Source organism: Psittacula echo, assembly GCF_963264785.1.
Source record: "Psittacula echo genome assembly, chromosome: 5".
In the NCBI taxonomy this organism is placed as follows: Eukaryota; Metazoa; Chordata; class Aves; order Psittaciformes; family Psittacidae; genus Psittacula; species Psittacula echo.
Window position 1 is genome coordinate 7418078 of NC_137739.1, and position 72089 is coordinate 7490166.

At 40.0% G+C, this 72089-nt stretch overlaps 1 protein-coding gene across 1 annotated transcript; it reads right to left on the minus strand.

Moving 5' to 3' along the window:
• Positions 1-23381: 23381 nt before the first annotated feature.
• Positions 23382-32343, minus strand: NPTX2 (neuronal pentraxin 2; the record flags this gene model as incomplete). The annotated part of the gene is made up of 5 exons (XM_080619483.1): positions 23382-23609; positions 24852-25031; positions 26448-26692; positions 30163-30379; positions 31891-32343. 5 exons carry the CDS (start codon positions 32341-32343, stop codon positions 23382-23384), a joined length of 1323 nt encoding a protein of 440 aa, XP_080475609.1.
• Between the last annotated feature and the right edge of the window lie 39746 nt (positions 32344-72089).

Genomic DNA, 72089 nt, shown 5'->3' on the forward strand with positions numbered 1-72089 from the left:
GCCTTCAGGTCACATACAAAGCCCAGTACCTGAGACCACATTCTGAAGGAAGCTGTGAGACAGAGTAAACAGGACATGAATTTGGTTAAGGGAGCAAAGATCCCAAACTCCCTGTAAACAGAAGCAGCTGAAACCAGATCTTGAGTCATTGTCACTGTCAATAGGTAAATAACGCACATTTTTGAAGACTGACATGCATATTTCCCTTTCAGCTTTGTCATTTGTCTGAAAAAAAAATCAGCAATATTAAAAGACATTGTTCCACAGAGCAGAAAGTTCGGCTACACCACCTCCCATGTGAATTTGGTTCTTCATTATTGGATAAACTTGGCCTGCTTTTAAAAATCAGCTTACAGGTTCGCAGACTGCATAAAGGTTGTTCAAATAAACAGAGGAATATGCTAGTCCTGGGTAAGTGCAGCACTGGGGACAAGGGTGCATTATTCACAAACTAAGAGAGGTAGAAGACAACTCATGAACAAGGGACGTTCACTAATGTAGTACACCTAATCTTCTGGACAGTTAGTAAACACCTAAAGGAAATTTGGAATGTAATAGTACCTGAGATTGCTATTCCCAGACTAAGTAATAGATTAAGTCTTAACGCATTGGAAAACCCATTCCAACCTTTTGCAACTGTGTCCTTTGGTATGAACAAACAACAAATACACTAGGACAAATCTCTGATAGTGTACCTCTACTGGCATCAGAGATCAGCGTGACCTATCGTATTTAAGTGGGGGTTATCCTAATACAAAGTCACTCACAAGCCTGATTCCAATCAAGTTTTGAGGAAGGCACAGGCTGAAGCAGATGTCACTGACATTAGCATCAGGCTCAGTAACTGAGTCATTACATTTGATACAGGATCTACTTATATCCCAGCTAAGATTAACTGGAACATGTAGTTACCTGTCAGATTTTGCTACACAAATTAGAATCATGCCTTCCATGCCACCGCCATCATATGTAGAAATCAGACTGACAGCTGCAGCACTAGAACTAGCATTAAAATCAGCATTAGATGAACACAAAGTCTAAAATGCACTTCTCTACCTGTTCTCTAACAAAAGTCTGTGCACAGCAGCGTTTGAGAGAGATCTGCCAATTGCGTGTCCAAATGGGGCTCATTTTAGTGCTGGTGGTATCCTGCTATATTGCTGCTGTATGCTACAGGTGCTTCATACTAGTCTCTTAATTTACTGGTTAAAATTGAAGTTAATACCCTAACCAGCATGTATTCCCTTGCAAATATTGAGTGCAGGCTACTCTACTGCTTTGTTTCTTGTGGTTTTCCTTTTTTCTTGAATCATCTCAACTCCTGCACCCTACACAGGATGATTCAGTAAGCAAGTTCCAGAATCCCTGACCAGCACAGCTGCACCACCTAAAGCCAGTGCACCAAAAATAATTTGTGCATTGTCTTCAAGTGAATCCAATGCGCAGATTTGCAGATATAGAGGTATTCCTGGGAGCACTGTTGGAATAGTAGAGAAGCATTCCCATTTTGGTAAGCACTCCTACCTACACATGGCCTTGCAATATAAAAATATTTGGAAGGAAAAGCATTGCTAAATATAATGAAGCTTCAAGGGACTGGATTTAAATATGTAAAAAAGCATTCTGACTATCTGACTAAAATATCTAGTAGGTAGTAGGGTAGCTTCACTATTGAGACTTCCTTTAGTAAACCTCCATGTGTTCGTTAGACACACGTTATCAAGAAACATGCATAGCAATTGCCAAGAATATTTACCAATATTTGTCTGGACTAAAGAATTAGATCTTGTCTGTACAATCCAATGACACTCCTCAAATATTGGAAACACAGGAAACTTTTTAAAGATGTTAAAACAAGGCTAAATAGGATGTTGGTAAATACATGGAGCTATTTTGCAATCAATTCAACCAAGACCACAGCTTCCATTCCTATGCAGTATTTTGGTGGACAGTTTAGCTGTCTGTGGCCTGAGCTAGCGCTTTGCTCTAACCCTGCATGTCCAAACATCTTCGCAAGATCCTTATGAAAGGCATTTTCACCTTTACCTGTGCAAGGCTGTTCATTAGGTACTTGCATCCCAATGAAACCACACTGTGCCGGTGAATCATTTTGTTAGCCTGCTAAGACCCAGGCGGTCACATCCCATGACAGCAGGTGATGCAAGTCACTTGGCAATGAACCTAATCTCCTTTCTGCTGAAGGGATGGAGTGAGTAAGGCACTGAAGCTTCTGAAATGTAATTAGAAACATGTTTTCTTCCAAATGGCTGCATGATCTTAGAATGGTTCTGGGAGCATTTGAAATAAGCTGTGCCCCATAGGAACAAGACAACAAACTACAACAAACTTGAAAAACATTGATGAGGTGCTGTCTAATTAAAGGTAATTTGTCTGGATTAATTAGTGGACTGTTAGATATTTGTAAAGCTTTGTAGATAAGAGATCTTCATTACTGAGTATGGTTCATTCAGTTACTACTGAGATTAACTCAAAATGGTTAACAGGAACTCAAGCTCAACAGGCACTTGTGGATATATAAAACTCTCTTTTTTAATTTCCTCTAAAGAAAAATGAGTTTCTACCTGGGCAGAGGCCTCAGATAATAGCCAAATCCTGGAAAACCTGAAGGAAGAAACACCGTAAAATTGCTATTTATGTAAAGCGTGTATTTGCATTTTAAACAAAATTTGTGATTTCCTTAAAGTATCAAATACCAAGAACACAAAACCCTTATATAATCCAAAAGTATTCGGCAATTCTGAAGGATTTTTTCTACAGGTACTGAAAGATGTTACTAAAAGGTACTAAAGACTAAAGGATACATGCCAGAACCACAGATCTCTGGACACAGATTTTTTTGCAGTGCTTATGGCTTTTCTCATATAACACTTTGGATTAGATATTAGTATAAGGAGCATAGAAAGCGATTGTCCCTTGCTAGATCCTGCATAAAATATATCTCTCCATAAATCTAATTATTTGACTGGGCTTCCCAAGGAGGACTCAGAACTTTTATTGCATTAAAGAAAATGAAGATTTGCCTCCACCACCAATACTGCAATGCTATTTTGGAGCAGACAGGAATGACGCAGAGATCACTCCTGAATGCCATCATTCTCATTTCTTTAGTCCACACTGGTTTAATAATATTAGAAAATGTTTTATTCATATTCATAATAAAGCTTTAGAAGAATGCACATTTCAACTGTGTTACTGGCTAAGTGACTGTATTAAGTATCCTGGTTTTCAATGTCAGCCCAATTGGTAGAACCTGAATTTGAGAAACAAATTTAGAAGGGTTTCCAATCAAATGACTCAGTTTTACGGGGGAATAACCTCCATCAATATACCCTTAACCTGGGTTCTTTAATCACTAAGACAACAGAGGGGCTAAATTTGACCCCAGTGAAGCAGCTTCCCAATACAAGAGGCAAAAAAGCAACTGAAATTCTCTGCCTTGAAACTCTCCAAGTACAGGACTACTTTCACAACACAAAGGAAGAAGAATATGCATTAGGTGCTACTCTGCTTCAAAAGTCCCAGAGCTGCCACAACAGCCTCTCTGGGATCCTTTCCCCAGGAAAAAAAGGGAAACAGATCAACACTACATTATTCCTCTGGATTACATTGACACTTGGCAACCTATAAGGTTAAGAGAGGTTAGTCCAGACTGTTCTGTGTGGGATGCAAACACGGTAACTGAAGGTACGATTGTCTAATTGAATAAGTGAATGTGAGCAAATGGTTGCACCCTACCCTACAGGCAATAATTCAGACTATCCAACATGCTTTTCAGATTCTGAGGTTGTGAAATACATACAAAAACACTTGGAAACTGATGCTAACATGGTCCCCAGTACATTTCTAACAGGCACCATGAGGTATTCACAGTAACGGAGATTGGTCACAAAGAATTTTTTCTCCTTGTCACGTAATCTGTGGAAGAGTGCGTTGTTCACCTGTAAGTTAGAGGAACATGAACAAGAGCCCAGCTTCCAGGGATATGTCCAGTGGGACAACGAAGATATAAATTCAAAATATTTGTTCCATGTAGCTTCTCAATGGAACATGATCAGTCTAGGAGGAAAACAGAGGCATAATGTTAGGTTTAGTATGTCTGATCTGGTTCAACATGTGCGATTAAAACATTCACCACAGTATCTCATATTTTGTTAATCTTACAAATACTATCTTCAAGGAAATCATCGTGCCTACTGCACCGGAATACGGACCATGCTGGAAAGAGCACTTCCACTTCCACATCCCTTGGCACTGCAGGGATAAATTCAGAACTTTCTGCTTCCTGGTGACCTGTTGCTTTTCATCCCAAGAAAGCACACGCATAGCAATCATTCATCTCAATGTGCTTACTGGTAGCTTTCCTTTCCATTACATTTAATACTAAATGTGTCAAAAGTTTCTAGAAAAAGAAGCTATCAGCATCCTATCAAATGTTCAGAACCAGGCACTCTTTGCCCCAAATATTCACCTTTTGCTCATTCAGGTTTTCTCCCTCAATCCCAAATGAAGTCTCACAAACTCTGAAAACGCTGCTCCTTTAGACCAGGAGAGTTTGTCAGACTCCTGTCCACCCCTTGAGAGATACTTCTGAAAAGCAGCATCTTAGGCACAAAGGCACACACCATCTAGCTACACTTAGATTCTCTGCTCAGCTCCTGAAAAATTCCTGTACACCATCTCCTGCCTTCCAGTCATTTCAAAGCCCTTTCATTTGATTTTCAGTGAGAAGCTGGTACATGAGCTAATCGATGTTATGCTCAAGGTAAAAGCGTCAGAGATCTAAACTATAGAACCTACTGAAAACAGCACAGGCACTGCCCAACATTGACGGCAGGGAGCTGTTGGGATATCACATGAGAGTAGATGAGGAAAAAAAAAACCAAAACCAACAACCTGCAAATCATCAAACCTTAACTCTCTTTCCTGTGACAAGGCAACCACCTCTGAATATGAAGCCTGGCCACCACTCAGAGAAAAGGTTCAAGTCACCAGGGTGACAGAGAGTAGTACAGACTGTCCTTCCCAAATCAGTGCACATGAGCAGATGTTTGGGAGAACAGAATGCAAACATCTGTCCTGCTAGAAATACACACCCTCCATACCCACCCCCTGTCACTCCACAGCTTGGTACTGATCCACCTTCAATGCCTGCAGCACATGGACAGACACAGAGAACAGCCTGAACCCCACATCACAGCAATCAGCTCCACACTGGACTTGGGGTAACACATCGCACTAGGCACAGCCCCGTATCAGTAACACAAACCCAGCCTGGCACCCATTCTATGGGATCCAAGCACAACAGGCTTGGGGTTAGCTGGATGTCCTAGCTATGTTTACCAAGAGGACTTCTGCAAGTAAAAGGAGATAAATCACTTGGCTGTATGATGCCATGTGCACTTGTGAACTGTATGTGTACATATGATTCTGCTCAATTGCTTGTGACATGCAATAAAGCTGAACAAGTACAAGAAGTCATGGAAGCAGCAGAAGGAAAAACCTAGCTGTTACTTTAACTGGAAGTGTGCTCATTTGCTGTGCTCTCTGCTGGCAGCATGAGCATTTTAAATAAAACATGACCAGTAACTTATTTGGCAAAAGCAAGTCTTTGAAAAGTTCTTTAGCACAGCTCTTACTAATATACGCCACACAAGATTCCACATGCCCTCCTGCTCCACATGTCCATGTGCTTGAAGTGACGAGGGGCAAGACCCACATTAAATATTACTCTAAAATACAACATTTGGATACTTTTCTAGCTCTGTTCCAGCCATTTGACTGCCTCACAAAGCTTCAGAAAATACACAGTCCAGCCAAGGATTCACCCCCTTGTTCCCAAGATTTAGTTTGATTCTTATCCCAGTCAATGCTTTTTCTTCAGGAATATACGTTAATCCTTCTACATCTTCTGGTGCTGATCAGGTGGCTGTAGTGCAGAGACACCACTAAGCAATCAGTACAGCTCCAGCTGTACATCTGAAATAAGGTGAGGGAATCTATGCTGCATCCATGAAGTATTTACACATTCACAAAGTACATGCCAGTATCAGATAACCCACCACAAGACAGGACATTGTTGCTGTGGTTACTTGGAAGCATTCCTGGGAAGTTTAACCACAGCTCTGTGGGTGGGCTTGTGTTTCCAGAGTGGCTTGAAGTGGATGTGGAATCTCGGTTTCAGTCGCTCCCTTTTCCCACATATCTGGGGAAGCATGTGCACATTTGTATGCACACAAACAATTTTGTATATGGTTTAAAGTCAGAACTGCTGCCAAGAAGAGCTCTTCAAGATTTGGACTTGCCTTCCATGTCAGTGCAGACCACGGTATTCATGCCAAGAAAAGCAGCCTTGAAGATACTTAAATTTTAGGCAGAATTCAAATTGGGTAGGGAATTGTAAAGAATAAATCCACTGAGCTCTATATCTTATTGCAAGTAGACCATCTCATATACAACCTCCTCTTTTGATGGGAAAAATCAATTCGTTTAAGCCAATTTCAAAGAAGTATATATCTCATCAAAATGAGTTTTCTTCTATAAACACTCTAAACTTTCCAAGTTTCGTGTAAAAGGTACATAGTTACGATCACCGCATTTATTCTTAACCATGCCCTTTCAGATACTTCTCTTACATGAGCAGAGAGGCAGTTTGGGTACAAATATAGCACAGCTGATTGCCGCTACAAGTCATTTCAGTACAAGGTAGCGTAACTGGAGGAAAATCAGGTCTGGGGATGTTCAAGCAAACCATCAAATACAGAAAGACCAGCTGGTGAGAACAGCTTGTGAATACCTTCTTGAACATTATCAAAGTTTAAAATTATCATTAAGAAATTAATTATACTTTAAAACCAATTTGATAACCAAAGACAGTGTGAGTTTTCAGAATCACATAAACAAAGATCTCACTCAAATCAAGTCTTGATGAAACCAAGAGGCAATTTTAGAACACAAACTGACTGAAAACAAAGCCTAGTTCTCACTGCAGGGGTGTCTTTGAGTTTCCCACTGCACTACTGAAGGCTGTACAGCCACTTAGCTGAGAATGCATCAGACAAGTGTGTCAGTGACACTAGGTCATGGTCTATGGTGAAACACACAAAGATAGAACAGTACTGTTTGGCACGGGTTGTGGGAATACAACCTTGAAAATTGGGGAGTTAACACTGCTGTTAGCAAAAGGGAGTCTTACACCAGTTGCAAGACACAGGAGATAATGGTCCATGGTGGCTCCTCCAAGAAAATTCCCTAAAAGTCCCGCAGTCCACTTTGGAAATCACCGAACAGAGACCCTTTTGTACTTAACTGCACAGTCTTATCAAATAGCCATAACTGGCCACTCTAGATGTAGGCTGTCCCCCTACTTTGGAATGAGTGTGACCTTTTGCCAGCATAAAAGCCTCATGCAATGCAGGGAGGCAGAATCTCATACCACCCCAGGCCAATGTTGCCTCCACGGGGATGCCTGCTAGGGTTGAGCCTGCCACGTTGCGCTGCCATGATGTCTCTTGGAGCTGGTTTCCTGATTGTCATCACATGGCCTTTGGGGTTGATAAGATAAACACCCACCAAAAATATCCGTCACTGTTTCTTTTACCCTGTGCCAGCTCTTCCTCCCTCTTTTCCTATAATAATAAACTAGTTGGGGTTTTTATCTATTGTGTCTTGCCTCTCTCAATCTGGAATCCCCGAACTCCGGAACAAGAAGTCAGCTCTTGACAAAGAGAAGCTGCTAACAAGCCAGCTCAGACAGGCACGTAATCACCGAAAGCATGACAACAGCTTGAATTAAGCCTGTTCTTGGAAAGGTTCGCTCATCTCCTCCATCTGTGGACACATTAAGCCCCTCTCACTCTGCAGCATGCACTGGACAACACCTACATGTGTCCAATAGCTTAATAGCTCTGATCACACTTTCAGGTCTGACTGCGTGTGCTACTGCAACATCATTTCTAAATAGGACAGGCAGTGCCGAGCCATGGTGAAATACATTTTCAGCCAGTTGCACATGCTTATTAGCCCAGGTGTCAATGTGAAACATTATTTGTCCTAAAAAAAAAACAACCCTTTATTAGCTAACACAAGCATGCTAAATATTTAAGTCACAGCTACACAATCTATTGCTTAATATAAAGTGCACGGAGGAAGCAGTACACTAATCTGTTGAACATAAAGCTTCATTCAGCTTAAAGGATCATTGAATAACAATAAAGATCCAGCAGTGCTGGGCACTGGTTATTCCACACCACAGCAGAGATCATATTTAACAATAATGAAACAACAAGGAGGCCCATAATTTTTGTGGCTTCAGTTTTATTGTCTTCAATAGCTATTTATGGGGTAGCGGTTGTGGAGAACAGGGTTCAGCTGTACTTGAAAGAAGTTGTGCAAAGCCTGGTTTAGGAAAGATTAAATTTCATTGTTATCTCCCCAGCCTAGCCAGCATAAAACTAGCACAGAGATCGGCAGCAAGGACCACATTTAGAAATTATGATTGGAAGAAGAAAAAAGAAAAACATCATCCATCTCTTCTGAAGAATGTTTGTAAAATCAGGTGGTTTTTACACTGTAGAACAAGTTGTTATCAACTCAAAACGCTATATTTAAAATGCAGTGTTATTTTAGACATATTTTGTTTGTGAAGTTGGTGGGGATTGAATAAGGGAGAAATTCTTGGATCTGTACCTCCCCCAGACATTTGAGTACCCAAAATATACACTACTTTCTGTTATCTGATTCCATGACAGCAACCGTTCCTTTTCCACAGCTACTCTGATCACTGGCAGCAAAATCCCTTGGTTCTCTCCAAGTATCCAGCCCCCACCCTTGTACCACTGATACCCAGAAAACAAAATGACTTTATTGTGCCCATATTGATTTTGAAGAACCGGAACATCTTTGGGAAACAGTCTACAACTCGAATAAAGATGATCTGATTAACTCTGCAATTGTACTTATCGCTACTAGATCCCTTTTTTCTTCTGAATGGGATTATTGATTTAGAGTTTATAGCAACTTAAATGTAACAACAAGACATGCTGTACTCAGAGATAAAGCAAAGAACTAAGCATTCACTTTTAACAACGAGGACAAAATAATACTTCTCTGAGCATATAAAAGAAGATAGCACAGCTGTTAAAATAATTGATTTGTTCAGTATTTTCCTGGAAAACCCAGGGATGCATAATGCTTGGTGTTGGTCCATGGGATAGACAGCAGCTTTCATCTGATACAGCAGCACTTCCCTCACTGAACATGCTCGTCTTCCCCAAGGTGAGTGGCTTGTCCTGCTTAGCTGGAGCCACAGAGAGAGGCCTAATAGGGAGGAAGGATACAAAAACTGCCTGTGGGCTAGGGGTGAGGGCCTTAGTTTGGACACCAGAGTCATTACTCTGTATAGACCTCGCATTGTTTTACAAAGCAAAACCACAGAACAACAAAAAGCCAACATTACACTGGCCTTGACTCACTTTCTTCTCCCGCTCATACTGCTATGATTCAGGAAGGAAGGAAAAATAATAAGACCCCCATAAAAAGCCACAAGTCTCCATTTCAATTCTACAGTTAAGGACATGCTGAAGTGTCTCCTTGAATTAGGCTGGGGCTATTTACTAGAGATGCAAAGTAGTCCTTCTACTTCAACTCCCCTGAAAGACAAAGTTAACATATCTATCACAAGAGTTTAAAAAGAAATGGATAAAACATTTCAGACACATATTAAAGAGGGATCCAGTGGTGAAATCTGAGCTTGCTGGAGAAGTCTCAACAGAATGTTAATGTCAAGAACTACCCATTTGTAGGAAAACAGCATACGCTCTATTGAACAGCCTAAGAAAACCAACCTCTAAATGGGGGGGGGGGGGGGAGGTGCAGGAGGAGAATAGAAAAGTGAACAGGTATTGATCAGCTCTAGAGGAAATGCTGGGAGGAAAGACCACACACAATTAGGCAGCTAAAGACTACTGGGATTTCAATTTTAAGATATTTATTGCACCATTTTGTAGTTTCAATTAAAGTCCATGTTAAATGAATTAAGAGTGAGGGAAGTGATAGATCTCCAGAAGTAGACGTCTACAGGAAAATATCAGTAAATGTCTCTACGGCCCACATGGATTCAGACGAGGCCTGACATACTGCCATTTATTATTTTGAAATAAATATATATTCTACTAGCAGTGAACTTACCACACAAAGGACAACACAGTAGTAAATAAGGATGGAAGGAGGCCAATAGAGTGGCCTGGATAGATTAATAGATTGGGCTATTTCCAACAAAGTAGGCTTCAATAGAGCCAAGACACAAAGCTACATGTCCAGGAACAACAAGCATTCAGCATGAGAAACTGCATCCTAGAAAGCAGACTGAATAAAGGATTTGGACAACATCAAGAGTAAGCAATTTGTTAGGCATTCCCAGTGGCAAAGCTATCTTGTATCATCCCTGAATATATGAATGTAAGAACAGCATCTGGGAGCAGGGATGGTATTTGACTTCTCTACAGGGCATTGTCAATAACCAATTCCTATTTCAGACCTCATGTTGAAGAAAGACTCATGATAGCAGAGAAAAAAGCCACAAAAGCATTAAGGGCTGCAAGAAATACCCCAAATTGCTCCTAGTTGTTTGTGCAAGAAATAGAAGATGTCCACAGTTGATTTGTAAGGAGGGAAGGTGCCTAAAAGTTAATCGTGACAAGGACCGACAAGTGAAAGCCTGAAGCCAGACAAAAATCAAACTAGGAAAGAAAGGCATACCATCTTAATCCTGAGAGAACTGAACTGGAACACACTGCAAAGGTAAATGTGGATTCAGTGCCTGGTGACACATTCAGATCCTTTCTAGGAAACCCACTTCATACAGCAGATTACAGGCTCAATAGAAAAATAACTGAGACCTGCGAGAATCTACAGAGCTTGTTATAGAATCATAGAATCACAGAATAGTTAGGGTTGGAAAGGACCTTAAGATCATCTAGTTCCAACCCCCCTGCCATGGGCAGGGACACTCCACACTAAACCATGCCACCCAACGCCTCATCCAACCTGGCCTTGAACACTGCCAAGGATGGAGCATTCACAACCTCCCTGGGCAACCCATTCCAGTGCCTCACCACCCTTACAGTAAAGAATTTCTTCCTTATATCCAATCTAAACTTTCCCTGTTTAAGTTTGAACCCGTTAGCCCTTATCCTGTCACTACAGTCCCTAATGAATAGTCCATCCCCAGCATCCTTGTAGGCCCCCTTCAGATACTGGAAGGCTGCTATGAGGTCTCCACGCAGCCTTCTCTTCTCCAGGCTGAACAGCCCCAACTTTCTCAGCCTGTCTCCATACGGGAGGTGCTCCAGTCCCCTGATCATCCTCGTGGCCTCCTCTGGACTTGTTCCAACAGTTCCATGTCCTTTTTATGTTGAGGGCACCAGAACTGCACACAATACTCCAAGTGAGGTCTCACGAGAGCAGAGCAGAGGGGCAGGATCACCTCCTTCGACCTGCTGGTCATGCTCCTCTTGATGCAGCCCAGGATACAGTTGGCTTTCTGGGCTGCAAGCACACACTGCCGGCTCATGTTCATTTGGAAGATGTTTCAAGCTGAGAATTGCAATTGGCTTTTCTTTGATAACTGTCAGGAGTATGGAGTTCTTATATTCCTGTGTTGCAGTTTTCAGGGGTACACTGTGCAGTAAGCAACTTAGCCCTTCAAACTCCTTCTTCTGCCTATAACGGCTCAAGTGTGGTCCACATAATGTTAGGCACCCAAGTTAAGAACATCTTCAGAATTGCCAGTCTTGGGAAAAGGAAGAAATTTCTGATTTACTTCAAATCTTAAGGGCATCTCTAGCACATCTCTCTCACACCCATTTAGGAAAGTTTCTAACTTAGATCCTTCAAGAAGAAGTGGTTCTAATGCTAACTACTTGCAGCGAACTAAGGATGCCCCAGGCCACTGGGCCACACTTGGACCAGGCTGGTGATTGTGCTAAGATTTCTCCAGCTGCAGCTTCCAAATATGTCTCTTAACTAAAGTCAGATACTTCAGTTTCATTTTTAACCCTTGTGCAACGGCATTTTTTCCTCCATAGCTCACCCCTCCGCATTATTCATTTCAACACAAGACAGCATCTGCTATTAAAAATTTCACCATAAATATTATTGCCAAGTACTGGCGAGCAGATGTTAAGCAGCATTTAAAGATTATAGGACCAAGGTAGGTCAAGTTATTTTAGTTCTCTCTGGAATCTAGAAAGCTCTTTTAAGCTGATTTTATGACGAACCCGATTGCCTGCTTTCATTACTAGAAATTCACCATATCTAATCCCCTTGTTTCATGTAGCAGAGTGTGCTGAGTGACACACGAGTGTTTCTCTTAGTTCAGTTTAATCAACCAGCTGCATTCAATCACTTTTACTGGAGAATGAGCCTTCACTCACTATGGCTTCATCTAGAGAATAAATTGGTACACACAAGGAGAACAGGACAGCCGATGACCGTACTGCAACATCGACTCAGACCTGTAACAACAGTCTGTTTGCATCAGTGACCTCGGATACACATCAACAGTTTCTCTAAGCCCAGAAATATTAGGCAATAATGCAAACTAATTCAGCTTGAAGCTGAACAGAGCAGTACACTATCTGAATGCCAGTTTCTTTGGTGGAGCATCTGATTAAAGCTCTTAAGAACTTCCTTTAGCTTTATGAGCCTCTTTGGCCTGTCAGTAGTCAGAGGGCAGAGGGGGCACCCTTTAAAGAACAACTGAGCAAAGCAGCCAACAAACTCACTGGCTATAGCTCTCTGGAGGATGCCCAGAACACACAACCTTTTGGTTTGGAAGATGACTGTTGTGACCTGCACCAGAAATCTCAGTTTCAGGGTGGATGTCCATGTTTGGAGCATGTCCTGCTCAAGGACTCTTACTGACTTCCTCCTTCCTACTGTAAGTCTGAGTGTAGCTTCCTCCTTGTTTAAGTTCATACCACCTGCTGTGGTTAAAGACTTTAATGACACAACCAGCTTAAATAGCGAGGGAAACAAAAAGCAGACACACGTATCACTATCATGATTTTTCTATCATTAGGAAGTACTGGGGTAACAATACTTTTGTATTTTATATATTTTATATATTTGTGTATATATATATATTTTGTGTAACAATTATTTTTTGTAAACTGGGGTAACAACTGGGGTGCCTCTTTCAGGAAGCACAAAACCTTTGGACAGACCAATCCAAGGAGCTGCTACACTGAGATTTGGAAACTTCACCCTCTTGCTCTATTGGAAGAAATCAATAGTCATAATGAAGTTTCCTTTTTCTCACCCTCTATGTGTTTTAGAGGAAGACAGACATCAAACCCAAATTGCGTGCATGAAAGTACAACCTCTGCAACAATTATGACAGCAAAATACGGAGCAAACCAGAGCTTAATGGCTCTATAGTCGAATATTGGTTTATCTCTTAAGGGGCTGTTTCAGAAATGGAGCTGAACTCAGAGATATGGGCTTTGATTTCTTTCCCCCACCCTTCCATTTCAGAAAATGATTCAAATTCCATAAATGCCACGTTGATCTTGCATTCTCCTCTGCTGGCCTGCTAATTACAATTTAACAAATGGTACTTCCAGCCCTTCCTAACACATCCAGAACAGAAAGTGATGCAAATGTGAACTGATAGGATCAGAGAGCTTTACCCTACCATCAATTTCTACATAAACCCAGATGGGACATCAACAGGAATTTTGCAGACAGGAGATGGCCCAAAGCCAAGATGAAAGCAGCACTAATAAATCTTATTGTGGTCATGTTCTGTTACACTTCCGTCCTTTTTGAGGTTTAAAATGTTACAGCAATTCCCATCTGGGGTAAGGCCCAGAACGTAATTTTATTCTCTTCTAATGTTTTCAGCTGACGAGACTGTCAACAGGCAAGCTTCAGTCAGTGAAACCAACACAGCTTCAGTAAGCCAGGAACACTTCCATCTTCAGAGATAAACTATGCATTAGCAAATACAATATACTTAGCAGAGCTCTTAATTAAATCAACTTACAGTTGTCACTTAGGCACTGACAATGCAACATATTACAGTGATTTCTCTAGGGAGAAAATCTCCCACCAGTACAGATTTTCTGTTCCAGCTGGATTTTAGAAGTCTTATTTGGAATTCACCCTCCTTGTTACACTATATCCATGTAGACTGTTCTTAGAGGTATAATTTCATTAAACAAAGATTTACGGGCTTTTGTTCTGAATTTGTATTTTTCAAAGCCAAAAAATATACAGAAATGTTTTAATAATGCCTGAAATGCTGCTTAGAATACAGTCAAATAATGAAGAGCTCATGTAACTAGATTTATGCCATGCACTATTATAACAATGCTAATCCGAGAAAATGCAGAAGTATCAAAGGGATGCTGAGGAAACACCAAAGCCATGTTCAGAATGAAGTAGTGTGTTAGCTCTTCGAGACACACAAGTTATATACAATTGTCATCAACAGCCTTTTAAGCTTAGGAGGAAAGGAGAAGGCAGTGCTATAGAAGAGCTTTTTGTGAGGTTTTTTCCCCCCACACCAACAAGCCCTTATTAGAAGTTCAAAAAACCTGGGATGCACTATGTTACATACTGCATAGGCTCCAGTGAACAAGAGCAATATATCCAAAGTCTACTAAAGCTGATGGATGGTTCCCAAAGCTTTAGCAGATTCCTGATCAGCCCATCGTACAGTCAGTTCCCTGCCCTTCTGAATCGTAGCACACACCTTCCTCTAGTCCCAGCTCTTTTTTAGGAGTAAAGAATCATTTCACAATACCACTAAAAAAATAACATAGCTGAAGAACCCTCATTGCTAACATAGCCCCAGAAGTGCACAAGAACTACCTGCAGTCTGATGTGGTTTCTACATCAACCTGCTTTCACCTTGGATTTAATTCAGACTGCTCTTGAGCACTCCTGTATGCATCTGGGAAAAGAAATGATTGTATTTCCAGTAACGAAAGGACAGGAGGATGAAAACGAACATGTCTGAAGCTAGTTGATGCAGTCCAGCCTCCCAAAATACAAACTTGACTTCTAGGCAAAGTCTGAGGAGAAGACGTTTCTTTCCCTACCTACAATAATCACAACAGAGACATTACTTCCAACTTCTGCTGCTGAATTCGAAGACAACTTTCCCCTTACCACACATACTGTGGTGGTCACAATTCCTTTCCACTTCAAGCCTCAGGTGGTTTATGCTGTTCCACCCTTATCCCTACCCTCACCAACGTGGAAGAAATCTGATACAATGAACAGGGAAGAATAACAGCATAAAGACAACTGCCACTTCTTAGCTCAATGAATGCCATTGAAATCTGCATCCTTCAACTGAAAAACAAGCATATAAATGATCAGCCTTTGAATTCAAGCACTGAATGGAAAACAAGGACGCAATACAAGAGATGTTAGTAAGATTCTGCTATTGCTTACTACAATGAAGGTAGATCATTTTTATTTTTAGTGCCCAGCCTCAGCTGCAGGGAACTTTCCTCCAAAGGCTGGAGCAGGGAGAAGGAAAGAATGAGGAGACACAGAAATCCCCAACACAATCCACTCATCAAAGAGATTGCCCCAAGATTTACTAAGCAAATGCCAAGCATCATCCAGTTTCCCACAGAAACAATTAAGGAGGGAATCAAAGTTAATATTTTAATGAAACCAATAAATCAACCACATTCTCTTGCTTTCTGAAATGGCCTGATAAAAACGCTCATCTAAAATATTTCTGCTGTATCAGAAAAGGGACCTGCTCATTTGGCAGCGATAGTTACTCTGCCCAACAAATGCTCATTACCCTCCTTTAACACATTTAACCCATATCTCAAGACTTGTCTTCTCACTGTATCCTCAAAATTACTCAGTAAAAATAAGAAAAATATAATAAGGACATCACAGACACCAGTGATTCAGAGTAACCCTCTCCAGTTTGTGCTTTTAAAAATAGCTCCAAAGTCACACCAGGTTTTTTTGTTTCATTTTTACCAGCATGCTCAGACTTGTCTCAAACAGCTTCCTGTTCTTCTCCCATTCAAGTCTATGGAAATTTTGCCTTCAGTTTAATCAGAGGAGGAAATTAATTTCTCCAGGGTGAAGTAACCAGAAAGGTATTAAAGGGCATAGCCTAGTGCGGGCACCACTATGTGTCTGTAAAGTCACTTTACAGCAATCCTTTCTCAAACTCTGCTCATTCTGCAGTACAGAACAGATCTCACTATACTTCTGGGACCTGAATATCACCCCATGACAGTTCAGCTCAAAGATGCAATCAGGATCAGAAGATTAAAATCTGGGCTAAAGCTCTCAACAGGTCATTCATGCAGCACCCTGTATCTTCATCACCCCAAAGATCCCAGCCCCAGTCTCCAGAAGCCAGCAGCTCACGCCTTACCCCAACCATCAGGCGGCAAACTGAGGTGCAAGAATCATCCCCTCCCACTTCCCAAGGGATGTAAAATTTGGCCCTTGAGTGTTCGCACAGGTTTCACACTGTGGTGGTGATCTGCAGTGAGTCCCACTCACATCAGCTGAGCTATGCTTGACCTGCTCTGATGCAGCTGCGGAAGCCTGTACCCTTCAATAGGTTGTTCTGTTTTGTACATCCTACTTCCACTTGCACGCACAAAGCCCAGCCGGCCTTCAGGCAATTCCCAGCACAAATAGGCTAGTTTCTATAGTCAGCAGGAGCCACTGGCATTGCTTGGATTCACGTCAAGACAACATTTTTCTTATGTTCTTTCCAAATCCCAAGTGTAGGGACAAAAAAGACATTATCCTCTATGTAATCTGTTCAAACTGATGTGCCAGGTTTTACACTAACAAGCAAAAGCTGCATTCGGTCCCAAATACTTTGTTTAAAGCTCTTCCAGGTTGACCTGTACAGTCAGTGGTGCCTCAGTAACCATAGCAGCGTATTTGAACAATGCCAAATACTTGTGAACAGACACACAAAAATTCAAGAGGTGGGATGCACAAAGCCTGGATCTCAGTAAAAAGCAGAACTGCCACTAGAAAAAAGCACTGGAGCTGCTTATGAACATGAGCAGAGTTAGAGCTGCCGCTTACCAAGACCAGAATGAAAGGCACAATGGGTGAGTGAGGGTGCTAGGACAGCCTCAGAATTCAGATGACAGCACAGGTCTACACAAGTAAAAGTGGTGGCCAAATCAGCTTTGGAAGCATCCTGAATTGTCTAGATGTCTGTGGCCATCATAGTTACCCAACTAGTAAGTTCTCACCATTCCCTTGTAAAAGCCTTGTAGGTGCTAGTTTTCCATTTGACAAGAGCCTCCAACAAGCCAGAAGTCTGAAGCACACACCGACAGCTATTTCCTGTTAAATTATACTTAATGCAGAGAGGTATTTATCTACTGCAATTATCCCTGGAGCTGGAAGTATCTACAAGACCTTAGAAACCTTGAAAAAGCTAATTAATGCACTGCCATAAATAATGTGATCTCTTAGGAGGATATGTACTCTCTACACAGTAACTAACAGCTTGCTTTAATGGAAAAAAGGGTGATTTGCCAATGCATATCTGTATTTTATTACAGGTGTTTATCAACCATTTAAAATTTCCCATAAAGAAAGCAGAAAAGAAAAAAGAAGAGAAACCCTAGCCTAAAACACTGCACATTTCTGCAAGCTACACCATCCCTGGAAAGCAAATCTAGGTCTGTCCTGTTTTGTCAGACACAAATATCTCCCGCAGGGAAACCTCACATGAAATTAAGAGTCAGTGCAGATCATTTGTCCCAGATCCTTTTAGAGTTGCAGAGATAGAAGGTTACTGCACAGGACAATCTCTTCCCAGCTCTGCACCAGAGAGGAGGCAACTGCCTGCTCTGTGCCCTCTGAAATGCAAGGAAAACCAATTGCTCCCTGTTGGAGACAAAACAGCTATGTCTGGGACACTGTCTTGTCAGGCTTCCCAATGCACATCATCAGCAAACACCAACTATAGCAACAAACAAAGGAAGGCTATAATCACCTGCTTACCTAGTGCTGCTACCCAGAAGAGGGTTTGGCATATTCTTTTTAACACATGAGGTTATCCTTTAAATAGGTTTCCTTTTGCCCAGTGAGGTCAGGGGAGCAATCTTTTGTTGTGGAAGTAAGCCTAGGCAACGAAGTCCGCTGCAGTAGCGTATGGATTTGAAGTTAGTCATAAGCTAGTTTAAGGGTTTTGAAAGATGCAAGTAAGAGTATTTAATACCTTATAAACCACCTAAACCATCCTAAGAACTAGTCATTCAGTTACCTCTCTGAATGCTTAATAAGCACTCCAGAACCACTGGTGGGAACAGCTTAGTGATCTAAAACCCAGGGCAAACCTCTTGCAAGCGTCTGTTAGCACAGAAGAAAAGCACACACCATGCCACAGACACTCAACACTACCCTTTGCAAGGCAAGCTCTGCTCCCTGTGATTCTGTACAAGCTGACTGGTAGCAAGGGAAAACGGTACTACAAAGGTAACTGCTTGGCATCCTTCACGTGTCAGGAGCACCTTGGAACAGCACTGTCAGGAGCTAAACTGCCTGGGCAAACATGTGCTGGGAGCCACCTCGGGTCAAACGCCAAAGCATCTTTAATAAACAAACCAATTTCTCTCAGTGGCATCAAGCCATCAGCGAGCTTCTGTTTGAAGCTTTGCCAAAACACCAGCCCAGCCCTCCTGTGGAGAAGGAGCTGGACCTCTGAACTCCTTCTGCAAATTTATACTTCTGTAAGTGCAGCCTTTTAAAAACAGCTATAGCCAGGGGTGCAATTAATTCCATTCTTTCCAAAAGACTTTCGGTTCTGTAAAACTCATGTATTATTTAAGCCTCACAGCTAAACCATGAATGTGTGTAAAAAGAAAACAAAGAAAATGACATTGTGGTGAAAGATCCGTGGAATAGTCCTGCAACACCTTCAGAACTGCTAGATTCCCCAGCTACCAAGAGAGACTTTTTGGTTTTGCAGTGAGTACCTGACTATCTCCAACAACAGGTCTCTATTTCAGCAAGGTCCTTGCTGTGCCTAGCCTCAGATTCCTACCATGGTATCAAGGGAAAATCATCTGTCATAAAAGCCTCAGCCAGGCCACTTTATCCTGCATCTGCACCCCTAGGAAGATTCAGGTCCCCTCCACGATGGTGCAGTAGAAGGCACCTGGTATTCCCTCCCAACCTGGATAACTGAAATCAGCTGGACACAGAATCCTTATACACAGACACAGGTGTCATTAGCAAACAAGAATATCTAGTCTGCAGTTACATACATATTTTTTTACCACAGTTATCCCAATTGAGAAAGTGCCAGCTTTAAACACCTAATACAACACATCAGCTTCGCTACCGGCTGCATTTTGCCTTTAGGAAAGGCCTGAGGGAAACCAGGTCTCTGGAGCGAAATAGAAGCAGCTTCTCCCTGGCAGTCTCCCATGTTTGAACACTGGGGAAGCGTGTGTGAAAAATGAAGGTAGAGCTTTACTGGCAAGAATTTATGTGGTCTTCCTTGCATTTGAGACTTAACCTAACAGTTTAATGAGCAAGTGCTGCCCAGCAGAGAGTCTCCTGCATGAGGGAATCTGTCTCCCGTTCACACTGGGATTACAGATGCACAGAGGCAGTCCTCCTCCTCTCAGCACCATTTGGCTCTAGCCCGGCAGCAAGGGTGTAGCTAAAGCCTCCAAGCAAATACCAGAGGTATGATATAATCTACATTTTCTAATTGCCAGCCAATTAGTCAAAAAACTTGTCTTTGAAGAAATACAACCTGGATTTAAACACATCAAATGGCAGATCCTTTGTTGCTCAACAGCCATTAAGTGCAACAAGTATAGACAAACGCAACAGTGCAGTACAGACACCGCACAGCATTCCCACCCAAGAGATCATATGGAGACCCAGCCAGTTCACAGCTCCCAAGTGATCCCAGTAATCTGACTTGTTCCAATCAAGGATACTGCCTTTAGGAGCCCTCGCTCTGCCTGGCTTTAAACAGAAACAGATTTTCTAGAAACCTTCATTACTGCATGTTCCAAGTGCTGTAGCTGTCAGTCAGCTTTCCATAAGTTATTACTTCTGTGTATTCAGAGCAGTTTGGGAACTGAAGGTTGTCTTGTCACTTCCACGCTCCATAAACAGTATAGATGCTGGAATATGGTAATATTTACTCCTGTTTTGCCATCTGCTTATGTATGCACATAAACCATGTGACTCCCAGAATGTGGAGCAGCAGAGGAACAGCCGTAGCTTTTCATCGCAAGATAAAGGTACAAAAATCAATACACATCTTTTCTTTCTAATGAAAAAGGTACCACTGCACAAAAGGAAGAACTTGTATCGAGAAAAATAAAACCAAAACAAACCCCACACTTTTCAGCAGAGCATACAGTCCTTGGCTTTGGCTTTTCCTGAATAGCCAGCGTCTAAAAAAATTAAAGCCCCAAACCTTCCCCCTAAATCCCTACCATCTTGGTTACATAACCAGCGAAAAACCAAACCCACATCCAGAAGACTAAGTTGTTTACCTTTAGATGAAAAGATTCACCTCTGCTCCAGCCAGGCTGCGACAGGATGAAATGTCCCCAAACACCACCACACCTGAGCACCTTGACATACCCTAGAAAAACCCCAACTTTTAGTGCTGATTTCCACAATGAAGAGAAGCTCCATTGTTCCTTCACACAAGAAGCAAAGCTCGAGGAAGGAAGCAAGCAGACACTCAGCAACAACAGCCCCTGGACCAGGTGCTCTCCCTCTGCTCAAAACCAACAATTACAGCCCCCACCCCAATCACCTCCCCATGCAGGTCGGGCTTCTCACTCAGGTGTTTATTGTTAAAGACAGACCTAAGATTGGGAGTGTGGTTAAATAACTCTACATGGCCAAAGGAAGTGTAAAAAGCCTTTTGCTTCCCTCACCACCAAATTAATCCAAACACCCAGGCAGTGTTTAAAACAATAGACCATAGCCACACACAGGCTTCTAGCCACACAGGGAAGTCTCCGAGACATCTTCACCATTGCACCTTCTAACAATAGAGTAAAACATGCAAGAGCTGAAAGGGGAGACCTCAGCACAGACAACTCCAGACTTCAGTTCCTCCAGTGTATTTTGCAAAAAGCTGATGAAGAAAGGTGAACTGACTGCAGGGCTGATGCCTCTGCTAGGATCTAGCCCACAAGACTGGAATTTTACACTTTGACTGAGTTTAAGACACAGATTCTTTGGATATTGATGGCTTTTTTCCTTAGGGCAATAAAAGTACCATTATGGGCCAACCAGAAAAAGCATGTTTGAAATCAAGTTGTGTGATGCTTCATAGGAACCTCAAATTCTCCGTGGCCAGAGGATGTCAGAACTGGACAAGCATTTCTGCCCCAGCTGGCTGTTCTCTTACAGAAAGCACTATCAAACTGTTAGTTTACCAAGCAGAGCAGTTGGTTTACTGTCAGACCCCATGGACACTGAACAACTTACACCACTGTAGTGCCTCTGCTATCACATTTCAACAAGTCATCTCTGTGTTGGAACAGTTTTTCACACTGGTTTGGGACATTTATGTTGCCTACAACTCATCCTTCACCCAGGAGGATTCGATTTATCTCAACTATAAAAATGAGTATGTACATGGGCTCTGCATCCCATCCCACTCCCATGAAACCACTGTATCCCAGGCCACAACACAGATGCAGAGGTAAAAAGCAGATCTCAGCCTGAGCTTCAAACACTTCACATCCGTATGTGGAAAAACTCTCCTCAATTAAGGTTACATGCAGACCTAAGCCCCTTTTAGTTGAAGATTGTGATTTAAGACATTTAGGGAATAAACACAACTTCTTACAGGACTGTACTTCAACCAGTGCAGAGAGACAGTAGCCGAACTGATACCAGCTATGAAAGAGAACATTCAGTGTCTGGCGTGACTTTAAAGGAATTAAAAGACTCATTTTACAGTGCATTTTAATTAAAAGTTCATTATAAGAATTTTCTTTTAAGAACAGCATACTACATATTAATGGAAATATGTAACTTTATCCTACAAATGGGACTGTCACCATATTATTCTTACAATTCAAACATATGAAAAATAAATATGATATTTAGCTTTATAAATTCCCCCCCTTTAAATCCTTTTTCTTTTAAATAACAAAAGTATTAACTCTTTCCCGTTACAGTGCATTTGCCATCCGCGAGCCACAAACCAAGTAGTCACATCAATGCCAAGGAAACAGCAACTGCAAAATATTCAGAGAAAGTGATAAAAAAATATAGTAGTCAGCCCAGTGCTTACAGAAGAGACAATCAACAAGAATTGAAAAACCAGCACATTTTCATATTACATAAGACCATTATAATAACATAGAAAACAGTGCAGAAGACTTATGCTGGAAAAATATATAGCAATTCTCAGCAAGCAGGAACTGAACTTTGGCACTTGCTCATAAAAAGGCCTTTCAAAGCAACTCAAAACAGAAATTCACTTAGTCACAGCTTGTATATTTAAAAAAATAAAGACATTGACTAAAGCAAGAGAAACAATAGAGAAAAGTTTACAGGCCAGGTCACTACAAATTCAGTACATTCATCCTACAGAAAATAGTCTTTCATCTATCCATCTCTGCTGGGATCCTGGCTAGCAAAAGACAGGCTTTGGGACAGAACCTTACCTGAAGCATCTCTGTTTCAGTGGGGCTATGCTGATTACACAGTCCTCTCTTTACAGTGAGCTAGAATAGCACGTCTCAGATACATTGCCGCCTTATCATAAAACAAGGATTTCTAATCTGCAAATTAAAAACCAAGACCCTTGCACTCAGACAGTGGCTGTTCTGCTCTACCCACAGTTGCACCATAACCACTGCAGTGTAAGGATGAAGTGATTTGTTTAAAAAGGGCTAAAAAAGAATGGCTTCCGTTCAAAGGGGAGACGATAGACTGGAAGGGAGGATTCACATGTAGCGTGTTCATCTCAACGCTTTGCCAGCACTGCACATGATCAAAGGGAGTACTGTAGTTAACATGTGCATGGCTGTTTCCCTCCCTGCCAGAAGAGCTGATGTACTAAACTCAGGCCTAACCAAAAGGCTGCTGCAGGCCAAAGCATATTTTTGGATCAGGCCATAATAAAACAAGGGCTGTGCTAGCCGAGAAGTGCTTCTTTCAGTGTAAGGCTCAATGGCCCCAACTAGCAGCTATCTTTGCACTGAGGCAGTTTACTCAATTTTTTTTACTCTTTTGAGGAATTAAGACTGGGGAAGGACAGAGAGAAAAATAAGTGCTTTAGATTGCACAGAAGATTGTCCTACTAAAGGGGGCACTTGAATGGGAAACAATTGCAGCTATAAATCTAGCAGACGCTCTTCACATGTCTCCACAGGCCATTTAGTAGCACCTCCAAACACATCAACGTTGTTATCAACCCAGGGTATGATGTTGCCAGGCATGTTGGTAGAGCAGTTAGCAATATTCATGATGTCTTCAGTTTTTAAGACCCTGTCCCATATATTGAACTGGCTCATCTCTCCAACGAAGGCTTGAGTTGCATCAAATCTTCCTCCTACTGTGTCCTTTAGGCACACAAGAGTTAGGATTAGATGAGAAGGTTATTTCAGCATTTTCTTCTTCCCAACTTGAAGACCCTCCCCCTTAGCCACACTGCTAGGCCACAGAGACAACCAACTTCAAGGTTCTAAAAGGACTACTTGGAACAAGATATTCTGAGGAACATTTAAAAGCTTCAATCTGAAATTTGTCAAAACAATTCAAAGCAAATAGTGCTCTGTGCATACCATCACACAACACATATATAACTAACCCTGCCCCCAAGCAGTAAAGCAGGAAGGCAGCTTTAAATATTGAGGCTAATTTAGGAGCCATTTTGCAAGGCTGGCACAGGACAACTTCACCAAGAACCGCATACATATGCAAGATCACTGCAAAAGCTTTATGGCTAAGGACTAAACTGTAACCGCAGCCCTTGAACAATTGTCTGCAGGGTCTCCAAGATGCAATCTTTACTTCCAAATACATAGGCTTCTTCTGGTTGTACCAAATGACTAACTCAGACTGCTACTGCATATGCCTAAAAAACATTTGCTCCATCCACTGCTCAAGGACAGAAATCACACATTTTGTGTGATCACACTCACATGAAACTGCTAGCATAGGACAGAACCAGGCATAGTACAGACAAACAGCATGAGTTACAGAAAGCCTGCCAGCCACTTAACAGTAAGCTGGAGCATCTGCTATCGCTAGAAGAGAGATACTGAGTTGCTGGAGAGGGTCCAGAGAAGGGCAACAAACCTGGTGAAGGGTCTGGAGCACAAGTCTTACGAGGAGTGGCTGAGGGAACTGGGGGGCTTCAGCCTGGAGAAGGCTCAGGGGGACCTTATGACTCTCTACAGCTACCTGAAAGGAGGTTGTAATGGGGTGGGCATCAGTCTTTTCTCCCAAGTAAGAAGTGATAGGACAAAAGGTAACAGCCTCAAGCTGCACCAGGGGAGGTTTAGATTAGATACTAGGAAATATTTCTTCACCAAGAGGGTTGCCAAGCATTGGAACAGGCTGCCCAGAGAAGTGGTGGAATCACCATTCTTGGAAGTGTTCAAAAACTGAGTAGACAAGGCCCTCAGTGACATGGTTTAGTGGTGGAAGTGGCATTGCTGGGTAAAGGTTGGACTTCATGATCTTAAAGGTCTTTTCCAACAGGACCAAGTGTGTAACAAATTTTTCCTCACTGCTGCTGTTTGTTTGGGGAGTTCTGAGTTTATTTTTTTAAACCCTGGAACACACTGTCATTCACTCACCTGTTCCTGACCCAGGATCAAGACACCTCCAGGTTTAATTGGGTGCCAAGGAGCAAGATTCTCCCCAGTCCCAAGCTTCTCACCATCTTGAAAAGCCTCCCACATTCCATCTCTGGTTGTCCACGTTATACAGACATGGTGCCATTTCCCATCACTAATGAAGAGAGGGAGCTGGGCAACCTACAAAAAGCCAAAGAATAATGCATGTTGCAAACCAAGCCTACCAGCTCAAGCACAACAGTTAGAAAGAGACAGTATTTACTCTGTCCTCAGAAGCAAAAACTTCACAGGCAGAAGTTAGTCCACATCTTTCTACTTTGTTCCAACTCTCCTGTATTCAGAAACACAGCCATACTTTTTATTCTAGAGGTGAGCCTTTGTTTCAACTAGAATCAAGTGACACAAATACCAGAGTCTAAGCTACTATCAACCCACTGATCCTGTACATTAATGTGGCATCTATTGTTTAAATCTGTGGTTAGTCCTTTCTTTACATCCAGCACGCATGTAAAGTTTCTCTTAAAATCTGGGGCTTGCCAGCACCATTTGCAGTAACAACTCTGACAAACGAATCTGCCTGCTTCCAGTAAGACTTACGGGAAATGTTACATAGGACCCCAAATAAGGAGGAACTATGCTCCTTTAGGAATTGGATCTGAACACTTATTCAAGGCAACATGAAGACACAAATGCAGTGGGGTGTGGAGCAGCAGTGACGTGGGAGAAGAAAAGCCTCACAGAACATTAATAGTACTGACAAAATATTGAAGAGAGTAAGTTATTGCTAAAGATAAGCAACCTGAGGTTTCCTTCTTTTCCACAACCCATTAGAAATAATTGGCTTTTCACTTTTATTGATTTTAGAGGACGATAAGGCTGTTAGAAGTGCTTAACTAGCCACATGACTGAACCACCCTGAGCTGTAGATCTGTAAACACCTGATCCCTCAGAGAGAAGTGAGTTACTAGGAAACCCAACTGAGGGTGGGGAGAAAGTGATGTTTTAATGCCAAGTTTCAATGGGTCTTGTTTTCCTCAAGCCTTATTCTGAATCTTGTCAGAAACCATCAGTGATATGAAACAGTGTGAGACAATTGTGCTTTTTGTAATTAAAGCCTGAAAAAAACTGTATTTAAACAGATGTTCAGTCACTAAGCATAAAACCCCAGCCACAACTACATGCCTGTTGCTTTACATCTTCGGCAAGATTCCTCTTATATCTGAACTTCTAGGATTAGAAAGACAGAAATACTGCAACTGGCTTAGATATCACAGGTTTTGCAGTAGTGTGGCATCAAATATTGCTTTCGTTTCATAAAACAAGAAACAAGATGGGCTTGTAAATTCAGAGGACATGTATACGTGCGTGCACATTTAGATGTCTCATCCCTTTGTCTAAGCACACAAATATATGTACCGTTTAACTTGGCTTCAAGCACCTTTATGAACTTGCAACAAACAGATGGACAACAACATTATCATCTCAAAGGCCCAGAACCAGCTTCTCTCAGAGAATGAAAGAGTTACTAGAGACTATCAAGGGGTTGGACTTCATTCTGATTACACAGACAATAAAGAAGAGTTAATCAATTCTCACCTTATCATTGATTAGTAGTTCAATTGGATTATTCCCCCACTCTATAAGGACAATTTCATTAGCCTGCCCAGGAACAGCATATGAGAATGGAGTGCCAATTCCAGGAGAAGCACTTGATCTCAACCACAAGCATACAGTAAATGCATAAAGCTCTGGCAGAGTCTTCTTGATCTTCCCATATAAGTAGTTAGTGCGAAGAGGAAGGGAGACTTTGAATTCATCAGGTGACTTAAATGCACTGTTACCTAGAATTACATTGAGGAAGAAAAACCTTTAGCATTAAGCAAAACAATGTATTTGTAATTCAGGCTAAGAAATGATGTAATTGATAATGAGAATCTTTGGAATTTCAATCACTTTAGAGAGGTACACAAGAAAATTATATTGAAGTAGTATTACTGAATGCTGATTTTGCAGCACAGAAAAACACAGCTAGATGCAACACATTGTGCTAATTATTTATTCTTCCTGCACATTTAGAGCAAAAGAATAGATGGCAGACAACTAACAAGAAGCTGTTAAATATTTTCTTCCTTCATTGCTTAATTTCTGGCTAGAGGCCTGCCTATTTCAAACAATTCTAACTGCTTTAAGAGATATGTACTGTTACTAAACATGGATTCTCTGGTATGCTCATTATTAAAGCATCACAGTGCTTCAAAACCAGTATTTCTTTTCCTACTCCTGCTACACAGGGAGTTGGCAGCAGCATCTCCATTTTACAGATAGCAGGCTGAGAAACGGGTCGATGCTCCCATTTTGGGTGGCCAATCTGAAATGAAAAAGCTGCCATAGTCCAGAAAGCAAAGTTAAATTCAGCAGAACCAATTTCTGTCCCATAGACAAATCAGGAGGAGATTTGAACAAAAACATACAGCTGCAGTTCAAAATTACCTGAATTAAAAAATGCAATATGAATTTAGGAACTATGAAAACATTAGACATTTTAATATAAAAGCAGGAATTCTTAGTTAGCTTCTTCTAAAAAATGTGGTAAAAGTGAGATGTTCCAGAGATGTTTATGAAACTGAGAACCCTTAAGACCAAAGCTTTCTAAACCTGCAATACTCTGTATTACACAGTTTGTGTATACTTCTGATGTAGTTGCTTCAAGTAATTTTCTAGAATTAAATATTAAGAAAAGAGAAATCCCACATTGTGCCACAAAATAAAACCCCACAGTTCTGTAGTAGTGTCACTCTCAACTTTTTAGAAACCTGTTCTTCTGAGTCCCACTCACTTCATTTACTCACATTCCTGAAACGAATTCAATCCCCTTGCAGAACTTCATGCTCCAATCCAGATGAAGAGCTGTTGTCACAAAAGGTTGCCACAATCCCCCTATGTAATTTTTAAACTGTTGGCATTCTCTCAGTTCCCATTCTCAGAAGCAACTGAAGTGTTTTGACTGCATTTTTCACAGAATGAGGGGGTGGAAGAAGAAAAAGCTTATCTGATGCTACATCTGTCTTTAGGAACATACAGACCAGAAATTGAGATATTCTAAACTCTAGGCAAAAGAACCCCAGGATCTTAAGACTAATGTTAAGCAACCTCCACTAGGCTGGTACAACCAATCTCACATCCATAAAAGAAACATATCCCATTAAGAGTATTAGTCACTCGGAAAGAACTTAAGGAAGCAATAATGGGTTGGAAAAGAACAAACAATATTCATCTTTTCTATATTTTTCAGTTTGTTCTCATGACTTGAAAGCATCCACAACTCCAAATGATAACAAGATCCTCCAGAGCAATGTGCAGGTGCACAGGATAAGACAATCCTTTTCCTATATAATGTGAATTTTTGGACAAGATGAGCAAGGAATAGTTATTCCCTTTTAGAGACGGAGAAAACAGGTTTTGACATAAGAAGTGACCTGTTCATGTCTCCAGCAAAGCTAGAAATCACATTTAAGTCCAGGCACTATTAGTTACAGGATTATTCCTCCACCCAGTCCTGCTTTTTAATACATCATTTACTGCTGCCAATGGAAACAACTAGTGAAGGAATTACAAGAGACTTTGGGAATTACAATAACTGTACAAACTTCAAACTCTTCTGCCCCACTGTTAACTAACAGTTGCCTCAACTACAGATAAAAAAACCACCAAACTCCAAAGTTCAGAGCATCACCTCATAAAGTTAGGTTTTTCCTCCATTTATTTGGTCTTAGGACAATGAAGAGCTTATGACACTCTAGTTAGTTGTCAGGAAGAAATGTGAAACAATCTGGCATGTAAAATAAAAGCACAATAGAAATACTTTTTTCAAAATAGGTCAGATCACTTCAAATATTATCTGCATTTAACCTACAAAATCAGTAAGTTCTTACATCGTTATTACCCTCACTTTGACTTGACAGAGAACCCAAACGAACAGAGCAGCTAAATCATGCTGAAAGAGAGCAAATCACACAACTAATAGCTTGTGTCTTGGTTCCTGGCCCAAGTTCTTCTCTTCCCTCAAGACTTCAGACAGCCCACTCTCCCCACACAAAAAAATAAAGGTGGGAACAGGCTATTTTTAACCTAGATTACACATTCTTGTTCTCCCACCACTCCCCGACTCCTTCTGATGATATGAGTCACATCTTTCAGAGACAAGGACTAGCAATACTTGCCACATAAGACACCAACATGCCATGAATTCTCCAGATCTTTATTTGTGGTTTAGGTTTTATCTTGGCTCTCAGAAAATACTTTATGACAGAGCCAGAGGAAGAGCTCTTCTTCCTCTTTTCCTTTTCCCCTCTTTCACACTTTGTAAATGAAAAAATGGATAAATATTACACAAATGGATCCATTAGGCTGCATTTTAAAATTCATGATACTTCTGTTTGCACCATTGTGAAAGCATGCCCATTAAGCTGCTTTTAAGCAGAGAGACTATTCACCTTGGAAAAATAATTTAAAGATTGGGCAGTGATATTTACTCATACTCCAGTCCTACAGTCTACTCTGTAGAAATGTATAGTCAATACAGAGAGATAGTTCTGTTCTTTAGCTCACTTCCATGGGCATTTGTAATTCAAATAAACGGACTCTACTCAAGCATAGAGATCTCTGTAATAATTAATCTAAGTATCTGAATAAATGACTAGGATTAAGAGAGCATCCCCCAGTGGTACCATGTGTAATCTACTGTAAACTCTGAAGGCTATACTCTTGGGATATGACACAGTTCAAATATCTGCAGTTACTCAAAGTCATAATCAGCAATGAAAGGAAAGACCAATAGTAATACTTCCAAAGCAGCAGGAAATGGTTCTGGTATAAAATGCCATTCGTTACATCAAAGGCAGCTGCGCTAATTAACTTTTGCCCATATGATTTTCAGTCCAAATAAAGGCAGCTCTACTTAGATATGGACTTGACATTATTTAGGTCTTTACCTGACACCAATGTCATACTTTCTTCCTATTTCCACTTGCCTCCTTATAGAGCTTTCTGTCCCACAGACAGTAAAGAGCTTCATCCTAACCACCTACATATGCCAAATTAAGAGACAGAAAGCTAAAGCCATGCAGAGGTCTGTCAGGCAGGAAGCCTGTGACAAAAGGAAAAAGGGAATCCAAGTATTTTCACTGTCACCTACTATTTAGTCCAGCACCTTAACTGTCTTGCCATCAAACCCCACATTTAGACTACTGTGCTAGAAGGAGTAAACAAAATTAATCAGCACAGGGAAGCTTTTAGATTCTGGACAGATTACCTTTTTCTAATTCAGACACTCTTTCTAGCAGTGCATTCAAGGCTGTCTCAGTCTTCTGCCGATGGGCTGATGTCTCATTATGAAGCAAAGACTTTTCATCCTCAAGCTCAGCCACTTTGCTCAGGAGTTGGCGTTCCAGGTCTCCCAGCCTTCGCTGAAGCATCTCTCGAAGGTCATTAGGCAGTGCTGCATAGGACACATTGGCTCGGAGCTGGTGCTTTAGTGGAAATGAGAAGAAAAAAAAAAAAAAAGAGATTGCCATTTTAAAACCAAAAACTGTGAAATAAAGATATGCTCCTGATTCAATGGGGAGAAAGCAAGATCTCAGAGTTCTCCAGCAAGTACAAAAGAGGCATTGCTTTCTAGCACTTGTAACATTCAGTGCTTTTATCAGCAGTGTAGCTAAACAGGTCCTGAAACAAAAAGGCACTTTTGTTAGAGATTTTCAGGGTTTCATATGAAGGAGCCTTCATACATTTAAGTTCAGTAAAAATTAATGTAGGGAGCCAGGTCTAATGCACTCCCATTGGTATGTACACGTGACACAGTAGCCAATTTTTGGTTTACTTACTGGAAGTGACATTGGCAGCCTTAAGTTAACAGAAAAGAACTATTATTTCTTTTTAAATAAGAATTTAAGCTGCTTCAAAAGCAAATCTACCAAATGAAAGTTTCCTCAGTTTTGATTTGCAGAATAAGGAAATCAGATGCTGTTTAGATCAAGTGTAAGTTTTAGCCACTCAAAAAAAACACCAACCCCCGAAAACCCAATGAAACAAAACCCACCCCTCACTCTCTCAGATAACACTGGTGTCTTTAATGATGCTAAGAAACCAATGATTCCACCTACCATATTATTCTAGTAGAGTTGCTCTTCTACAGCCCTAAACCAGATGCCTCGCAAAGACAGCAACAGTCATAAAAGGGTGTTACACTACCAGATAGCTCAAAACTGTACTTGAAAGGCAATCCAGAGTGTTCAGACCTCACAGAACAACCTTTAGGAAGTTACTTACCATCCTCACATCATTACCAACTGCTTGGAGGGCAGCATGAGGACACACGTGTCCTCATAAGACTCAGAGTGTGGAAAGCAAAACAATATCTAGCAAGATTCCTGTGGGAATACTCTCTATAAAATATTTCCATGAGTTCCACTCAACTACAGGCACTGTCCAAAGGCTTGTGGAAATCACTTATTGGTAGGCTTGGACCAAACACCCCTTCTATTCAGATACAATGAGAATTAGGTTGCTTTTACTCTATGTCAGCTCTAAATACATCATCTGATCTTCACAATCTGCCCAACACAATCTCCTCATCACCACTGGTCTGTTCAGCACCATATGCCAAGGTCTTACTGCCCAAGACGTCAGCTGTATAGCTCAAACCCCATGAAGTCACATTCCCAGAAAGAGGGATTTAGACATATTAATACAGAAACTACACTGGTGGCAAGGAGGAAGACCATACTCCCACCCCCCACGCAGTGGGAGAACACAGTTACAGAGGGGACCTTTGGAAATTCTAACCACTGAAGCAAGCAGATACCCAGTCAAGAAAACAAGACAGGCCAACCATGCAACTTGTTCCCAGAGCTTGGTCAGTTGGAATTTAGCTCTATCACGATTAAGCACAGTAGCTGGGTCCCCATCAGCTACCCAAAGCCATACCTGACTCGTTCCAAGACCCTATGCGTTGAGCAGGGGTGTCCCGCCCCGGCCCTACCTCTAGGCTCTCCAGCCGGTCCTTCAAGGTCTGCATTGTGCGGCTCAGCTGGTCGATGACCTGCGCCGGGTCCCGCGGCAGGTCGCCCATCGTGTCCTTGCCCTTGCCCAGCTCGCTCCTCCACGTCCCCGTAGCGGACTTGCCGTCGGCGCTCTCGCACCGGCTCAGCTTGCCGGTAAGCTCCCGGATGGCCTCCCGCTGGCTTCCGATGGTCTCCTTCTGCTGCAGGACGGTCTCCCGCAGCTGCAGCACCGTGGCTTTCAGCTCCTCCTCGGGGGGCAGCGCGCCACCCTGCATGGGCACCGGGGGCAGAGGGCAGCCCGTGCTGGTCGCCTCCAGCGGCAGCGAGGTGCACACGAACCGACTACCGGGTGGGCTTTCCTGGGTGCCCGATGCCGAGCCCCGGGCGCCCGCAGCTATGGCGAGCAGGAGCCCGGCGACCACAGGCAACATCCCGGCTGGCGAGCGGGCTGACGGCTCGGAGGGGACGCCGGCACGGGGGCCGAGGCGGCGCCGCGCTGACAGGGGAGGTGAAGCCGGCCCCGCCGCTCCGTCCCGTCCCCACTCCACACGCCACTCCCGCGCCCGCTGCTTTTATAGCCTGGGCGCGCGCGTGGAGGGGGCGGGGCCCGGCTCGCGCCGCCTGCGCTGGTTGGCTGCAGGAGGCGCTGACGCCACGCGGTCCCCGGGGCCGAGGCTCCGCTGGGGGGACCCGGCCGGCGGGGAGCGGAGTGGGGAGCGGAAGGTGCCGGCACGGCCGGGCCCGGAAGAGGACCGCTGTCCCAGCGCTTTGTCCAGCCGGGTCCTGGCAACCGCCAGGGCGGGAGGCTGCAGAGCCCACCCGGCAGTTTGTGCCTCTGGCCCAAGGACCACACGGGGAAAACGCTGCTCCACGTGTCCAGTTTGAGCCTCTCCTGCTTTGGCTTACACGCGTTGTCCCTTGCTCTCTCACCACATACAGCAGCGCAGAGCCTGGCTCCGTCCCGATGATCTCCTCTGATGGACTCGCTCCAGCATGTCAAGGTCCTTGTACTGGGGGGTCAAAACCGGACACGGTACCTCCATGTGATCCACGCAGGGACAAGTACAGGAACAGCATTAACCCTCAAACCACTTCAAATGCAGCCTGGGTTCTGCTGGCCTGGGCCAATGAGCTCGTTAAGCTAAAGGATGTCATTACAAAAACGAGACATAGTTCAAGTGATGGGTCAGTATTCAAATTTATGATGGCGGGAAAGGGACATTTTGAGAAGAAGCTTCAGAAATTTTTGTAGAGTACCATAAGGCTGTTGTTGGACCATAAGGTCATTGTAGGTGTAGCTACATTGTTTGTGCTATCCAGTATTTTTAACACTGATACAGTTACTATAAATTTATAATCTCTGAGGGCTTGTATCTTTTTCCAAATGCTGTACAAACACCAACTTGAACAGTTCTTGCGAGCTTCTTATGGATATGCAATGAGAACTGTTACCTCTAATAGGAAAATACAGAAACAATTTCCTCATGCATCAGCAGAGGCTGCTCTTAGGACTCTAAAACCCTGGAGTAGAATTTTAAATTTTTAGAAAGTTTATCCATGGAAATTGAAGCCATTTTACCATAGGGTGAGTAGCTCTTACTGTGAAATATGTAACTTTTTTAATAATAATAAAAATAGTAAAGAATACATAATTGGAAAGATTTTTAGCTTTTTTTGGTCACCATGCTAACTGCTTTGTTACAGAATGAGTTAGCAAGTTTGAAGAAGCATGTATCGCAGTGATAGTTAAATCTGATTGCTTTGTGAAGTCCAGTTTATTTGTTCAACTGCTCCAGCAACGTCCTGTTTGAAAGTCACATTAATCAAAGCTGACTGCAGATACATACACTCTTTGGCCATGCAAGTGAGAGATCCAGCTCATACTGCTTAAGCAAGGAGAGAGAATATAGAGGATGGAGGCAGCTCCAGTTTCTGTCTGAGCTCCTTTTGTCTGGAAACCAGGTCTCGAGAGACTGCTCTGCTTCCTGGTTGAATGGAACTGAAGTATGCAGCCAAATACAGAGGCTCTGACTAATTCCTGGTTAGACATTTAACTCCCATTGAAGTCAACAGAATATCATTGCTTAATCATTTTGCTGATTAAAATTCTGGATGCTGCAACGAGGAGGACAATGCAAGTATACTGGGGACATCTGACCTGTCATCACAGTGTCTTTCCAGTCCACATAAGTCCAAGAAATATTGAGGTCTGTATGCAACAAGGTACCAAAATCTTTGCTCAACATATCAGAGTATTCAGTCACATCTGTATAGGTCATTTCTCCTGAATGTCATGGGAAGCAGCATGAAAAAACTTAGTAAAATCACTGTAAAATGGTGGCTTTGCTTATCCTTAAGGCCTGTCACCCTACTGTAGGACAACAGTAGTCTCTTGCTTTTATCCAGCTTGATTCCATCTTCTATAATAGGAATTGTGACGGTACCCTATAAAAAGTACCTTATACTACCTAAAACCCTGATCCTGATTTTAAAACCAACTCTACAATTCAGAGCTGTACCCAAACAGATTTTGACTCAGTGCATGACAGTGATAAAGGTATTGCTTCTTTTTAAATTCAAGCAATGTGTAGCTTGAAGGTTTTCCTTAATTATAGATAGATTTTTGTCATAGTCTCTTATTCAGGCAAGCTGAGAAGCAACACAAGCAGCAGAAAGCAATAAACATCTGCCTTCTGAAGTTCTGTAAGGTATGCAGTGGTAAATTGCTCATGACATCAAAAGTATTGTCCTTTATTACTATACTGTTTCTTTTTGACAGGGCAGGTGAGTAGAACAGGAAAGAATCCCAACAAAGACACTCAGAAATGTCAGTTACCACACAGTGATAGCATAAATGTGGAGGAAAGGTAGAAGAACATGGAGACAGGCAGGAATTATTCATCATTCTTAGAATCACAGAATGGTTTGGGTTGGAAAGGACCTTAAGATCATCTAGTTCCGAACCTCCTTGCCATGGGCAGGGACGCCTCTTAACATCCTTATTATTTTCTGTGGTACTTCAATGCTTTCAGAAAAAAAAACCCAACCAAACATCACAAATTACCCCACTTCACCCCACTTCTAGATTGTGAGACCTAAATCTAATGCGTATAATAATTTATCAAAATGCTGTTTGTGACTGCAGCCAGTGTTTTTTTTTTTTTTTATGTTGAAGGCATATCAATCTTCATTTAGAGACTAGCATGCAGCAGTACATTATCATAAATAGTAAGTCATAAATTATTAAATATTTGAGAAAGTCTATAATTTATACACCCATATATTATATGTTAAGGCATAAGCAAGCTGAATAGTTGATAATTTGAGATGTTTAAAAAAAGGAATATTTTTTCCCTTGTGACCAAGATAAGCAGTTCATAGGCACAGTGATTATATTTCACTGTGGCATAAAACTCAACTGGGGTAGAGGGGGAAGCCCAGCAAGTACAGATAGCTTACTAGTGCATTTGAGAGGCTGTTAAACTTCTGGCTGTGTGGCTGTCAGGCAGACTCACATCTCTGCAGCTCACAGAATGGATTTTTAATTTTTAATTCAACTTTGACAGTTTCTACTGCCTTCAAAAGGGCTTTATTCTCTTTGGAAGCAGCATTTGCATGCTAGCTGCTATCTGTCTTTATCTTTGATGCGCAACTGTAATATCTAATACTGGAACTTCAATATGTTTGGAAAATGCATTTGGATTCTCACATATATAAAATTTTGTATTTAGGATGAAGGACTGGAATTCAGGAGATCTGACAGAGAACTTTGCCAACTCACTTCTGTCTGGCCACCATCACTAACACAATCTTGCAAAACTTCTAAATAAATTAGGAGACTGTGCCTCATTTTTAAAGTGTAGCCTAAGTACATGAAAGGCAGTGTATAACAGACTTTAGATTAAAGACAGGCTTCTTATTTTGTTGATACTTTGGATTTGTTCCATTCATTATTATTCAGATGTAAAACACTGGCCTAATTATCTGAAAGGCTATAAAATTATCTAAACTTCGCCTAGGCCTGCAGATCCAGATTATAGGTGATTTAGAAACTCAGTTCTTCTTGCAATGGAAGTTAAGCATTTAACTGCCTAGTGAAATTGTCAAAACAGCTAACTGCCCATCTTTCTGAGATGTATGTAAATGTTACAGCCTGGCCTTAGGGACGTTTGAAAAACAATCTTTAATTTCTCTGCACCTCATTTCTGTGTTTGTAACATGAACGTATTATTCCCTTTTTCCCTCCAGCCTTTCTCAGCTTTTAAACTCTCACCAGAAAGAAATTGTCTATTCCTGTATGTCTGTGAATCTCAATGGGACGTGGTCTCACCTGATGCTTATTATTTGTATCAGAGTAGTGTTTGAATGAGCTAGGTTATACTAGTTTATTTAATCCATTTGCTCCTAAGAAACTGCTACTTGGGCTGCCATTTACAACTGCCAGAAGCTTAAATAAATAAATGAATAAATGACTAATTCCTTAAGCATGAATCATTTTGTCAAAAAAGATGAATTTCACTTGTATCATACAAGTCTAGCAAAACTATAGAACTATTCACCAGCAATAAAGCTTGAAATGCTGAACTTCATTCAGTATTCTTAACATGTTTGCTGAAGTAATTGGATATGAACAGACTCTTTCTTAATCTTTAATACTTGCTTCTGAATGCATAAAAGTCTCCTGGCTACTGATTAGAGATGTGCCACAAAACTGAACTCCAACATTTTTAAGCATGTTTCAAGAAACTTGATATCTGGCAAGTATTGGGCAGGGGGGAAGAGAGGCAATCAACGACTTACAGGAAAAGAAATACGAAACTTGTCTAAAGAAAAGACACAGCGTCCAGGGATATTGCAGCATGAGCATTTTGTTCAACATACTTTAGATGTTCTTAATATTCCAATCTCATACAGCTTTTATGTGCAAAATACAGATAGAATATTAGAAGAAACCAATCGTTAAGAGACATACTCCCTTTTTTCTTTCCATATCCTAGGCTGGTCTATGAAAATCATAAATGAAAAATATATTCCCTTTAAGTCAACAGAATTTCTGCCATTGATCTGAATAAATTCAGGATTTCTCTAGATCATCTAAATGATACATTACTTTTCTGAGAATCCTTAATTAGGATGATCTTCCTTCTAGCAGAAGGAAAATAGAACTTACTGTAGAAGCACTCACTGCAAAAACTAACTCAGAGAGATCCACTGCAGGAAGTTTCAAAGAACATCAGATACTTAAAAGAGAACTTACTGCCCCCAGCGATCCCATATGCTGCTGATGACTAAAGGACAGGAACAGGAGACTTTTCCAGGAATACACAAGAGCTGCCTGTCGCCCTGACACTAATCACCAACCAGTGAAACTGCAGGTCAGCTGCTGCAGGACCTATTATCTTCCTGGTATTCTACAGACATTTAGCCTAAAATGACAGGCTTAGAAATACATCTAGATGTGAAATAGGTTAGTTGCATGCAGAACAAACTCTAAGACCTTTACTTTTATTACTCAGTTCTTATTAATGCATATATCCCTGAGTTAGAAGAATCTTGCCCAATTCCAAGTGTAATACAAAACACAGAATTTGGCTAGAGATATGACAAATACATGTCAATGCATTTTAAAGTCTGCATATATATAAAATATATTGCAATGCATCAAATCCTCTTACAGATTCAGCACTGGATATTTATTGCTCAAATTTCTCTTCAAAAGTCTTAGTCCACTTAAATTTGGTGTTTTTGCAAAATAAGATGCTGCTGTGAAAAGACCTAATATTGCACTTCTTTCTGTAGCACAAGATGCATTTCGTCTCTCCTAACTCCATTAGCAGCACTTCCCGCACAGACTATAGCTTTCAGTGCAGTAGCTGTGATACACAGTCATTAAACTCCATTGCAGGTGTCTCAGTGCTTTGCACAGGAGCAGGATAAATTATCTCCTGTTACATCTCCAAATACTGCAGTATGGATAATTATTACAATCCGTATTTAGGCCTGCTTTGATGGGTTTCTAAAGGCAAGAAGCTAATGGGGATCCCTTGAAATCCCTTCAGTCATACAAACTTTAAAGTCCAGTAACAGATGAATATATTCCCTCTTGCTGGCCAGGAAATTGTATCCTTTGACCAGCTGGTTCACTGTCATTACAGTACTGGAAAGTTCTGTATTCTTTCTATGATAAAGTTACATAAACGACAAATACATATTTCTATCAGTCATTTAAATTACTGTACGTGTGTACTTGATGCATACACACACACATATATATATTTAATTAAATAAATTTCTGAAGTCACCATGCCAGAAATACACCCTTGGATTTAGGACTAGAATTCACACAATAGAATGTAATGTACCCACCTTGTGACAAAGAAAGAAAAGAATACGTGAGAGATTAGAAATCCAGGACAAAAGCAGAACAACTTTCAGTGCCTTTCCATTAGAGAACATTATGATAGAAGAAGCTCAGTCTTTCATGTCACTTAGTTTTTCAATTCTGTCAGAAGTGGAGTGATAACCTTGAGTTCGCCCTACAGGGATTTCCCTCCTCCTTTCACTATTTTTGTGTTTCATTCTGTGGCTGACAATTAGAAATGCTATTATGTCTTGACCCATATGACATGTGAAATGCCAAAGCACCTGGTGTTCTGAGATGATGTTAAGTCACCTCAATAGGTTTCATCTCAAGTTCTAATGAGTGTGACAAAGTAACAATCCATGGAGAGGCTCCATAAGGTTCTGGTAGGACAGGGAGAAAAAAAAGTCATTGTCTGTGGAAATGGTTTTTGCAAGAAACCAGAATGCACACAGATGGAAGGAGATTGACACAAGAAAATTACAAAATGAAAGGTTATGTGGTTTTACCTGCAATTCTGCACCAAGACAAAACACCCAGGGCCAGACTGTAGGTTTCACAGTTAATCTGGAGACTAGTTTGTGTACACCGCCAGTTAGACTGTGAAGTATTTTGGCTTTACTCTAATCAACAGCAGGTCCCTTATTGGCCTGCATAGGGTATTTCACGCCCTGTTTATCTGCACTAAGAGGTACTTGTATGTGAGAAGATTTAAGCAGCCCAAATCTTTTCAGATTATAACTGCCAAAAATGCATGTTCTTGTGATTGAACAGACTCTACTTGGCCAGGCTGCAAGCATATTTTCAGAAGGATAGAGCTGAATAAACTTTTTTGATTTTAATGCTCATAACAGATTTACCTTACCCATCCTGCCACTTGCCCAGTTTCATTTTGATTTAACCTGTTACCTTTCCAGCACTCAAGACGGCAAGATCTTGGGAAAGTGACTGTCCATTTTCTATGTGTTTTATAGTACCCAGCCAACTCCCCACTAACATCGTATACGGATACTCAGTACTGTAATGGTAGTACCCCCATATATTTTCTTTATTTAAGATCTAAATTCACTGGTAATTTTATGTTTAATTGCTTTGTTCAGTATCTTTCACACAGTATTCCACCATGAAATGATATGATGATATGATATCTTTCTTTGCATACCAATGGATATTCAGTGGAAAACATATACCAAAATAGCAGTAATGCAATGTAACAAATTTCAATACTTTGCATTTAAATGGCTGTCAAGTTCTACGAAATGAACTGCATTAAGGTAATTAATTTGTGAAACAGATCCTCCTTCAATATTTTAATTTTAGAATGTATGTCCAAAATTTTCAGTTGCAAATTATACAGATTTCATTTTCAAGTAAAATGGGAAATATTTTGCCCATAAATCCTTAATCTTCAGGCTGTGAAAAACAGCCCAGTCTATGAAAGAACAAGTTCCACATCCTTGCTGTGCTTGAACCAGTCTGAACAAAGGTCTACTGAGTTTGTGAATAGTGTGAAAAAATCACTGATTGTCTGATGAGCTGACTGTGGGGCAGGAAAAAATCCTGTTCATCTAAGTTTGACTGAAACTTGAGTTAACCGTCAGTTCCCACACAAACCGGAAAAATAGGATTAAAGGCCAAAGAGATATTAACAGTAGACATGTTGTACATCTGCTTTGACAGATGATTTTCACACTTCACAGGTTTAACTAAAGATCACTTTCGCAGCAGTTCTTACGAAGCTAAAGTCCTTTTAAATGACGTGATTAAAAAACAACTGACCAAAATCAAAGCTCTTCCAAAACTATCCAGACATTAATAGTGATGATAAACAAAGATAAAGTAGAGCATTTACAGACAGATTTTCAAAATAATTAGATGTCTACAAATCAAAATCCAATCAATCTGTTTGTACAATGCTGAGAGCCTTAGTCATCTCTTTATTTCAATAACTGTATGAATCATTAAGCATATACCACACTAATTTTTATCTGTGTTTCTGGAAGTACAATATGATTTCATAGACTGTTAAAATTCTAAGGATGCGACTGAGAGAATCACTTGAGCTTCTTCCTACTTGTAAAATGACTGTAACCAGATACCTTCCAAAAATAATGACTTGAAGTTATCCAGCACATGCGAGCTTATATGTATGACGCTATTTTAGTCTGGCTCAATGGCAAATAATTCAATACAGAGCCATTGAGCTACCACAGTCAAATAAATCAAAGAATTTCTTTTCTGTTGCTTGATCTGGTAAAGGGCTTAGTGTCAGAGCTGTTGAAGGAAACGCTACAAATCCAAAAATGTTAAGTTCAAATCCTGATCCTGGGTTGTGTGCCAGAGACTGCACTCACTCAGAGCAGAGGTGAAAGAGTACTTGGCTGTTTGAGCCGGGAAGTCAAAGGCAGCAGGCACAGTAGTGTGCCACAAGTTACAGATGTGCCTAGCATGATGCGCCATCACCATGCTGAGAAAAGATGAGTGAAATTCTTAAGACTAGGAGATTTTAGAACCTCTTCCCTCATATGTGAATAACTGACTGGTACTTATTTTTCTGCAGGAATATTTTAACCTTTTACAGAGTGCCAGAAACTTCAGGCTGCAGTGTTACTAATTTGCATCCACATTTCATTTTTAGTGTCATCCTATCATACTTCTGTAAAATATTGTTTATGAATGAAAGCCTCTAAAGGGAATACTCTTAAAATAAAGAAAAAAGTAAAGGGAATATTCTTAAAATCTTGTCTGACTTACTTGTCACTGCTACAACTCAGAGTTGTGCTTTATAACATACTGCACTGGGCTCAATCACCAAGTCTATTCCTCCATTTTCCAAGCTGGAAGATAGAGTTAATGCAACAGTGATGAAACTAAATTGCTGGGAAAACTAAACCTCTTCTGATGATTAAGGAACACTTGTTAGAGGTTGTAATATTTCTGATTAGTCAAAAAGACAGTTCAAGTGTGGAATTAGTTACTTGTAAATGGTTTATTCTTTTTCTCCTAGATAGATTTGATACAAGCTCTTATTGCTTAGGATCTACAAAGTAAACCAGAGTAAGAATAAATGTTAAGCACTGCTACAGAGCAAGACAAAGGGAGACAGCTCTTGTGAATAAAGTTCATTCTAAAATCAGATTCTCTCCACACTTTCCCTCCTTCCCCGCAGTAAAGGCAAGATTTGTATATCATTGCTGGCTGCAGCACTGGGATTTCTGAATAAATGGCCTGATCTTTATAGTAAGTGTAACTTTGATTGCTGAGCAGCAAGCAGAGTGCTCCAGATTATGACAGAGGGCTCCAGATTACTGCCATAAGAACCACTTAAAAAGCAATTGCCACCAAGACTTTTTATCTACAGCACAGTTCTTTGTGGTTGCTAAGAAGGTTGGGCAAAATTTATGATATATTTAGTAATATAGATGAAATATCACAGCTCAAAATTAGAGCCTTAGCAGGTGTACACTCTCATTTCAACATTATGGACCTGAGCCACAGCTTTCATTATTGCAGATGTTTATTTTCAATTACAGGTACCAATAGCGGGATACTAACATCCAAAGGAACTGTGTAAAAATGAGAGGTGTACAATCTCTGAACTGTACTCAAACTCAGTTAATACTCACGTGAGTATGAGTCCCTGAGTTAGTATGCCAAAAGACACCACCCCACAGGACAAAGCTACCTAGTCTTAAGGCCAACTCAGCAAATCCTTTTGCCTAAGCTGCAATATAGCTTAGATCTTTTAGTAAGATACATCTGTTTATAAAATGGTTTATTTAGCTAGAGCTACTCATTCAGAAGCACTCCAGTCTTCAAAAAATAACTCAGTATATTGCATACATTTCTCAACAGACGCTGAATGAATTTAAAGATGCATCATAAAAAAAGTAAGGTAGCTCTAAGCTCAGTTGTGCAAGAGAAAGAGTCCCTAATTTGTCTGACTCCTAGCCTAGAGTATCTGGAAGCATTTGTTCAGAGAGGTTTAAAAATCCAAGTACTATTTAAAAATCAGACATAAGAAAACCATTTTGGAATGATCTGTTTCACAGGATACAAACTGATGCATCCTAGATGCATTACTGAACTGTCAGAAAGCACTGAATGTTCTGCAGTGGCAGCCTCTAATTAATTGTCGTGGTTTAAGCCCAGGCCGTAAATCAGAACCACGAAGTCCACTTCCCCCCCCACCTTTCTTCCCTCCGCTTCTGGAGGGACGGGGAGGAGAATCAAAAGAATGCAACTCCCATGGGTTGAGATAAGAACAGTTTAATAACTAAGGTATAACACAAATCACTACTGCTACCACTAATAGTAATAATGATAAAGGAAATAACAAGCAAGAGAATACAACCGCTCACCAACCGGTACCTCACCCCCACCCCGCAGTGCTCCAGCCCTTCCGGTAACTCTCAGTTACATCCTGGGCATGACGTGCTATGGTATGGAATACCTCTTTGGCTAGTTTGGGTCAGGTGTCCTGTCCCTGCTTCCTCCCGGCTTCTCCTCCTCCCTGGCAGAGCATGAGACTCACAAAGTCCTTGGTCAGTCTAAACATCACTGTTATCAGCTCCGTTCCCAGGCTGAAAGTCAAAAACACAGTGCTGCAACAGCTACTAAGAAGGAGAAAAACTGACTGCTACTGCTGAACCCAGGACATTAATCCATTGAGTACCATTAATCTAACTGCCAATGTGAGTGTATTGCTTGCATAACAAACACTTTGGAAACAGTACCTTGCATGTGAGCATAATGAGGTGACTCCATGAGATCCCTGGTGTAATTTTAATAGGGCATGTTTATATACGAAAGCCAATATATATCATATTAAGGGGGCATATATTTTGCACATTAGCTTTCTGGAGAACTATTTTCCACGTTTAATTCCTTTTAATTAATTCCATTCAATTCCATGTTAATCCCTTTATACTTCTGTTAATTTGCTAAACTCTTCCTAACAGTCTTATCTGGAATCCATGCTCTCCTCATGATTCCTTTCTTCCTGACTATTTACTGGTCCTATGCAGTATGATTTATCTGTCAGCTCTCCTCATCCCCACTGACTTACTCATTGGGTCATTTTTAGAATTTTCTTCCAAGTTTTTAGCATCTTAAATTTGACTCATCTGACTTAATTCTTCAAAGGTATGTTTTCTTTTTCTTGTCAACAGGATGAAATTTATAGCATCAAATCTTCCATGTGGATACTGTACCTTATGGAGAACAGTGTTGTGTTTACAAAAGTTATGCTGTGATTATTTTGGTGAACATTACCACTCATAAATCCTGTTGTCTAGAATATTTACAGAAATCAAATGCAAGAGGCTAAAATAAATTCAACTCAGTGTTCAAAGAGTCACAAAATACATTTGTTTAAAGTCTACTCAGTTGTATGTGAGATTTCAGAAGCATATTGAATTTCTTCATAGTGAAGTCATTATGCTTCCTTGTTCAAGTCACTTACAAGTTTTAATTATTTCTCTTGTTAAAGCTGTATTTCAATAACCTAACCAGTCCGAGTTTGTCCCTGGTTAAACCTGTATCAGTAACACCTCTGTGTGTGACGTTTGAATAATGTAAGCATATTAAGACATTAATTTATGTGGCATTTGTAATATATTATGTACATAGATGAAAGCGGCAAAGGTTTTAGCCTCACCAATGAAGCCCCAAAGGCGCAGTTATGGTATAACTGCATGGTCTCTACCAGATGTAATTCTTTGGGCTAGAAGATAAAAAATCCCACGATGTATTCTCAAGTCTATTGCTGAAGGGTTCAAGTACATCCAGGAAATAATTTCCTGAACCAGAAGTAAAGGGCTGCAAATAAGATCAAGTAGTCCTTGTTTTGATGCAAAAATACATTTTATCCTTCAACTTCAATTAAAATTGTTCCTTTAAGAGCTCCAGTTTAAGAAGGGGATTCAGGATGGCAGGTACTTGTTGTTTCCAAAAATCAGTTTTGCAAGTGAAGAAAATAAAATGCTTGAAAAATAAGCTAGCACAAGAAGGAATGTTATTTACAGGAGACAAGATCCTTTCACCACTTACACTTGTGTCAGGATGAGGAATTCTACTTTGTCACCTGCTTTATATTAGTACTGAAGAAGCCCAAAGTGAAACTAAGTATAACACACTAAATTTCAGTATAAAAACAAAATCCTCTTTGCCTTGAACACTATTGTGATTCTACATCATCTGCAGTATTTTGTAGTTGGATGAATTTAACTGTACATAACTCTTGACATAAGAAGGCATTCTGACTTACTGCTTCAGCCTTCAGTAAATATAGCTCCATTTACTTCAATTTCAGGAATCAGTTCACTAACATTCCTCTGGTTTTGGAGGGATGCTTTTATTTGGGTTGGTTTAGTCTGCAGAGCTAAATAATCAGTTTCTTATACCCCTGTGGATAAAATCAAAGTCCTCTCTAGTCAACAAGAAGGTGATTAGGGCTTTGAGCATACACATAAGCTTATTACCGCAGACATGGATTCTGTTCCCAGTAACAGTTGTACAATCTGCTCATGCACTTGTAACACTTGATAGGTGTTCATCTGATCTGATGCCAGGGACTGAAGCCAAACGTAGATCAGACATTTCCTATTATTTAAAACTTTAAGTACATATTAGTAATCTAATTACTGTCTACTTAACGGCACAGGGACAGCCTATTAGTCTACACAGAAGGTGTCTGTATAGAATAACCTAACAGTTTTCTTTTGAAAATACTTAAATACAGTAAATAGTTCCACTGCCAAACATGGCTGATCTCCAAAGGTCAGTAAGGGTCCTGCGTCTGCCCTGGCTCTGTACTGCATTAATAATGTCTTCTCGCAGCTCTGGCCTAGGTCCTAGGAAGGCTGCTGCATAGTTATCCTTCCACAGACTCGCTTTGATAGCTTCCAAAACCACTTACGGTTTTATGTATTAAGTAAAAGCAGAGACAGACAAAAGAAAACGTGCAGGAAAACTGTCCTTGATGATGCCTTTCTTTCAAGGACTGAAGAACACGTACAGTTATCATTACACATGAACTACAGAGTTAGTAACTGAAACACATCAGACTGTATTTTAGAAATACTCAGAGAGTGTGAAGAAAATCCAAAAAGGGGAAGTGAAAAAAATGGAGAATGAGCATACAAGCAAATCTCAGAAAGTAGTCAACCAACATCTACTTTTGAATGGTCAAAAGCTGGCTCTTCACAGAGAGCCAGGAAGTAACTCAATTACCTGTAGAAGTAGTCTTAATGTAGAGACGTATGCACTATCCTGAAGGCAAACTGGGAGGTGACTCCACTACACTCCTCTGCTATTAGTTTTTCATTCTGTAACTGCAGGAAATACGATGAAAAACTATGATGTTCAGATTACTGACCTCACAAGAAAGAACACCCATGTAGTAGCAGCACAAAAGCTGCCACAGTTTATTAAGTCTGTTGATCAGAGAAGTATATTCCCTAATCCACACCAATTTTCTAGCTGTTTGGGCTGTGGAGGGCAGCCTGTTAAACATGCCCTGTACAGTCACTGTATGACTAAACAATATCTGTCCTAACATTCACATTTTTCAGTTAAATCCCCACAACTATAAGCACTCAGTCATTTGTATATTGCTGATATGAATCAAGATTTATAGGTCTTATTTTCCATTTCCAAATATGCCTCTGAGATATCCTCATAACATTTAAAAGGTGTTTTTTTCACGGTACACATATTAGCATATTATGAAAGAAATAATTAGCATATCAAATGCTGGAGATCAATTAGCTGCCAAAGCACCAGTCTAGACACAAGCGCCTGACACTTGTAATAAAATCAAAGCCAAGCTGGCCAAACGCTGCTGCTAACTCAGTATGTCTCCTCAGCACAGAAGCAGTACATGTTCATTCAATACCCTGTGCACCAAGAGTGGAGAAGCTGATTATCATCTGCTTCCATTTACTGCTGTTGTTGAGCCAAATCCTAAATGAGTTCACAGATTCAGTGACTATTCTTTTATTGTCTATATCTATTGACCGCATGTTTTTATTCCACAATTGCCACTTGGTTCCAGTAAACTCCTGCACTTACTCTTCATCTCTCTTCAGACATGGCCTGGGAGCTGCCTACTTGTCCAGATCTCCCCATGCTGGGAACAGAAAGCTCCTGTAGAGAGCAAGGGATGCACTCCTGGTGCACAATACAGCTCAGCTGCAAAAGTTCTGCAGTGTCAAGACTCTTTGAGGATTTGAAGGAGTCTGAAGAGAATTTAACTCATGATGATGAAACAGGACCAGAACACTGCATTGCACAAAGTAGAGATCAAATACATTTGCCCTCAAAAGAAGCATAAGAAATTGTGAGAGCTGTAATGCCTTGGTGAGCTGAGAATGAACAGCCTGAGGCAATACATGTCCAGAGAGCAGAAAATACAGCAAAAGAGCAGCTAAGCACCTCATTCTGCAGTCCAAGTATGACCAATTTCTCACAAGAATTTCTTACACCTAAAAAAGAGAGAAGGAAGCCTTTTCTTTTAAAGGAAATTTAATCAAATCAGAGATCAAATCTCTGCTCTGAATTCACCATACAGTTGTATATCAAATGCCTTCTAACAGCTAAGACTCTTCATCACTGAAACTTTGCCTTCTTTGAAAAACTTCTTGCACTTGCCTTAATCACACTTCCGGTGATACAGATGGCTCAAATACCCATTTACCTCCACTGGACAATCATCTTTAATGTGCCATTATCGAATTTCTATCTGCATATACTATTTAATTTGGAGTCATATCGTATGACTGCACCTTCAGGAAATGAAGGCAACTGCCTCTGACTGGAATTTCATCCATGTGTTAAACCAAAGACAATTCAGGAAAGAAATTGCAGACAGTGGCTTAGCAATAGATTTATTCACATTAAAAAGGGAAAACCATGTAAAATCTAAAGCGTGATATAGCTTGGTTACTTTATGACTCCTACAAAATATTCTCCAACACAGTATTTTTCTCTTGCCTCTTTTCACTTCATCCAAAGAATAAACAGCAGTTCAGCACAGAAACTTTTCTTTGGTTTTACATGCTTTGTTTTGAACTGTATCTCAGCAGCGTGCTGACAGACAATAAATACTAGTTTCTAGTCCTCATCTGGCACTTCTTCTTGAAAGATTAGTCATACAAATTGACTGCTTTGTGAAAACAATTCTGGTTTCACCTTTATTAAAATGTGTAATGCCCATGTTTTTATTCTTAAATGTTGCAGACCCCCTACACCATCTCACCTGAATGCCCTGTATCTACTATATTCAGTATTATATACTGATACCACAACTATGAAACATAAAGGTGAATTACCTCTACCACTGACCAACTTGCAGATTTATGCAAAGAAAGTATACTATAAGAGTTGCCAAAAAAGTCGAAGGTTAACTCAGTCTTTACTCCTAAGGTTTCACTTTGTGGTTTTCTGATAGGCATTATCTTTTACACTGTTAGAAAAGTCAGTGTTTGTCTCCTCAGTGATAGCTGGAAGCTTATAAAGATTCATACTGTGATTTTCAAAGGAACTTTTGAAGGATAGCTAATTTATATTTTTGTCTTCTGCTTAAGATATACTAACATGAACCTTAGACCTTAAGGAAGCCAAACTGGAGGGGATAAAGGACTGCCAAAGGGATGAAGCCAGCGCCACAACACATCTTCAATTGTATGGTTAGGAATGTGTTGAGCAGGGGATGGAAGAAGGGATGTATTTTGATTTCACTTATTGCTGTCATTAGTGTGAATTTAATGTAGTAATTATAATTCAGGTAACATAAATTCACAAACATTATCCTAGTAAGAAAACACAAATACATTCCTAATTCAGACATTTGAACAAAATCATCTATTACTTGTCAAGAAGTGAGAAACTCCTAAACATCTGCACTGAGCTCATATAAATGACTACAAATTGCCAAGAATTCCCTGAATATTCATTCCATTTGTTCGTGTTTAATTAGCAGCATATGATGTTTTATGCTAGTAATTTTATAAAATCAACAGTTATGAACACAGATAAAGACCTTTTCAGAGTCTAGCAGAGAGCAGAGTACTATGTAACAATGTAATCCAAATGTAATCCATTTAAAAGCAAACCAAAAATAATAGTGGCATCATTTCAAAAACATAAAGTGCTTTGTAGAACTGGAAGAAGCATTTATTATTTATACTCTGGATGCTTTTCATTCACATCTACCACCATGTTTACCATTTGGAATAAAAATGAATTAGCAAGGCAACAGCCAAAGATGGGGTTTTTTTCTCCTCCATAAAACTTCAAATCCAGTAATATTCAGGCTGGCCGTTCACATTCTTCCTCTCTAGAGACTGGCAGAGATGTGAGAGGCTTATTAAGATATGCTTGGATCAGACTAGTAGATGCTGTGTTATTCTGGATTTGGATATATATCTCAGGTTAAATGCCAGAAATACATTTAAGCATGCCAAGGCAGGCTGGTGTAGAATACTATACATTATTCATGACAACAGAGAAGTCACTATAAAGCCTTTTACTTCCATCCATCTATCCATTTAACTGCTGGTCCTACATATAGACCATGGATTTTACACACAAAAACCTATCTGGGTTTTTGGCCATGGACACATGGCAAGTGACTGTTCAGAGCACCATTCTGTCTAAGTCAACAGTATAAAACATTATCAAGCTTGCAAAAAAAAACCCACAGTTGTTTTAAAATCTGCCTGCATAATTTGTATTATGTTATACTTTTATCAGACACAGCAATAAAATACATGGACTGCAACTATGGATGTACTCAGACGCACAGAAAATAACATTTCAACAAACTGTTGAGAACCATTCAACTATCTCTGAGTGCAGATAATGGCTGCTGGAAAGTTCTTGTCATCTAAATTAGTTACTCTTCACCTTATTTCACACTATAAAAATGCAGATTTTCCGGTGATCCTTAACACAGCACTAGAATACCCCAACTTCTATAAAAGATGTTTATACTATTTGGAAGAGCTTCTGCATATACATCTCAAACAAGAGCCAAAACAACATTGCCACAGTTGCTCAGTGATAAGCTTCTGCTTCGCAGACCTTAAGGCTCCCTCAACACTTAATGCTTCTCCTGTGAGCATATCTTGAATGACCCACTCTGAGCAGCTCTGTATCTAGTTTGCTGAGGGTCTTATCTCAGGGTATGTGCAACACATCCTGCGGCCAGGTAAGCTTTTCTTCCAAGATACGCTTATGTTGATGTGTGTATTTTAGTAATAGCCTGCAGATCAGAAAATTCTTCCAAGTGGTGGGAGACCTAGATTCAATTTCCTCTTTAGCCTGAGAGGCTGCAAGCCACATTCCCCACCTTCCCAGGGAAAACTTTCAGTCTGTGACTGTTCTGGAGAGCAGGCAGCCTCCTTTCCTGTACAACAACTGCTCTGCTGCACAGAGAGGATGCAGGATTCACGGATGAAAGTGAAATAGCAAACATAATGCTAATTATTTATGTAAATTATTGAATAGAAATCTAAAACTCTTTTACCATTGGCTATTTATCATGCACAGCCAAACAACATACCAGTTGGTATCAGCTGGAGGAACAAACTAACTCACAACTCACAAAACTAGGAACACTGCCAGAGCCAATACTCAGTCCCACCATCAGTTAATACTGTATGATCAAATTCCCATCAATAGATACTAATAAAGAGATCCTACTAAGGGTGTTGAGGCTTCTAACTTGACAGCAATCTGCCTCCACACAACCAAAATGCATACACAAAACTTGATGAGTGGGTATGAGAAAGCATCTGTTTACTGATTACTACTGAATAAATTTAAAAAGTCACTGCCTTGTCATGTTCTAGTTTTGATGAACCTGAGAAAAGAATTTTCAACCTTCAGGCAGCGGAAATAAAACCACTAATAAGGTGTGGTGTCCCTGAATCCCATAAACACAGTTCCAAAGCATCTCTTAAAGAAGTCGGAGCCTGTACGTTACAGATAGCTATGCTCCTGGCAAAATCCCAAATTCTACATAGCTGGAAAGCAAAATCTACACTGGGCATCAGAGACTGACTTAAAGATGTAACTGAAATACTTCCTTAGGAAAAGAAAATAAAAGTGTTATAAAGAGAGAAAACTCTGTGCTCGGCTTCATTAGTGCTCAGAAACAATTACCCCTCCATCACATGAACAGCAGATGAAAAAGACTGCCTTCAAAAACAGTGTGCTGTCAGAAAGTGTCTGTAGCATGCACTGTCTGTCAAAAAGGGCTCAAGGTGCAGGAAGAGGGAGCTCCCTCCTCAGTCATTGCTCCATCACTGATGCAGGCAAGGAGGAAATAGCCCAGGGGAAGAGAGTTGATGGACCCTGATCCAGCAGCACACCATTACCAGCAGATAAGCTACAACGAAGGACTGAACCGTAACACTAAATAGGCCCAATGCAGATTGGTTTGCTCTGCAGAAAGCAGTGAGCTAGCAAAGAACTGCAACTGGGAGAGGCGAGCTTGCACCTTCAGCCTGATTCTGGCATAGCAAATCTGCAAGCAGCATCATGCCTCAGAGTTTGTCTCATCTGGTGTACTGATCTTACTGCCCTTCATGCACATGCATTCCTTACTATGTGTATATACAAAGGCAGATTTTCATTCACTGGAACAGAAAAGCTAGCCTAAGCCCACATGATGCACTTCAGATAAAAACAGTTCAGTCCAGTTAATTGAAAAGAGACTCATCATGGTTCATAATTCACACCATACCAAGGTAAGGCAGTTCACAACAGTAAGATCAGGACTTCATTTACTTAATCCAAGCTAACAGTGAACTGTCACTGAAAAGATGATCCTTTGCTGCCTTACCCCATGCACAATCATCCCCCAGAAGCTGTGCAATCACCTCTGTAAGGGATGCAAGAGCAATGCACAGACAGAGATAGAAAATGGGTTAGACGGGTTGGGAGCAGCTTGTAGTGGTATCACATGCAATGTAACATTAAGCTGCACTCCCTAAAATCCTGCTGAGCCCTTGGATATACTTTACAGACTTTCAGCATTTGCTGAAAGTACATAATAAAAATATCAAGTGATTTTAAAATAAGAATTGTAATGGATGATACTTCCTTCCAAATTGCATACAAATACTGACCTTAAAACCAGATGGATCAACTCAGTAAAAACCACACAGAGTATGACTAATGATCTCAAAAACTAAGCAGGATCATCCTTGAAAAGTTCATAGATATGTAGAACACCACAGAAATAAAAAAAACCACACGGCTGTAAAGAACTGGCTGTTGTCAATGAAGCTTTCCCCTCTGTCAGATCCACACCAATCATGGGCTGAACCAGCTACCTTTTCAACTGCACATCAAGTTGTTAGAAATATCACAGGACCTTTTACTGGACCAGAAACTAGCAAACTGTGTTATGCTCATGATCTCAATACAGTTCTTAGATGAGTTGTTAGGGGAAAGCACATGGACATACAGATGCGTGTATGTGTGAAGACAGGCTTCTTTTGCTGATAAATAAACTGGGGTAAAAAGGATGAGGGCGGGTGGAAATCAACTTTGGCATTGAATTGGATTCCTTACTCTCTAGCCCAGCAAGTATAAAGACAGATAACTGAATATTCTGGACATCTTCAAGTATAAAAGAAAGGTGTATGATCACATTAGGGTGGATGTGAGCATTTTGATTTGTATATACAGATGCTGAATGATTAATACACATCAATATACAGCTGGGTCCCAAGGATGGAGACAAGGAGACAGCATGCAGCTGGCTAACTGTGGGGCCATCAGGAATTAACGTCTAACCTGGGGAGTAAGTCATGAGCCAAGGTTTTCTAAAATATAGACAACGGAGGTTAGAAGACTAAAGGCAAGTTAAGGTTAAGAATGCTTATAATTGGAAATAACTACATAAAACCAGAAAGAAGTCAGAACATAGCACCTTCTTTAAATAATGTTGAAAAGAGATTAGACCTTAATAAAGCTGCAAACAGTAAACAACAAATAAGAATCAATTTAAACTCCTCTATCTGATTTAAGTAATACTACTGCAAGTTCTTTATACTGCATTATGCAAACTTCTTTCCATTGATCTGACAAATCTGATTAAATGTTTCCAAGCACTCCCCAAGCTGAAACTGAGGTCATGCATGAGATTATTCTGTACAATTGACTATTGCATTACAATAAGTTAAAGCAAAATGCAGTGTGGGTAAAAACAAGAATACATATTCACTGATGCTGGATCAAAATATTAATGTTAGGATGGATGCTGATTGCAGCTTTCCAACAGTCCAATTTATGATACCTTTGTGAAAAACACTGTGCCTCAAAACTTAGTAAAACTTTCTATGGTATAAAGCCAAAAGTTGTCCCAAGGAGGACTTCGCAGAAGATGTCTTCAGTATTAGACGTCTCCTGCATTTTGCTGAACATGCAATAGAGAGCTGAGAAAAGTATTCCTAAACTCTGCAATCCCTATGTGGGACTTCTGACACAAGTACAAGTTATATTAGGCTTCTTGCCAGGGGACAAAAGGTTCAACACTGGAATATACCTTTAGGATCACAGGCTGTGACTGTAATTTAAAGCTTTGTCTGTACCCTCTCAGGGGTGCTGAGCCGAGTTCACAGATCAATCCATTAAGGGTCCCACTACAGCTATGCTCAAGTCTGGCATGACAATAGATGCCAGGGTTTTAGCAGCTCTATCAATAGTATTTCTCACCACTGAAGGAAGGTAGTTGGTTTTCCAGCTCAAGGATATTTTACTCATCTATACAAAGCATACAGTACGTAAAGAACCTTTTTTGTTATTGTTACTTTGCATATTAAAAAGAAAAAGAGGACATAGGAAATGTAGGGAAGCTGCAAAATCTAGAGAAGCTGCAAAATCTAGGGAAGCCAGGAACGACCGACCTTTATAGGGAGGTCTATACTAATGTATGTTTAAGACTTTGGCTTCAACCCCTGTTAACAATCCAAAAACCCAAGTATATAATGGCAGGCTTCTCTCCCTTCTTCTCCAGATTTTGTTTCCATTGCCTATAAAAAGGCATCCTGACAATTAAGATTATGACAACATAAACCTCCAACATTAGTACTGAAAAATCTATTAATCCATTAATATTCAAATCTATTCAAAAGGCAGAGAAACAGAGACTAGGTGCATTGCAAAAAAGTCACAAGACTGTTACGGCACCTCCAAGGAAGCCATAGGTTCCAAGTACTAGAGCGCTACTGGTGAACCCCCACAAATAATCCTTTTCTAGTCAGACTTACTAATGCCAAATCCAATTCAATTCTCTCTGCTGTTGCAGAATGCCATCAGGAGACAAACAGCATCTTAGACATGTCCCAAGATATATTTTTTCCTGTTTATTCAATTTCAGAAAACAGATATACTTCCCTTAGAATAAATCTATCTTGGAAAAATCCATAAGACTAAAAGAATTTCATTGTTTCGCCAATATTTCAAAAGAGTAAACAGTATGACTTATCCTGCTGTGAGTCATCTACCTCAATATTGATTTCAAGGAACATCATGCAATATGTGATTAAAGATTATTAGTTATTCTTAAAGGATTAATTAAATTTTATAGACCTAAACAGATTTTCAGGGAAGATACGTCTTCACAGATCAAATATTCCCACTAACAAACGACAAAAACTGTTAACAACGTATTTCTGAAGACGTTTTAAGCTTTGAACTCAATACCACATGAGTTTCTGACTCTGAGAAACAAGAATACTCAGAAGTGGCAATATCAAATTGGAAAATACTTTCTCGATACTATATTTCTTCATAAGTAATTATCAATTATTTAGGATGAAAAGCTATCTAGAGAACTGATTCTCAGCCCATGACATAATGTATTGTTTTACTACAAAAACAGCATTAAAGCCAATAATGTTTACAAAATGACTAAGGACGGACAGAATGGAAAAGAGTGGACAATAACAGAGCAATAAATTTTGCTTGGTAAACTGGAGTTGAATTGCTCTTCCAAACTGTCAAATACAAGGCTTGTAGTGTCAAAATTAAACACTGTAATCGTCAACTCTTAAAAGGATTAACAAAATTGTCAACAGTAAGTATCTGAATACAAGCTACCAATGCACAAGTTGAACCAATAGCTGAAATTTATGGTCTGTGGTTTCGTAAAGAAGCATATTAGATGGTCATTATTCTAAATGTTACCACTTGTAAAATCTATAAGTAACAAGTGCTACAGAAATCATTTGTGCTGAGTTTTCCCCATGTAATCTTATACTGTATTACATCAATCATAATGCTGCTGCTGCCATTATTGACAGGTCTGTAAATTGGAGTTCGTTCTTTAACGCTTTTGCAATTCTAACTTTGATACCTGGAGCATCTCAAGAAAAAAAATCTATAGCAGAGAGCTACAGGCTTGTCAAATTTCTCACATTTGATTTAAAACAAAGCTGCAATGGGTTTGATCAATGATGCACTGTGCTGATCCTAGACACAATTATTAACATCACTAGCATTTATATAAAACAAACTTTCACAATTTTCCAAGTAAAATTACAAACCTGTAATAACAGAAAGTTACAGAAGCCAAGTCAATGTCAGCTTACTTCACTGTAGTTTGTGGCTACCCAGAGCTCATGTATCACTTCTTTGTAAATGCTCTGATGGCCTTGATGCAGTGTAGCTTCTCACAGGATAAAAATAAAAACCTTTTTAATTATCACAATGAGAGGCAGAAGTAAAGAAAAACAATGATATTCCTCAAACCCCCCCTAACTATTTTTTACAGGGTTTTTTCCCCAGTGAAGTACAACACAAAAGCTACCTATAACTATCAGTATTATTCAATTTTAAGAATACCAAAAAATAAAATGTTGCAGAATTTGTATCAGACTGAAGAAAGGATGTAGGCCTATTTTCTGACACACTTATGGTATAAATAGAAACATAGACTAAAAAGATCAAGCTCTGCAATTTGCTATTTTAAAACAGAGATGGATTGAAGAATTAGAGAGAGAAAAAAAAAAAAGCCTTTTCAAACCCTGAAGGTTGTGGCTTGAAAGCATCTTTCTTGTCACGTTTTATAGTATAGCAGATACTTGGACCAATTATACAAAGCAAGTCTGTTCTTTTTCCTGGACACAGGATCCAATATACAGTGCTAGTGTTTAAAACACAGATCAGAGTATTCTCATCACCACAGGGGAAGGTTAAAGGCCTTTATATGCCTCCAATGGCATGTCCATTTCTTCTAATTCCTTTAACTGAGCTCTGCCAGAAATAATATATAACATAAGCTCACTTATGTGGGGTAAACATTAGTCTTCGAAATAATGCAGCATATACAATGTGCCAGGTATTTTCAAAGCATTTTCCCAGGCACATCACCTCTACCCAAATCCACCTTGCCTTTTTTCTGGTGCTGTATGTTTCTCAGAATCAAAGGCAAATCAACTGTTTTCTGCACAGTACACAAAACTGTTCACTTAGGAGCATTGCCAAAGGTTATAAAAGAGAATCTTCATTAAGTAGTAAACCAAACAGACTGTTCAGTTGTCTTTTCTCTGTATCTGGATTGTAATGGTTAATTGTGTTAAGAGCTGATTTCTAAATACTAGGATTATTGCTGTCATGTGATGAACAAGGATGGTGCAAGGCACAGTGGATGGGAGAGAATACTGTCAGTAGGGCTCAGTATACACTGTAGAGCTTGGGAACATGAGTAATAATTGAGTAATGCTTCCTTAGTAACGCTTTCTTAGACAAGAGTGAAAACCATATCCCAAAACCTAGAATCACTGAAGATTTGCAGCGTGTTTCACACACCCACTTCTACTGAAGGATATGTAATACTTCTGCTAAGTTCCAAAAATAAATAGCTTTAATTCTGAGTTTACAGAAAAAGATTTTACAAGGAGTACCACAGCACACTTCATACTGATATCAACAGCAAATGTTTAAATCCCATCGAATTCCAGAAAATACTGAAGCATTTATTTAATCTGAGTAACTTAAATGAACAGAGAAAAGGCATGTAAAAAGCATATTGGAGGAGATCCTTATGCGGTTTCCTGAGAAAGGAAATTATCTTCAACTCAGAAATAAAAACTGAATTCCAGAACAGGTATAATTACAGCCGGAATGTGACAGTTTAACCTCAAAGCGAAACTATTTCCAATCTGTAAACAGAAAATTGATCCAATCCAATCCTTAAAAAGACAAAATGATCACAAGAACCATTTGTCTCATGCAAGAAGCAGCAATTTTTAAACTAGATAAACAACAACAAGATGAGGTTTCATTAGAACAAGTATGTTGAACACTAACTCCTAGCAACAAAATTATAGAACAGCATCCTGTAACACTTTTATTTTTGCCAGGATCAGTTGGGATCTTCAAGCAGCTTTGTACTGCTACCCTCACTTTCACTTAGTAAACAGAAACACAGAAAATGAGGTGAAATGCCAAACCACTCAGGACAGCCAGAACTAGTGACCTCTGGTTTAGTTTAGTAACCAAACCCTTAATTACGCTGCCTTCCAACATCTCCTACAAAGCAGCAACAAAGGGCTTTAAGAGGCATCTGATTTTCTGTCTCTCTGAACAGAGTTCATTAACAATAGCCTTTGTTTTTACAAGTGTGAACATCTGGTAATAGGCTTAAGAGTACAAAGTATCACACAAAACTACTGTATTTTTATTGCATGTTGGTAACCAGTGCTAACATTCCTTCTTTACATATTACTTTTGCTTCTTGTGTTTTCATTTCTTCATTATGACAATGTACCCTATTTCTAGAAAGCATCGATTTCTATAGTAAAAACAGTACCATAAAATAAACCTAATTAAAAGTCCCTGGCAACTGAATGAAAACTGAGGTTTAAGACCTACACTAAAATTATTATGGAACAATTTTTGTCCTAAAAAACAATAACCCTAAGAATACTTTTTCATTCCAAAATCCTGTAATTACATTATGTTCAGTTGATGACTGATAGATAAGGAAACTGAAACCCAAGAAAACATTAATCTCATGAACTAAAAAAAGGAAGAGAAAACTATATGGCATTAATCTCATGAAGAGATTCTAAATTATACATTTTATTATACTATGGAGATTTATTCTCCCATTATCTCACACACCCACATAAGATAAAGCTAGTGTAAATCTGTCTTTCTCCATGCAGGGAATTTCTTAATGCTGTGTTAGAGATGATTATTCTATCCTCACATTTCATAACAACCAGAAGCACTCTTGTTTAATATTAAGACAGATGTTTTGACTGAGAATGACTATGGATATGTGCTGAAATTAAAAATGAAAAACCTATGTGAATAAATATAGAAATGTACATTAATCATAGAATCATAGAATAGTTAGGGTTGGAAAGGACCTTAAGATCACCTAGTTTCAACCCCCTTGCCATGGGCAGGGACACCTCACACTAAACCATGTTGCCCAAGGCTCTGTCCAACCTGGACTTGAACACCGCCAGGGATGGAGCATTTACCACTTCTCTGGGCAACCCATTCCAGTGCCTCACCACCCTCACAGTAAAGAATTTCTTCCTTATATCTAACCTGAACTTCCACTGTTTAAGTTAGAACCTGTTACCCCTTGTCCTATCACTACAGTCCCTGAGGAAGAATCCCTCTCCAGCACCTTTGTAGGCCCCCTTCAGAGAGTAGAAGGCTGCTATGAGGTCACCACACAGCTTCTCTTCTCCAGGTTGAACAGGCATATTCTAAGGGTGATCTTCCACCACCAAGTAAGATGCTTGGCCAAGATTTCCTCTAAACATTTACAGCAGCTGAAGAGATTTCATTTTCATGAAACTTTTATAAATTACAAACCACTCAATTCTTTTCTTCTTCTGTTAATTGTACGTAGGGTAGGACCATCACATCTGTGCCAATTTACACTCACATAAACAACAGAAGAACAGGCTGATTGCATCTAAATTTAGGCACAGTTTTTAACAATGCAAATGGTACGAGCAGAAATTTTTGTAAATATGTCAAATTTGTGTTTGATACATTTTCCTATCATCCCACAATATGACATACATCATCAATTCAGCTGTAATAGGTTTCTGACTGAAAAGTCAGCTGCCATCCATTCATGTGGTAACTACTTGCTCAAACTATTCAGAAAATTTCAGCTGTTCATGATCTTTCCTGGAGAAGAAGTGGTGTCTCGGGCAGGTACAGTCAAGACTTTGGGGTGATTATAGTTTAAATTTGTAGTGCAACTTAGAAATCTAACGGGTAAACCAGTTTAACCATTAGGAAATAATATGAAGAACTCCTAAATTATTGCTATTGGAAATAGTTGTAGGAATATTACAGTAAAACAGCAATATTCATCATCTCAAACATCCTAGGTTTCTTTCAATAGCACTAATAGGACATTCTTTGTTTTGTAACACTTGTTAAATTTGCAAATTGCATAGTAACTGAACTGTTATTAATGGAAAAGTACCACACGGTTATACGTGCCATTTCATAAATGCACATTACAGGTGTTTATATGAATAACATTTTCATGCAAGACAGCAGAGTTTAATGAATTGCAAAACTGTGTACTTGAAGCAGCAGTAACACACCTTAGAGAATACTCTCATCTTGATGCTTGAGAAGGTTTGCATACAAAACAGTACTCCTCAAATGAAAATATAAAACTCTGGCTTCTCAAGTAAAAATTCTAATTCACAGACTGAATTTTGCATTGAAGCTGAGATGCACCCTGCACAGCTGGGAAAAGAGAGGCACATTCCCTCTTCTATCCACTAATCCCACAGCCATCTCACAGTGCCATTAAGGACAGCTCTATGTTATGCCAGCCACCCAGGTCATTCAAGCAGTTTACCTGTGCCCATCAATACTCTAGCCAAATGCTTTTCAGTACCTCCCCAACCAAGTAATCCCCTGTTCTAGTTCTATGTCTCCCTAGGATAGTTTTCCACAGGGAAATCCCCAACCACATGGTTAGCTCAGCTTTCAACTAGCTTTGATCCAACAAAGTGGCTCAAAGCAGGAAGCGAAAAAAAAAAAAAAAGAAATAGGTACGCCTCTCAGTACTTTGCATAAATTGAACCAGATTCTGAGCCTCGTTCCATTAATGTAAATCCAGAAGAACTTCCCCAGGGACAATAGATACAGGTCAGGGAACATTATTTTGCTGTTCTGTCCAATATTAAGCACAGATGGTTTTTTTAAGTAAACAGAGAAAATACCACCACTGTGCAAAAACCAATCAGCTCCTATAAATCAGTGCAGCTTCACTGAAGGCAAATGAGTTACGAAAATTTACATCATCCCCAGATTTTGTGCAGTATGCAATGAACTGTGTTCTGTTTGCTCCCCTGGGGCTCAGCTCAGTCTCTACATGAACACAATGGGATTATTTTTTCTCCAAAATGAGTAGCAACACATTTTCTCCTGAGTCACGTATTCTTAGCTTCCACACACTGCACGTTACCAAGATGACTAAAAAAGGTTTTAAAAAGTAATTAGATGTTTTTCAATAAAACACATCAATTACATGATTTTCTTATACAACTTGAAAACTCACCTCATTTTATTGCCATTTATTGTTCCAGAATGCTAAAGAAGCAATTTCCTGTAGAAAACATATCTCAGGATAACTCAGTACTGAGTTATATGAAAAAGGAAACTCCAAGACAGAACAAACAGCACCTCTGAAGATGCCACCCGAAATGATGCAGTATGACTGATTTTAGCCAGGAATTACAAGCAGCAAGTTACTAAAAAAGTTAGGAAGAACAAATAAAGAGTCTGAAGTAACTAACTGTAATCTTAGAATGAAAGTTGTTTTTACATTCATTTTATAGACTGAAATTTACATACCAATATTTGTATTTTAGAAGATAAAGCAGACTAAGATCTCCTACATTAAAAGCAGGACACACTACATCACAGAGTCCTGAAGCTGGAAGCCTATTTTTCAAAGAAAGTAAAGGTCATATCTAGGTGTAAAAAAAACCCCCCACATTATTATGTTTCCACAGGAAAATTTAGCATCGATATTTTCAAAGCAATACATAATTTGCAAATTTCAGGAAAAAGTATACAATTTCACAAGACCAGACACTTCCGTGTATATTACTGCATTGTCTCATGGAAAAAAAAAGCCCAAACAACTTCTAAGCAAAGAAAGGTACCTATTCAATTTCAGATAATGTACATATTGTCTTGAAAAGTATTACTGAGTTGTAAAGTCATTAGAAAGCACCAAAATTAGATCTGTTTGTGCTTATTCAATCTAGCAAATCCTTGTGTATATGTTAAAACACTGGCTTGTTCCCTTGTTTTTCACGTGATCTCTTCTTTTAGTGCACAAAAGAGCCATTCCTCTTTGTTAGGCTTGCTGCAGTAATATGAAGGGTATCCTTTTAATACAGAAAATATTTGATTCTTAAAGACTTATTTCTGCTGCACTGAAGCCATTACCAAATGTCAACCAAATCCAGTGGGATCATGATCAGTCATAGTAAATCCTACTTGAAAGTCTGCAGATCTTTGTGGCTTACTAACACTGCTTACAAAAGTGGAGTGGTCAGTGAGGAGGGAAAACCATACCTTATTCCTAGTAAAGTCATCTGCAGGCCCATTAATACACACTACACGAGTCACAGAGTGACATAGCTAAAACGCCTCAGTAGACGTGAAGACTGAGACAAGCTAAAAAAACCAGGAAGTTATCAGCTCCACTAGATAGGTGAAAATGATGTGTTAGATTTTCACCTAACTCTAACCAGCAATGATTTCATCAGAAAGTATAAAATATAAATGCAGTTTCTCTTAACGTCATAGCAAGAACCAGCATTGTCTAGAGGAAATAGACTTTGTGAAGTTAAGATTTATAATGGCAGTTCTAGGAATTCATCAAGAAGCAGGATACCATTCACAGAAATAAACTGAACAGTTTCAGGTATAGTAAAGAAGTACAAGAAAAATAATGTATTTTTCCCTTTTCCTCCCTTTCTTCGTAACTTAAATCTGAGTAAGAACTTTACTTAAAGCCCTTCCTCTAATTTTGCTTCTGGTACAATTTATATAAACAGATTATGAGACATACTGCAGCAGGCAGCATCACACTCTTTAAATGCAGAACACTGGGAATTCCAATGTAGAAAATTTGGGCCAAACTACCTTCATTCGTATTGGTAAAAATATACAATAACTCAATTCATTTCAAAAAACAACACTGGAATTACAGTGGTATCAACTAAAAAAGGAAAAAATAGGCTCGATGTGGTTAACAGTGTGATGTTGCCAGAACCAAACAATAAAACTGGAAGTTCACAGCAGAATTTTTCTCAGAATACTTACCACATTCTGGTTGGAAACTATAGTGGGTATGTCTGTTTTCTTCACAAAACTAGGAACAGCTAGAAGCAAAGCAGGCAGTACCACACTTGACTAGAGAACTGGCCCAGACCTCTGAATTCATTGGGTTTCCTTCCAGCTGTATCAGTAGCTTTCAAGGTGACCTTGGATAAATTACTTCTTTTCTCTCAGTCTCAATCTTTCCATCTGCAAATGGGTAAAACAATCCATTGTAAAGCCCCCTTTTAAATCCACAGATAGAAAGCACTGTAAGAGTTATCCTTTCTCACCACTAACAACAAGTGTTCACAACAGAATGGAGTCTGCAAGGTTGCCTAAGCAATGTTTTCATGCACTTAATTTATGTTTAAGTTTCTTAATGCATTTCTGACCTACAATCATGTGTGCTACTTTAAAAGTTACATAACCACAATTTATGATAGCTAATGATAAAGGAACACTAATACGTTTCTGTAAAACCATACACAATATATCTCAGTGCCCCCTGGTACACGTGGGTCTCTGTATTTGAGTACAAAATAAGCAAGAAAACCCCATTAAATAGCTAAAGCAGAATGGCAGTTATAAAATAAACCATGTACATAAATATCTAGAATATATACCACAACCACAAGGGCATTTCTTTTTACCTCTTCCAACATACAATGGTCAAATATACATCATTTTAACTAGCAAGCACTAAATTTTGCTAGAATTACCAGAATACATTCATGAATTTGAAAATCTACATTAAAATGGCAAATTGCAGGAAAAAAAACAAACCCAAACACAGAAAATACAAAGTGCAGAACCTAACCTATAAATATGGATGTTTAAATACAATATACAAATACTGGAGATGGAGAGCAGTGCACTGCTGTGTTTTTCATGCAGTCTCTAGGCAGACTGGATTCAGAGAGGGGAATGCTCAGTAAGAACGGGCTGTGGGGTGGCTGCACACCAGTTCCACTCATGTATGTGTAACCTGTGGCCAGGAAGTCAAGCTGGGGCTCCCTTGAAGTTTCCATACTAGTAAGGTTGGGCATGTGAGGGTCATCCTATGTAATGCTCACTGCCATCTTCAGCCTTTGAAAATTAAGTCTACAACACCATTTAAAATGCATTTATTCTTAATATTGATATTTCTCCACACTTTTAATTATTCTGAGAAAGAAATGGATGCAGGAAGGAATACCCTCTAAAGTACCCAAAGCTGTAAAATGATTCTGCATGATGTCTTACACTGCACTGACAATAAACTGAAACAAGAGATACTACCCCCAAAAAACCCAACACATGAAGAAGACAGTTTTTTAAGCACCCAGCAGGCTGCAGCAACAGAAGTGTTTAAAGCTGTTACACATCTCATGAGATGCTTAAAATCTGAAAATAAGAACATTTCCCCTTTCATCAGCATAGGCAGGTAGAAAAATATTCCACTCTTTAATGATTTGACAGTTGGTACAAAGTAATTATCAACCCATGAGATTAGGAGATAGAGTAAAAAGCAGATTACTGTCCAATACCCAATTTTCAGTGCTTTGCTTCAAAAACTATAATGTAATGGTATTTCCAATATCAAAACTAAAAATGCATCTCATTAAACCTAAAGTAAACAAGACTTTACCAATATACCCATTCTGAACTTTGGGGAAGTCTTGATTCTGCTTTCAGCCACTCTAGTCACTTCATTTGTTCTACATTTCTTCAGAACTACAGTCTACATCATTAATTTCAGTTCTGTGTTTATGATTTTGAATCCTGCATACAGTATCTTCATGAAAAGACAGACCTAAAAAAACCTTCAAGCTTGCTGCAATTGCTTAAGACCCAGGAAATCAGGTTTGCAACTCACAATAAGAACCAAAAAGAATACTAGGTTTTGTAGAAATAGAGAGGACGTAAGGTCAGAAACAGCCCAGTAGGATTTGGAAGAGATAATGGAATCATTTTCTTGGCTGAACTGATATTGTTGAGCATCTTATATCAGCACTATTTATGCTGTGCTCTTTTTTGCTTGGAAGTCCAATTATACAGGATGCTGTTGATTTGTAAAGTCTAGGCAGAAAGTTACAGACTGTTTCTGGCACAGAAGCACTGAATGTGGAACACTCTCTGACCCACATTTCTTCATTTTCTCTTTCCAGCACGAAGCCCATTTCTTCCCCAGAATTTTATATGAAATGGATTTGGAGTGGAGGCCAAAGTCGTGATAGCTGATGGCAGTTAACTCATCTTACTGCACTTGTTAAAAATAGGGTTGAAGGATATCTGTTCTCACAACTAACAGTTGTCAATCTGACATAACACATTTTATGATTAGTCTTCACAAATTTATGAAAGTCCTCACAAATTCACGCAAAACTTCATTTTTAATGTGTACACAATCAAGCGATACTTTAATTTCTTCTTGAAAAAGGATGGAAGGTTTAATTATTTCTAAAAAACAATATGAAGTAATTTTATTATCTTTTAAAAGTGCTTTCAAAAAGGGTGTTAACAGCTGATTTATTTTATTCCTCCCACATTCATCTGTTTGTCTTCATCATTACACTTGAAGGAAAAGCTGTTCCACTGTTTTAACTTGTGGGCTGGGTTTTTTTTTTAGACTGACTAGCGTTGTCACAGCCAGTTTCTGTGTAAATCACTCCATGAGGCTCTGCACCTTGCATGAGTTTTACTTCTTCTGCTACTGTTATCTGTAAAGTCTGCATCAGAACAATGACTCTGCTTGTATCATTTAAACTGTTGTACCATATGTCAGTGATATGGTTCCAAAATACTTTTTAAGCTTTGCATTCTAGATAAATACTCTCACATGTGTTTATTCACAGCAGTAGCAGCTTCAAGATTTACTGTTATGTTGGGCACCCAGAAGTATTCAGTCTTAGACAGAACTGCCAGTGATACATATGCATTTCCCACTTACTTGATGCGAAATTTGCTGTCACATCTACCACCCATCAGCAGGTAAGCTGAGCAGTTTTAAAACATCCATTTCCACACGCTTCCTTCTGCTGTGTGGGATTGCTTCCATGAGGAAGTATTATTAGCCTTCTGTTAGGCAAAAGAAAACACAGGATTCAGAAGAGCCGCTTTGCCAGGAAATGGAAGCAATTAAATTGAATGGCAAAGCCCACAGCAGCCATTCATTTATGAGAGTATCTCTTCAGTGATACATTGTCTGAATCAAGTTAAAGAAAAAAAAAACCAGATTTTAGGATGTTTTACAAGTACACTGATGCTGCTGTGAAGAACATCATACGTAAAATGCAGGTTTTATTGTGTTACTTCATTTGATTCAGTTCTGCTTTTGAAATAAGAAATGTTGCCTACATGGACTTTTGTCACAAATATGTCAATGATTTTACCACCTCTAAGCATTAAAGAAGCTGTTTTCTAAGTAGGATGGAAGGCACTGTCAGGAATTAATAATCTGGATTCTCTTCCTTGCTCTAACACAAACACTGTGCTATAGTCAAGTCATATGACTTCTCTTTGCCTTAGTTTTCAAGCTGTGAAAGAAACAGGAAGTTTCTGCGCTCACTACATAGTACTACAGTAAGTACTATCTACTATGTAAGTATCTACAACTAGTCACATTCATTCTAGTGAAAATTCCCAGTTCTAGTGAAAATTCCCAGTGGAATTGCTCTTTCTGCAGGACACTGTCGTCACGCACGGAGGGAACACAAACACAATCAATGTGATTGATAAAAGTGATCCGTTTATTGTGCTCAAACGATGGATATATATAGTGTCAAGCTGCCACGTACGCACATCTTCCCGTAGTGATTGGTTGGCATATACAGCATTGGGTACATTCCAGGTACATTCCTGTGGTTTCTTTTGTTTACATGTACATCCTCTTTTCAACGTGACCTTTGTTTGCTAACCATGCTTCCACAGGACACAGAAATTTTTTTATTAAGAAACAGCAGTTGCTGTCCCCCTTCAATGCTCTTTATAGTGAAAAGTACATTAGCTACTTGAGAGCTCCAGAAATAAAATTATGTTCTCCTCAATTTGTATTTCTTCTCTGCCCTTCTTAAAGGGGAAAACAAACCACCTTACAACTAAGTTAGTTGAAGCCATTGCAGCAGGAACAAAAATTCTCCTTTCAGCACTATACTTACAAACATATCCAAGTTCCCTTTTCTTTTTCCTTTAGCCTGAGGGTTCTGATATGTAGAAACCTGCTGCCCAAAATGAAACTTATACATTTAATAAGAATTCAAGGCTGTCTGAGGAGAATTGGATCTTTTATTAACTACATAAGTCTGAAACTCAGACACTGTTCAGAGTTCTGTAAATGTAAGTCTATATTTCGCCATGGACATGTTCAGTGACTTAACAGCAATATAAACAGGGTAATTCCTAAAGGGACATGGCATCTTTTTCTCAGCACAGTCATATCCATCCCACTTACTAGGTATGTTACTATGCATTATTTCTTACAATGTTCTAGTGGTTTTTGGGGGTGTGGGGTTTTTTACAGGAAAAGAAACTCACAAAGAATAAACAGCATGTGAATAGCAAAGTTATTGCTCATGTTTTCATACAACATTCAAAATTACAACTACTATGTAGACAGCATTGGTACAACACATTGTTTTGGTTATGAATACAGCTCCATTTCTGTGCTACCTAAAAAAACCAAAGTGAAAGAGCCTACAAGGGGAAAGAAATTCCTTCCCTGCCTACATTGCAGTGCTAGAATAGCTCCATAACAAGGTATCATGTGCATGCTGTAACTTACTGCAGCAGCTCCATCTTCATTGAAAAAAATATTAAAAACCCCACAAATATAAAACAGCAACTTCTTAAGCCTCATGCTTCAGATAACTGCTGCCATTGCCAAAAGCTTTATGGCTACAAATGTTGAACAATTCTAAAACCTAAAAACCCCTCACAAAGTTCACCTCAGAAACTCAGGGAAAACCTCATTTTTTTATCTAGACACACTGAACTGGCAATACTGCCCTACAGAAAAACTCTGAATTTGCAAAAGATGCAGCACCCTGACCCACAGTCACAGAGGCTGTGAATGTGGAGGACTGAGCAAGTGGAAGCAATGCACTGGAAAGATAAACATGCAACCATGTCACAAGCGCTCTACCATGCTCTGGATACTTCCGCAGCCTCCTTGAATTCCTTGATCCTCACTGGCCAGCCTTATAGATCCACTGGCATTTTCAAACTGCAATGCCAATGGGAAGAGGCAGCACCTCCCAGTCAGTCCCAAGTACCCATTTCCATCCCTGTGCCCTTAATCTCTCCTCGAGCTGACACAAATACCTGTAGCAGTAAAATGCAGTCTGTGACAGATGGCTGATGAGCTGAGCCTGCTCCACTTCAGCACCTGAACATCATACCCTTCGACTGGGGAGAAGGTGCAATTGCACAGCAGAACACAAGTTAATGCAGGGCTGTATCCTGCAGTAGTAATGCTGGTTTAATTTGCACAGAGCTAGAACTGGACACCAGAGTTTGCAAGGAAAGGAACTGAGTGCAAGACTGCTTTATTTCTGCAGATTCTAAAGACAAAAAGCATTACGAACCCCATGCGCAAATAAAAAGGGCATAAACATGTACCACACAACATGGAAAACTTGTGGGCCATGAGATGCACAATGTTGAAGGACAAAGACTGTAGAAACTGTAAGAATATATGTTTCCTACTGAATACGTGTAAATAACTGCAAAATGCACTGTTCTAAAGAGTGATATGAAAGGATTTCAATTAAAGATAAAAAGGATTTACTGCTTCCATATTCTTACATCAGAGTCATCAAAGCCAACGTATAAGGGCTGAAATTGTAAAACATTTCAATGCTTCTGAAAACAGATAAGAGGAAACCTTTGTTTCCCAGATAGTATTAAAATATATAAGCAGGCTATATTAATCCTCTATGTTGTAAAGCAAGCTGATCATGTATTATTTGACAGTGAATGACAGATTTAGCTGTACTGGTGAAACAAAGTACAAAAGCAAAGAATTCCATCAAAATTACGTGAAAAGGCAATCAATGTCATTTCAGATGGCATCAAATCCTTTCTTTAAAACTGTTCCAAATTTTTTCAAATATAAAAAGACAACCAAAAATAGAGACTGATTTTAGTCATTATAAGGCTCTGGAACCATAGCCAAAATTAACTGCAGTGACTAAGCACACTTCTCTTGCCGGCAATGCAAAAAAACCCTAAATTGGGACATCCTTTATCCATGATGATTTGACAATAGTTATTATTAACACAGAACTCAAGTGATCAATGCCCTCTCTCTAAAACACAGAATTTTTCATATTAACAGGTGATAAGTATTTGACAAGGTAAGTAATCTCACTGGAGCCCAAGCATAAATGGATGCTGAAGGGGAATATTTCAGTCGAATGAGAAGTACAAGGACGACATGAAGACTGCAGAAGTCCTCTCCTAGACTTTTACACTGTAGGTAGGGACTGATAAAGCAACAGAGAAAATGTCAATTATGTCATAATCATCAACAAACATAAGAAGACTTCTTCAGTGGCAGCAAACCAACAGGCTGTGTGATTTAAGGGTTCTTGCTTAAAGGACTGGGAGTTTTGGAATGCATTGTGTTAACAGAATTACACGAACATACACGGAATTACCCGGTATTTATTTGTAATTGTATGTTTTGGCTTTGCTTTTTAAAACCATCATCATCTAACTGGGATTGTTTCCTTCTTCAGTTTGATTAATTTCTTAGGTATAGATGAAACACAGTTGCTTAAAAGGTATAAAATCACAGCTAACAAATAAAATATCAACAGATAAAATCCATTAAAATTTTCTACAAAACTGTAACATACTCCATATTACACTTATCATTTCAACTATATATGCCCTCCATGGCAGGTGGTTGGAACTAGATGATCTTAAGCTCCTTTCCAACCCTAACCGTTCTATGATTCTATGATTCTGTGACTTACTCTTAAGACTTTGAAAAACACGTGTCGTGTCTACAGACCAGCCTGAACCAGATACTGATTCTGAAAAGTGTTTTCCTGAATTTAAATCCAACCTCTGCAACTTCTGATGTAAACTAGGCCAAAATGCTCAGCTTTTATATAAGATTCCAAAATTAAATTCAACATGCAGCTCCATCTCAACATTGTTACTAATCTGTCTGGTGAAATTCAGTTTTAAAAATTAAAATATAAATAGCCTCAAACAATTTTTAAATCTCATGTTTTATCTTAAGCCAATCCTATGGGGGTTTGGGAGGCTGGTCTTGCTTCAGGATGCCTGAGACTGTCAGTACTATACTTGGACCTTGCCTTAATGCACTAAACACTACCAGCATAAGCACTATGCATTATCCAGCAATATTGCATCAGATGGAAAAACTGAGCTGGCAGTTAAATTCTATGCTTAGTGCCAGAAAAGAGCTGTAGCTCCAGTCCTAGATAATTGCAAACATAAGACTGTAATTTCTCTTCAACCAAATATCTATGTTAGAAATTTCTTTCTAACTGTATGATTTTGCATGAGTATTTTTTTTAAATGGTCATTATTTCTTTCAGTGTAGGAACACCAAAATCTGTTGCTCCCTTTTGGAGCTGTTGTTTTTGCAAGACTGTGTTTAAAAGTACTGTTGTTATTTCTATTAATTGTCTCTGCTCCCTTATGTTATCTGTTGATGAATCAGGTCAGCACCACAGCTTCTTCCCATTCTACTTACAAATGGGAAACATCTTCTTTCCCTGGAGTTTGGGATTTGAAGGATCAAACGAAAGAAACTACTTTTTCAAATTACTCAGATTTTCATCAGCAGTATGAAATAAAGAGACTTTTTGATACAAATATCTTCAAAGACCTGACGACAACCAAAAATTTATTTTTCTACACTGTAGATTTAGAAACGTTAATTCACAAAGTAATGATCTTTTAACTTCCTTTATCACGGCTTTTTTTTCCCCTCTTTTGTCACTGTGATACCAGCTCTGCTTTATTTCTATAGACTGTTTGATATTAGTACATTAAATACATTAAATATTAAAGACTGTAGAAAAACAGAGGCAATAATATGGTGGTGAGGCACTGGAATGGGTTGCCCAGGGCGGTTGTGAATGCTCCATCCTTGGCGGTGTTCAAGGTCAGGTTGGATGAGGCCTTGGGTGACATGGTTTAGTGTGGGGTGTCCCTGCCCATGGCAGGGGGGTTGGAACTAGATGATCTTAAGGTCCTTTCCAGCCCTAACTATTCTATGATTCTATGATTCTATATCAAATCTCCATACTTTGCATTTTTTAGGTTTACCATGAATTATTTCATATAAATAAAGTGCTAGGTAGTGAGAAACCTAGAAGGGATCTGTATCAGAAAGCCAACTGTATGCTGCGCTGAAAAGAAGCATGGCATGTCCTTTTCAGGAAAGACAGGCCAGCCAGGCGGGGTGGTGGGGTTGCTCTTTATGTGCGAGAGCAGCTGCAATGTACGGAGCTCTGTCCAGGAACAGGGGATGAGCGAGTTGAGAGTCTGTGGGTGAGAATTAAGGGGCAGGCTGGCAGGGGCGATACTGTTGTGGGTGTCTGTTACAGGCCACCAGATCAGGGTGAGGAAGTTGATGAGGCCTTCTACAAGCAGGTGAGAGCAGCCTCACAGTCACAGGACGTGGTCGTCGTGGGGGATTTTAATTTCCCTGATGTTTGCTGGAAGGACTACTCAGCAACCCAGGCACAGTCCAGGAGGTTCCTCCAGTGTATGGATGATAACTTCCTCATGCAAATGGTGGATCAGCCAACCAGGAGAGGAGCGCTGCTGGATCTCATCCTCACTAACAAAGAGGGTTTGGTCGAAGCAGTAAAGGTTGAGGGCTGCCTTGGTTGCAGCGACCACGAGATGGTGGAATTCAGGATCTTGTGTGGTAGGACCAGTACAATAGCAAGTAGAATTGCAACCCTGGACTTCAGCAGGGCAAACTTTGGCCTTTTCAAGCAATTGCTAGGGGAAGTCCCATGGGCAAGGCTGCTTGAAGGTAAAGGGGCCCAAGATAGTTGGTTGGCATTCAAGAATTGCTTATTCCAAGCTCAAGAGCTGAGCATCCCGACACGTAGGAAGTCAAGGAAGAGGGCCAGGAGACCTGCGTGGCTGAATAAGGAACTGCTGGGTATGCTCAAGTGGAAGAGCAGAGTTTATAGGTCATGGAAGGAGGGGCTGGCCACTCGGAAGGAATATAAGGCTGCTGCTAGAGGATGTAGGAAGGCAGCTAGGATGGCTAAGGCCTCCTTAGAATTAAATCTGGCCAGAGGGGTCAAGGACAACAGAAAGAGCTTTTTCAAATACATAGCTGATAAAACTAACACCAGAGGCAAGGTTGGCCCACTGGTGAATGGGATGGGTGTCCTGGTGACAGAAGATACAGAGATGGCAGAGTTATTGAATGCCTTCTTTGTGTCAGTCTACTCTGCCGGAGGCAGTCCTGAAGAACCCTGTACTCCTGAGACCTCAGATGAAGTCAGGTCACTGGAGCGGTTTGCCTTAGTCGATGAGGAATGGGTTAGGGACCAGTTGAGCAATCTGGACATCCATAAATCCATGGGTCCAGATGGGATGCACCCGCGGGTGCTGAGGGAACTGGCGGAAGTCATTGCTAGACCACTCTCCATCATCTTTACCAAGTCTTGGGAAACGGGAGAGGTGCCTGAGGACTGGAGGAAAGCAAATGTCACTCCAGTCTTCAAAAAAGGCAAGAAGGAGGACCCGGGTAACTATAGACCGGTCAGCCTCACCTCCATCCCTGGGAAAGTGATGGAACACCTTATCCTTGATGCCATCGTAAGGCATGTCAAGGATAAGAGGGTTATGAGGGGCAGTCAACATGGCTTTACCAAGGGGAAGTCATGCTTGACCAACCTCCTAGCCTTTTATGAGGAAATAACATTGTGGATGGATGATGGCAGAGCGGTGGATGTGGTCTACCTTGACTTCAGCAAAGCATTTGACACAGTCTCCCACAGCATCCTCATAGCTAAATTGAGGAAGTGTGGCCTGGATGATCAGGTAGTGAGATGGACTGCAAACTGGCTGAAGGACAGAAGCCAGAGAGTTGTAGTCTATGGGGCGGAGTCCAGTTGGAGGCCTGTATCTAGTGGAGTGCCTCAAGGGTCAGTATTGGGACCAGTATTATTTAATATATTCATCAATGATTTAGATGAGGGAATTGAGTGTACTGTCAGCAAGTTTGCTGATGACACTAAGCTGGGAGGAGTGGCTGACACGCCAGAAGGCTGTGCTGCCATCCAGCGAGACCTGGACAGGCTGGAGAGTTGGGCAGGGAGAAACTTGATGAAATATAACAAGGGAAAGTGTAGAGTCCTGCATCTGGGCAGGAACAACCCCAGGTTCCAGTATAGGTTGGGGAACGACCTGTTAGAGAGTAGTGTAGGGGAGAGGGACCTGGGGGTCCTAGTGGACGGCAGGATGACCATGAGCCAA